Below are 63,385 nucleotides of genomic sequence, written 5' to 3'. Positions count from 1 at the left end.
CTCTCCCCACCCCGGAGGAATTTGCATCTCGCTGCTGCTCGAAGGCAGTGCGTTGCTGAGAAGTTCATGGAGGCATGAATGCAAACCGCAGCGTGGCCGGGCCGGGCTGGCCACCTGCCACCCCCCCGGGGGACCCCCAGCGCAGCCCAGCCCGGGGCCACATCCTGCACCTGGTTGCATCCAGCCCTTGGGTGCTTTGCAGCCCAGGGGCAGAAGGGTGCGGGGTGAGATGGAGCCACATCCCTGGTCCCTCCCCGCCGTACCCCAGAGCAGAGCGATGCTGCCGAGCCCCCCGATAGCCCGCTTGGGCTCCCACCATGCAAAACCCCCTCCTGCACCCCCGGCCCGGCTGTCCCACAGTCAGGGCACCCCAGGCACCCCCCGAAAGCGTAGCCAGCTCCCACGCCACCAGCGGTGTCCTACGAGACAGAGCGGGCAGGGGAAACTGAGTCGCGGGTGGTGACGAGCGGGGAACGAGAGGCAGAGCCAGTGGCCAGTTTGGGGGGCTCGGCCCCCATTGCGGCGGGTCCTGGCCCCTGTCCTCCCCACGCCACCGCTCCCTGCCCTGCACCCCGGCACTGTCACCCTCCTCCTTTCTGCCCCAAACCGCCCGGTGCTGGTGGCGGCCGCCATGCTCCACCCTGGCCCTTCGGCAGCCCCGCATGGGGGGGAAGCCCCATGGGGGGGGGCGCGGAGGGAAGGAGGGGAGCAGGGAGCCGTGGCGAGCCCGTCCCACTGCGGGGCTTCCCCCGAGCACCCTCAAACCATCTCCCCATCGGGTGGGAGGAATCCTGACCAGTGCTGGGAGGATGCTCAGCACCTCCTCCCGCCGGCCCCACTGGAAGGGGAGCACTCATGGGTGCTGGGGATGGGTGCTGCGCCTTCCCCGGTGCTGCCAGGGCCCAGGCGTGGGCCAGCCGGGGGTGACAAGTCGGTGGCAGCTCCGGGGGGGTCAGCGGCCGGGGGGGGGCGAGCAGACGGCTCCTTAATCTCGGGGAAGGAAGCAGCTCTGGTTACGGAGCTGCCCTCGGTGTAAAAGGAGAGCAACAGGAAGAAAAGTCATTAACATCGTTCCAGCCGCTGCCATCCAAAACCCTCCGCGTCCTCGGCCCCACGCTGCCGCCCCTCGTGCCCCCGCCACCACCGCCACTGCCACCGCGCTCCCAGGGGGCCCTGGCGTGGGGTGGCGCGGGGGTTCCGGTCCTGTCCCTGGGGTGGTCCCACTCGAAGCCCCAGCTCCTGGAGTCACGGGGCTCAGCGGTGGTGGGTGCGCTGGGTCCCACCTGCGGGACGGATCCTGCCCGCTGGCCACGGGAGACTGAACGGCAGTTCGGCTCTGCTCCCTCCTCCTCCTCACCCCGGCCGTGGGAGCCTCCATGGGAGGTGACAGTGTGCACGGGGCAGCTTCCCCCCCCCTTCCTTGTCTGGGTGCCACTGTGTCTGGGGTGTCACCGTGTCCAGGGTGTCACCATGTCCGGGGTGTCACCATGTCTGGGGTGTCACCGTGTCTAGGGTGCTGCTGTGTCTGGGGTGCCACCGTGTCCAGGGTGTCACCATGTCCGGGGTGTCACCGTGTCTGGGGTGTCACCGTGTCCGGGGTGTCACCATGTCCGGGGTGTCACCGTGTCTAGGGTGCCACTGTGTCTGGGGTGTCACCATGTCCGGGGTGTTACCGTCCCCCTGTTTGTGGTGCAGGAGCGCTGGGGAGCACTGATGAGCGTGGGGCTGTGTGGGTGTGCCAGGGGGCTGGTACGTGTGCATGGGTGTGTAACGGGCTGGTGTGTGTGTGCACGGGCATGCAAGGAAGCCTATGTGTGCATGAGTGTGCATGGGTGTGCAAGGGGCCAGGGGGGTGTGTGTGTGCAAGGGGGCACAGGTGTGAGAGGGTGCCAGCGTGTGCACAGGTGTGCAAGGGGCTGGTGTGTGCATGGGCATGCAAAGGAGCCTGTGTATGCCTGGGTGTGCAAGGGGCCAGAGTGCGTGTGCAAGGGGGCCAGGGTGTGTGTGCAAGGGGGCCAGGGTGTGTGTGCAAGGGGGCTGGTGTGTGTGTGTGCAGGGGGCTGGTGTGTGCATGGGCATGCAAGGGAGCCTGTGTATGCCTGGGTGTGCAAGGGGCCAGAGTGCGTGTGCAAGGGGGCCAGGGTGTGTGTGCAAGGGGGCCAGGGTGTGTGTGCAAGGGGCCGGGTGTGTGTGCAAGGGGGCTGGTGTGTGCGTGTGCAGGGGGCTGGTGTGTGCATGGGCATGCAAGGGAGCCTGTGTATGCATGGGTGTGCAAGGGGCCAGGGTGTGTGTGCAAGGGGCCGGGTGTGTGTGCAAGGGGGCTGGTGTGTGCATGTGCAAGGGGCTGGTGTGTGCATGGGCAGGCAAGGGAGCCTGTGTATGCATGGGTGAGCAAGGGGCCAGAGTATCTGTGCAAGGGGGCCAGGGTGTGTGTGCAAGGGGGCCGGTGTGCGCATGGGTGTGCACAGGGACTGCTGCGGGTGTGCGAGGGGCCAGGTGTGCGTGCAAGGGGGCCAGTGTGTGCGTGTGCAAGGGGCTGGCGTGTGCATGGGTGTGCACAGGGACTGCGGTGGGTGCGCAAGCGAGCCGGCCGTGTGCGTGCAAGGGGGCCGGTGTGTGCATGGGTGTGCACAGGCACTACTGTGGGTGTGCGAGGGGCCAGATGTGCGTGCAAGGGGGCCAGTGTGCGCACGGGTGTGCACAGGGACTGCGGTGGGTGCGCAAGCGAGCCGGCCGCGTGCGTGCAAGGACGCTGGCGTGAGCGCGCCCGCGTGCGCGCAGGAGGCCCGCCGTGCCCGCGTGCGTGTGTGCAGCGCGGGGGGTCCGCCGGGTGTGCGAAGCCCCCCCGCCGGTGCCCGCCGGGCCGGGGGGAGTCCGTTTCACCCCCCGCCACCACTCCCCGGCCCCTCGCCCCCCTCCTGTACGAGGCGATTTTCTTCAGCAGGAGCCAGATCCCCGGTGAAAAGCCGTGGCTCCCTGGGGAGCGCTGGGGGGCTGCAGCCCCTGTCTGGCCGGCTTAGCGTGACAGGGGCGTGCGGGGCTCGGGGCTCGGGCCCCCGGCCCTTCCTCTTCGTCAGCGGGAGGCGAAGGCCGGGGAGTGATGCGCGGGGGGACGGCGGGCGAGACACGGGCTACAGCTTCTGACAACGTGCAGCCCCGGCGGGCGCACGGGTGTGCGAGATCGCCCACCCCGCTGCCGCGGCCCTCCCGAGAGTCCCCGGTCGGGAATCCGGCCAGAGGAGGGGTCCCGTGGGCTGGGTGGCACAGGTGACGTGGGACACCATGACGCGGTGACACGGGTGACATGGGGACATGGGGACACCAGACCCCTCTGGGATGGGGCTGAGGATGCTCCAGCCCACCAGAAGAGATGGCGATGTCTGATCCTGCCCCTCTAGGTCTCATCCTGTCCCGCAGGGTCCCGGCTGGGTCTCCGGGTCCTGCCACATGGGATCCTATCCTGTACCGTAGGGTTCAATCCTGCCCCGCAGGGACCAAGCGCTGCCTTGAAGGGTCCCATCTTCCCCCGCAGGGTCTGATCCTGCCCCATAGAGTCCAGTCCTGCTTTCCAGCCACCCATCCTGCCCTGTAGGAAACAATCCTGCCCTATAGGGTCCAATCCTGCTCCATAGGTTCTCATCCTGTGCTGCAGGGTCCTGTCCTGCCAGGCAGGGTCTCATCCTGCCTCGCTGGGTCCCATCCCCTCTTGCAGCGTCCAGTCCCGTTCTCAGGGTCCCATCCTACTCTGCAGGGTCCTATCCTGCTACGTCGGGGCTGATCATCCCCCGTAGGGTCCAGCCCTGCCCCATTGGGTCCCATCCTGCCCCATCAGGTCCCATGCAGTCTTGCAGGGTCCGATGCGGCTCCGGAGGGTCTGATCCTGCCCCGGAGGGCGGTGGGGGCTGGGGGAGGCAGCCGGAGGCAGGGCAGCGGCGGGGACGGACACTCGCCGCATGCCAAACGGCAGAGCCAGGAGTTAAAAATACCCATGGGGGCCCTGCTGACGGAAGTGGAGGTGTCGGCACCGGCTGCTCGGGGCCGGGGGGGCTGCGCTCGGGTGTCCCGGCTCCCACTGGGGACCTTCCCACCCAGCACCAGGACCCCACCGAAGTAGGCAGCAGCACGGGCTGCTGGATCCCCACCACGCAGAGACAGGCACCCCAAAACGCCGGGCAGGAGGAGCATCACCGGCACCCATGCCACAACGGGCACACCCAGCCCGGTGTGCGCCCACCACCACTGCGACGGCACGGCGAGGGGCCTTTGGGAAATGCAAAGTGACAAATGACGCCCCGCACACGTTAATTGATGTGACGCGGGGCTGACACCGCGGTCGCACCCGGGGCCGGCGTGCGGGAAGAGGGAAAAAAAAAAAAAAAAATCCAATCAAATGTTAAAAATAGGTCAGGGGGAAGGAGCCGGAGCCGGTTTCATTTCAGCCGCTGGATAAAAGGAGCCGCCGGCGGGTCCAGCCGGCGCAGTGCGACGGCGGGGGGAGCCGAAAATGAGGGAGGGGTGTGATGGAGGCGGAAGGGGATCGGCACCGTGTGTGTCTGCCGGGGCGGTGGGACCCCAGCCCCAAATCCCACCTGCCCGAAGCCCGGCTTCTCCGAAACACCAGGGCTTGGCATCAGACCAGGATGCTCCTGCTGGCACAAGCGGGGCCAGATTTATCCCCAAAACGCCGCTTTCCCAGCCCCGAGCCGCCCTGCAGGTACTGGAGGGCTTTAGGGGACCCCGAGGTTTCCCGTGGCGGGGGTTCAGGGCAGGGTTGCAGCAGGGACCGATGGGGCTGTGGTCCCCGTAAGGGTGGCCCGGTTCCTGGGGTGGCCTCAAGCTGGCAGTGGCCGTGGCTGCCGACCCGGCGGGTCACAGGGAGTTCAGGCTGCTGGCGTGGGTGTCAATGGCCCCCGGGTGCCTGCCTGGTGCTGGATTTCGGGCTGCCGGCCAGAGCGGGGCCACCAGCAGGTCGTGGCTGTCACGGCCTCACGTGTCCCCATGGCCGCAGTGAGAGCCGGGACCTGCAGCAAGAGCTGAGGAGCAGCTCCCTGGGGACACGTCTGCCATGGGGCCACCACCATGGCTGGCCACCACTGTGCTGTCCCCCAGAGCCGCACAGGGACCGGGGGACACGTTCTCTGTCTCGCCTTCCACTGCATCCCCAGCGCTCCCTCCATCATGGAGCATCACCCCCTGCATCCCACCCCCTGCATCCCACCCTGGCGGCACCCGGGGACAGGGGGTCCCAGGGCACAGGGGGATTTGGGGGGTGTGAGGGGTGTGGGGGGTGTGGGGGGTGTCTGGAGTGGTGTGCCTTCCACTAGACCCCCCCTGTTGGATGCTCGATCTGGGTGACCCCGAGTTTAACCCCACTTACGGCGCCGGCAGACGCTGCCCCCGACGCAGATGGGTTGTGACAGCCGAGAAGTCCCCCCCGGCGGGCGCTGGCGAGGCGCTGGCCGTGGCGGGGGGGTGCGAGGCCCATGTCACGGCGCGTTGGCTCCGTCACCTCCCCGCAGCGAGATGGCGGGTCCCGCGCACGAGGCCGGGGCCGGGCCGGCAGCCCGTGGGTCCCCGGGGGGCCCGGTGGCACTTGTCTCTCCACAGCATCCATGATGGCGCTGGGCACATGGCAGCCGGGGCTCTGTCCCCCCCTCCCCGCTGTCATCTGAGGCCGCAGCCCCCCTGATGGTTGGGAACCGGGGGGGGGGTGGTCACCGCAGATGGATGCTAAAGAGCCGATCACATCACGGGGATGAGGAAGGATACCGGGGTGGCTTGGCCAGGAGGGGACATGCCACATCCTCCCTGGGGCAGCAGGGTTGGCACATCCTGGGCGTGAAGGGCAGGAGGTCCCTGGGGACCACAGAAGCCACCACCGCTCCCCCCGAGGCTGCGGGGAGCCCGGGCTGGGGAGGGCGAGGCACGTGCGAAAACCTTCTGTCTCTCCAGGAAGAGCATCTGCGAAAGGTCAGGCAGCTGCCGGCACACGTGCGGGAAGGGGACCAGCAGCGAGCGGTGCCACAACCAGAGGCAGAGCTGGCAGGGGAGCGACAGACCGCTGCAGGGCAGGAGAGACGGGCACCCCGGGGCGATGCGGGCATCCTGGGGTGACGCGAGGGACCAGACCCCCTGGCTGGATGCAGGCACCCCAGGGTGATGCAGGGACCAAGCACCCCGGGGTGATGCTGGCACCCCAGGGTGATGCTGGCACCCCAGGGCGATGCGGGCACCGGGCACCCCTGGGAAGGGGCCGAGCTGAGAAGCCCAGACGCAGCAGCCCTGTGTCCTTTGCAGAAGATGTGAGCCGAGAGCCGAGCCCTCCGCCGCCGCTGCAGCCACTGGTCATGCCGCCTCTGCCCGTGGCCCTGAAGGGCTTCTCCCCAGGGACGTGGGCAAAGCCCCCCACGCCGGCCGGGGTCCCTTCCCCAGGCTGGGCAGCCCCTGCATTTCTTATAAACGCGTCTGGCGATGCTCCCCCATGACACGGCAGCTCTGGGGCTTGTGGTTAAACCCCAGGGCTCCGGCTTTGACTCACACCGGATCCGTGGCACAGAGGGGCCTTTCGGCGCCCACGGCTGGAAAGAAACGCTCACCCGGGCAGGAGCGCCGGGCGCTTCCTCGCAGCACCGTTTCCTATAAACCCCGACGGAGGGGACCTGGGCCAAGCTGCTGCCGCAGCCCCCGAGCCGAGCCGGGAGGATCCCCTGGAGCCACAGGGATCCCTCCAGCCTGGTTTGGGGGGTTCAGCTTGTGCACATGGGTGATCCCCAACGAGCATACAGAGCCCTTCGGCAGGCAAAGTTGAAAGGCGTGAGAAACGCCCAGGGCAAGACATCAGCACAACCCTTACTAGATATCAGAGAATCCCCTTCACGGCACACGCAGCTGGGGACGCCAGGTCTGGCTGTCACCGCTGTCCCTGCCTGGAGATGACCCCAAACACCCAGGAATGGGGCAGGAGCATCCCTGGTCGCCGTCCCCCCCGCCCTGTGCCGTAGGACGCAGCTGCAGGAGAAAGTGGGACCTGAGCAGCGAGAATTGCTTCATTTTTCCCCTAAATGATAGAAACGCTGAGAAAAGAAAAAAAAAAAGCAAAACAAAAAAAACCCCAAAAGCCTGCTGGAAAAAGAAACCTTTCAACCGGCCCAAAATAAGAGGGGTTTTTTGCTGGGAAAAAAAAAAAAAAAGTTGTTGCCGCATAGGAAACGGCGAGGTGTGACCCGCTGCGAGGCCGGGCTGGCGTGGGGGACGGGGACGCCAGGGGACGCGGGCACGGAGCCAGGCGTGCTGCAGCGTGTCCCACCATGGGTGGGGGGGACAGCCCCGGGGTGGGGAGGGGGCTGCCTGCACAGGAGGACGATGCTCTGTGCTGGGGCTGTGACATCCCTGGCGTTTCGTGGGACGATCACCCCCCGGGATGCTCCCGCTGCCCTCGGGACACCCTGGAGGAGACGGACCCCAGCCCCTGCCGCTGCAGGAAGGCCCCAGCACCCAGCCCTCTCACGGCTGAGGCGGGACCACCTCGTCCCTTGTCACTGCAGCCGGCACAGCCAGGCCACAGCAGGGACCCAGTGGGTCCAGTCGGACGCCTGACCCCTGCCGAGAGCCCCCCTGCTGCCAGCAGGACCCCCACGCCAGACCCCTGGGCATGGCCACCACCTCGTCCCGGTCCCCAGCCACTGCCGCAGGGAGTGGGGTGCGATGGCTGCGGCAGCGGGCGGATGCTCCTGGCCACCCGGTGCCCTGCCCCGAGCTGAGGGGACAGCGAGGCCGTGTGTGCCGTCCCCCCCCCAGCACCCTTGGGGTAGGGCAGCTGCAGCGGCGCTCCGGGGTGGGTTTGGGGACCGGGACTGCAGCGGTGGGGTGACATGCATGGGTGGCATCGCGGCACCCCGAGCGCTGCAATGGGCTCAGGCACCCTGGGGTGCACTGGCCCCCGGGAGCACCTTGTTCAGCCCCGGCGGGCGCCCAGGCAAAAGCCCTGCTGCCCCGGGGGGTGAGGGCGAGACCAAAACCACAACCCAGCGCTGCGGTTTTCAGCTCCCTTCTGCGAGGTGCCGAGGAGGCGATGGCACCCAGGGGCGGGGGGGGCAGAGGAAATGGGGCCACACACCCCCCACCCCGGGCAGCCCTGCCTGCCCTGCGCACCGGGCGGTGGAGCCGCAGCGAGGGAAACAGAGGCACGGGGCTCCCAGGGACATGGGAGGCATCGGTGGGGACCGGTCCCTCTTGCAACGGGGATGACTCGAGGTTTCTTCACGCAGAGTGGGGCTGAGGCGGGGTGGTCCCCACGGGTGACGGTGGGGGTGCAGGGGGGGCGATGTGCCTGCATCCTGCTCGCGGGACGTGGCGAGCTGCTCGGCCCTGCGACCGCAGGCATGGCACGGCCGCCGGGCACCGAGCCTTGTGTCCCCCACGAGCACGGGCGTCCTGGGGCCACCACCAGCCCTTCGTGTGTCCCCCTCCGGCGCCACGCAAGGGCAGAGGAGCGGGGCAGCAGGGTGGTCCCCAGGCAGCGGCTTCGCAGGCAAATGCCCAAAACCCGGGGTGCTGGGACCCCCAAACCTACACGAGCATCACGCACTCGGGACGGGGACACATCTCCCCCGGGTGACACACATCTCGGAGCCGCCTGGCTCCTCCCACACTGCCCAGGAGCCGGAGGTGTTTTGGGGGGGCCGGGGGTCCCCGTGCCCCCGGGGGAGCCCAGTGGCCTCCTGACTCAGCGGCGGCAGCCGCCCCCGGAGGAAAGCGGTGCTGAGTTGGTGGCGGGATGAGTAACGGCACCCGCCGTTTGACATTTATCACGTGATTTCAAAAAAAGAGAGAGGAGCTGGGGGGGAGAGTGGGCGGCAGGAGAGGGTGGGGGCCAGGCACCCCCTGCCCGCCACCGGGCCCCCCCCTTCCTCCCCTGTCCCAGTGCATTTCCAGTCCAAACTGGTGGACGGGTAGCGAAGGAGCCCGGCCGCACTCGACACCGCCCCGGGCGTGGATCAGGCCTCGTCCCCGGGTGGGTGCAACCCCCTCCCAGTTTGCTCATTTTGGGACCCTTCCCCACAGCATCGCGTCCCCATGGGGGTCACCGCGTCCCCTTCACCTCAGCCCCCTCGCTCCCTCGCACCCCAGGGCTGCTGGTGCCCAGCCGGGGGGCCGGATCCGGCTCAGCCCTGGGCAGGGGCTGCTCTTCCTCCCCCTCCCCTGCCAGATGCAGAGATCAGCTTGTGATAACGCCCGCTGCTGCGCTGCCTCGCCGGCGGCGCGGAGCCTATCTCCTTCACACCATCGCCCCGCAGCCTGCCGTGCCGCAGCAGCTGGGAACTGGCTCTGTGCCCTGCTCGAGGCTGCGCTCGGGGAGCCGGGACGGAGCCCACTCCGCCTCCTGCAGCCTCCCCCAGGCAAAGAGGCCAGAGAACGGTCACAACTCATCACATGGATGCTCCCAGCCAGAGCCGGGGCAGGCAGGGGTTGGGATTTCTCAAGAGCAGTTGAGTTTAAGGGTGTCTCAGGACCGAGGTCGTGCACCTGCATCCCCACAGGGTGCAAAATCAGCCCAGGGCCCCACAGGGCCGCCCCTGACCCTCAGCCCGCAGGCAGGGAGGCTGTAGACCCTACAATAACATGGAGGAGCAGGTCTCGGAGGTGCTGTGGTAGTAGCCGTGGTGGGAGGGACAGGGCTTCCTCATCCATGGGGCAGACCCTTTCCCCAGGTTAACCAGCAGCACCCTCACCCTGGCCATCGCCCCCCTGGACCCTGGGCCCCCGGCCAGTTCGCTGGCACTGTTTGGAGGGAGAAGCAGCAGCCCTTAATGAGGCCGATCGTGAGCAGGCGACAGGGGCGCGAAGCCCGGCTGCCCTCCCCAACCTCCCCCCGCTGCTGGGGGTGCTCCGTAACCCTCACCCTGGTGTCGTGCCCAAGGGCACCCCCTCCCTTTGCAGCCCCGACTCTGGCTTCGGGTCCCCTCCGGCGCTGCCCCGCTCGGCGTTTCGCTTACCCAGCGCCTCCTGGGCTGTTTGCTTCCTCTGCGGTCCCAGCCCTGCCGCCTTCGGGGCCACACGCTCTCCCCCTCGGCGCGGCGTTGCTTGCCCATCGGCTCCTCCCGGGGTTCGGCGTGGACCCTCTGCTCCCCTCTCCCAAATAACAGGGAAGAGCAAGGCCGCTCCACGCCGGGGTCTCACGTGGGGCTGGGGGTCCCCGTGTCCATTTTATCCCCTGTGTGTCACGCCGGGGACATTCAGCATCACAAGGGTGAGCCGGCGTGGGGCCGCGCCATCGTGCCACGAGCACTGAGGCTGAGCCGAGCCCAGCACCCGTGCCGGCATCTTCACAACCACAATCCCCCCGTGCCCACCCCACAGCCCCCAGGCCTGGCACAAGCCCGGAGGGGGACGTCCCCAGCTGCAAGGGGACCCCGAAGGTGCTGCTCCGGCCGCACGCTGGTGCTGGCACCGCGGGGCTGGGGTTTGGCCGTGGCCCTGCCGTCACCCCCGGGGCTGGCAATGGTTTTTGTTTTGCTTTTGATTGTCCCATTTCTTGTCACCCACCAAGCCAGTAAACCCGAAACGTTCCGCCGTGCCGGGAACGGGGCCACAGGTGCAGGTTACCCGCAACGGGCACCCCGAACCCCTTCACCCCCGCGGCCGACCCGGCAACAGGAGTTGGCTCTGCCGGGGCTGGATGTGCCAGCATCAGGCTCGTCCCTTGCCCTATCCCCAGCCCCGGGGGAAACCCGCAGCCCAGCCACCCCCCCCCCCCCCCCGGGGACCCAAAGAGAGGAGCGGGCTTCAGCCCCCCCACAGCATTTCAGGTGCTGGAAAGGTTTTATTGGAGTCAGTGGCGTTGCAGAGAGCGCGGGTCCCTCCGCCCGGGGGTCCCAGTGCAGTGGGGGGGGCCACACCCGGCCGAGCCCCCAGGGGTGCGTGGGGGTACGCGCCGTGGCACAGGGGGACATGCAGCGCGGAGTGGCTCGGCGGGGGGACGGCACTGTGGACCCCCCTCCTCTCCTGGCAGCTTTGAGGTAGATTGAACATGGCAGGGGGACGGGGGTGACAGGGTGGGGGCTCGGGGTGAGCAGCCACCTGCAGCCCCGGGCTAAAGCAGGGGGCCTGGTGGTGGGGGGGCTGCTGGGGGCTGCGCTGTCCCCACACCGGGGGGGCCCACGGTCAGGGAGAACCCCCGGGCCATGGAGCCCAGTGCAATGCTGGGGGGGGGGGTCCATGCTGCGCCTTGGGGTTCATTTCTCAGCAGCATCGTTGTGGGGAGGAGGAAGAAAGTGTGTGGGGGGTGCTTTTAATGTAAAAGACTGGAAAGATGCTTGAACCGGTGGGACGAGGTGAGGGAGACCGAGAACAAGCAGCTGCCCCCCCCCCTCGCCCCCAAACCCAACTCTGCCCCAAGGAACCGGGGAAGGGGCAGCCCCTTCCCTTCACCTGCTTCCTGGGGGCCGGATCCAGAACCCGGCCCCTCGAATCCTCCCTGAGATCAAGCAGCGACACCCAAGGGTGCAGATGACACCCAAGGGTGCAGACAGGTCCCCTCCAGCCGCCACCCGGGACGGCGTTGTCCCAGCACCCCGATTCCAGCATCCAAACCCAGCGTGGATGCAGGGACGGGGGGTGAGGTGGGAGTGGAGGAGCCCACTTACGGGGGGCCGGGGGGCTCCAGGGTGGGGGGCGGCTCAGTCTTTCCGTAGCTACTGAAGACTTGGAGGTATTTCGGGAGCCGTGTCGCTCCTCGTGTGTTTTCATGCAGCATCCAAAGACCGGGGAGGGGAGGGAGGCTCAGATCTTGCTGTTCTCCAGGTGCGAGTCGATGTGCTTCACCAGGGCATCGTCCGGGTAGCCGATGGGGAAGGCCAGCTGGCACAGCGGGCAGCTCCGCACCTCCGAGTCCACCGTCTCCAGCAGCAGCTGTGGGGGCACAGAGTGGTGCTGAGCCCGCTGCCCACTCCCCACGGGGGCCACGTCCCCCCCTTCCTCCTCCCCAGCAGCCTCCCGCCGCCGGGTGCAGGCTGGGATGCCGCGCAGCCGGTCAGAGATGGGGAAACTGAGGCACACTGCAGGGCGACTGCCTTGCCTTGCATGATGGTGGGGTTCCCCTGCCTTTCCCCCCGCTCCAGCCCACCACGACACATCCCCGGGGGGGTCCCGCTTACGTTGATCGAGGGCCAGGACTGGGCGTGCTCTGCCCGGGCATAGGCAGCGGCCGTCCGGTGCACGGCGTCGGTGTCGGGGATGGGGAAGCCGGCACAGAAGGAGGCACAGCGGATGGCCCCCACCTCGGGGCTGGGGGGGCTGGGGAGCGCCCACTCCTCTTCATCCGACGATTGCTTCTCAAAGCGCACGTGCTCCTCGAAGGGCTCGCGGGCGCTCAGGGGGGCCCCCGCGCCCCCCAGGTACACCTCGCCGTAGGGCCGGTGCTTGGGGAGCGTCGAGGCTTCGGGCTGGAGCCAGAGCGAGCGGCTCTGCTGGTACAGGGCCACGTTGCTCACCTCCGAGTAGCTGCGGCGGCCCTGGAAGCCGGCTTTGATGTGGTGGCTGGAGGGTTTGGCGTAGCCCAACTCCATCCTCTCGCCAGGGAGCCGGTGTGGTGATGCCGAGGCCGGAGATGGGCAGGGTGGGGGGGCCGGGGACCGGCGCTGTTGGGCAGGCGACTGGCTAGAGGGGGGCACTGGGGACCGGCGCTGCTGGGCAGGGGACTGGCAGGGGCCGGGCGCTGGCGAGCGGCGCTGCTGGGCTGGCGACTGGCTGGGGGGTCCCGGTGAGCGCCGTTGCAGTGCTGGCGACTGGCACTGGGGTGCTGGCGACCGCCCCGGCGGAGTGGGCGAGGGGCACTGCGGGGCGGGCGAGCGGCGCTGCTGGGCTGGGGAATGGCACTGGGACAGCGGGGAGTGGCGCTGGCCTGCAAAGCAAAATCGGGGGGGGGGAAGCACAGAAAAGACCCCCTTGTGACCCATGTGCATCCCGCACGGACGGGGGTACGCGGCTGTGGGGATCCCTGGCGGGAGGGATGCTCCTGGGGAGGGATGCTCCCAGGGACGGGGACACACACAGGAGCTCCGCACTGGCCAGAGGACGAGGGCAGCCGGCGTGGTCTCCCCATTTTTTGCATCCCAGCCCCGTCCCGGCGTGGGGTGCAGCCCCCCTGCCCCCCCCCTTACCGCCGTTGAGGCTCTTCTCCTGCAGCAGGGCGCGGAGGATTTGGCTTTGCAGGGAGCTGAGGTTCCTCAGGCGGCACAGCTCCTCCGTCAGCTCCGTGTAGGCCAGCGCCAGGTTCACCCTGCGGCAAGGACGAAGCGTCACCGAGGGCGAAGCAGCCCCGGTGCTCCGGACAGGGGGGGCCCCCTGCCATGGGGTGCTGTGGGGTGCACCCAAAACTAACCCAAATTCGGGTTTTTAACTAAAAAGGGAAAAGTTGTGGCCGTGCACCGCCCAGCATCGTATCCGCGGCTGCCCCATGCACCGGGAGCTGCCGGGAGCAGGAGGGAGGCGGGTGCCGCGCTCCCCGCCCCAGCTCTCGGAGGCCCTGACAAAGTCATCAATTCTTCCCCAACTTCGGTGTCGCTTTTCAAAACCATATTCTCTGCGGTGATGCGAAGGGAGAAGCCGTCTCCCGAGGGCCCCGCGGGGCTGGGGGCTCGACACGTCCTCCTGCACCGCGCGCGGAGAGTTCAACTGAGCCGTTGTGACACCCCGGGGACCCGGGAGACGCCGCTCGTAACAGCAGCCGACAGGTCTGCCCCTGCCCGCCCTCCTGTCATCTTATCGGGGGGGTGGGGGGGAGAAGAAAATAGAGGAAAAAAGAAGAAAATAGAGGAAAAAAGAAGAAAATAGAAGAAAATAGAAAAAAGAAAAAAGAAGAAACTAGAGAAAAAAGAAAAAATAAAAGAAGAAAAACAAAAGAAGAAAAAAGAAGAAAGAGAGAAAAAGAAAAGAAAGTGAAAAAGAAAGAGAAAAAGACGTTTCCTCAGCCGGGTCCCCATGGCCCTGCCAGGGCGGCACCGAGGACACGAGCACCCGGGTGCCTCCCCCGACCCAGCTGCCCCCGAGATCCCCCCTCCACTTACAGCCCTGCTGGCTCCCACCTCTCCTGCCTCAGTTTCCCCTCTGTGGCCCATCACGGGCACCCGCTCCAAGCCCAGGACCCCGGAGCAGAGGCTGCGGCCGCTCCCCAAAGCAGGGGGGTCCCGGCTCCCTCAGCCCCGCCGCTGGATTTTGAGCGCTCCCGTGGGGGGCCACCCCAGCCCCCCTCCCCCGCCCCCCCCCAAATCATGCTGAGGCGCAGGGAGGAAGCACCAAAACCACAGCGCTGGGGCGGAGGAGCGAGCGGTGCCGGGGATGGGCACAAGCAGCCCCCGTCCCCCACCCAGGTCACCCTGCCGGGACCCCTGCCTGCATGGGAGGGAGGGCAGGGACCTGCCCCATGGGTCCCTCCGGCAGCCCAGGGGTCTGCGAGGCTTTGTGGGAGGGTTGATGCCGGGGGGAGGGAAACTTGAGGGGGTCTTGGTGCCCCCCAGCCCCCAAAAAAGCTCTGTTTCAGGGCAAACTGTGGGTTTTTGATACGCAACTGCAGATAAGCTGTGAGAACAAAACAGCCGCCGAAAACCCGGCCACCCACGCCTGCCTGGCTGCCGAAAGCACCGCGGAGCATCACTGCTCCAGCGAGAGCGGCCGGATTCTGTGGGACCGCATGGGTCCCCCGTGGGTCCCCCGTGGCCCTGGCAGGCCGACCAACATCGTGTCCCCTCCTTGTCCGCGGCCAGAGATGCTGTGGCCAGCGGAGGGGGACAGCGGGGCTGCCAAGCACAGCTGAGACCCCCCACCCAGGACCACCAAAGTGAGGGGCTGGGGACACAGGGGAGCGCTGGGGCACAACGTGTCCCCCCCGCCAAAAGCACCAGTGAGGGGCACCAGACCCAGTCTGGGGGGGGGGGGGGGGGGAGCAGCACAGCAAATGGTACCCATCGCCCCTGCAGCGTGGTCAGGACCCGGAGAGATGCCGACCGCATGACATCCCTCCTCACACCCCTGCCGCCCCACCGCAGGGCTGCCCCCCACACCCCCAGCGCCACACGGTCCCCAGGAACCCCGGGACACACACACACACAGACAGCGGCATCTTCGTGTCACGGGGACTGGGGCTTGGTCCCCACCCTCAGTGGCAAAGTTAATCTGTGGTGTGTGGGTGCTGGCCAAGGTGCAGACCCCCCCGGGTGGGGGGGGGGGGGAGGGAGGAAGGGGTGACCTCGAGCAAGTCACACCTAGTAAACAAGAAGCCGGCGAAGAGCGAACTAAAAGCAGAAACCACAGGCGTAGCTGCCATTGCCACCAGGCTGGGGGGAGCGTGGGCTGGGGGGGGGGCCAGGCACAACCCCAGCAGCTGCTCAGCCCCCCCTTTGCCGCAGGACAGGGGTCGAGGAGCCGGGGAGGGGAGCAGGGGACAGGGACGTGCCAGCGCAGCATCGTTGGCAGAGGAGGCAGCGAGCACAGCGGCAGCCCCGGCACGGGCACCCACGGGTGCAAGATTCATTAAAACCCACAAAATCCCACCAAAATGGTGTCAGGAGCAGGGCAGCGAGAGGGCACAGGGTTGGGGGTGTGTGTGTGCTCCGACCTGCCTGCACCCAGCACCCCCAGCTTTCGGCACTGTGTCACCCCTGGATGGCGGCAGTGACATCCCGGGGACGGATCCTGCAAAGCTTTCCAGCACCCTCCACCCCCCGGCACCCCCCACCCTGCTCCCCCTGCGGTTTTCCCCATGATTTGGTCCCAGCTTTTCCCCGTGCTGAGGAAGTGCAAGGGGGAACGGCCGTGACCTCAGAAAGGACAAAAAAAACCCCAACAAAACCAAGAAAAGAAAAAAAAAAAAAAGGAGGGGGCCGGAGGGACCCCCGCCCCGCTCACGCCGCGGTGGCACGCTGACTAATTCAGCAAAAGCCAGCCAAAAAAAGTCACCCAGAGATGGAAAGCGCCGATAAGGTGCCTTTCACACCAAAAAAGTGGTGGAGAGGAGCGGGTTACAAAAAAGAGCTGTATTTACAAGAAAAGAGCGGGGAGGGAAAGGCTGTGCCCGGGGAAGGGGGGAAGGTGCCCCCAGGCCTGGGGGTGAGGGGTGTGGAGCCAGCCGTGCCTCAGTTTCCCCACCCCAACGTGGGGAAGTCGGGCTTAAAAACAAGGCGGGTTTGGGAAATGTTAATACAGATACTTGGAGTTTTATTTCCCAGTGGGGCCTGGATATTGTGGGCAGGGGGACAGGGAGAGGGGGGACCTGCCGCAGGAGGGACAGCACGGGCAGCGGAGCTCAGCTGTCCCAGCCACGGCGGGGCTGAGCTTTGCGAAAAATAAAGTGAATTAAGGGGGGGGAAGCGTGGGGGGGGTTATCGAGGGACCCCCCGGGATGGGCAGGGGGGAGATGGGGTGGCAGCTGCCTGGCCGCAGCCCCCAGGGATGCCAGCGTGGATGCAGCCGGCCCCCCCGAGCCCCGTGCACTGATTTATGCTGGGGAGACAAGAAACAGCAAAAACATCCAACACCTCGGGAAAAAGGAGGGAGACACCCCCCCCCCCCCACACACACACACCCCAGCATCTTCCCAGCCCCGCGCCAGGCGAATCCCCGCGCGTCACCTTTTATCTGTCCACAGCTTGGCACGGGCTGCCGGCCCCGGCGCATCGCCGCCCGGTGCAGCCCGACGTGCCCGGAGGAGCTGCGATGCCAGCCCCACGCGTCCTGCCCGGCGCCACGGTATGGGGGGGGGGAAGAGGGGTGCGAAGTCCTGCTGCCGCAGCCTCGCAAGCGCCGGCCGCAGCGGGGACGCGTGTGCGAGGCTGGAGAGGCGAGGATAGCGGGGTACCACGGCCGTTGCCTAATTAAATGGGTTACGGATGGCTGCTTTTAGGGAAAGCCTCAGCGCCGGCACAGAGCCGCTTCGCACGCCCCGATACCGGGGTCGACCCCGGGGACGGTTAAGGGGTCCGGCTGCGGGAAGCAGCCCCTGCCCTGGCACAGCCGTGCCGCCTCCCCCAGCTCTCCTCAGCCCTCCCCGGACTTGGGGGTGTCTTCGCCCAAACCCCCAAATCCAGGGTGCCCCGTCCCTGTCCCAGTGCCACACAGCACCCCGGGGTGCCCCGATGGAGCCCCCAGAGCTCACGGCTGCAGTGAGGGGGAGGCCAGGAAGAGGCGCAAGGACCAGAGGAGGGGACTCGAGCACCGGCACCGCGATGGCTCCAATTCGGTTACACCATCGCAAAAAAGAAGCGCTGCCGGCAGGGTTTGGTGCAGAGCGGGACTGAGCTGGAGAAGGGGCAGCCAGCGGCCCCGAGCAGCCCGGACATGCTCCTGGTGCTGCCCGGTGCAGCCAGGCCGGCATCCCGCAGCCTGGCACGGCTGCCTGGCACGACTTGGTGCTGTACGGTGCTGTACGGTGCTGTACGGTGACTGCACGGCAGCCACAAGCCATCAGTGCCCTCTGGAGGCAGCGGCACGGTCGCCGAGCCGGCACCGCGCAGCCTGTACGGTGCCGGACGCTGGACTGTGGCCACCCCGCGCCTGGAGCTCAGTTCAACTCCAAATCCCCGGGGCGTAGCGGGTGCTTCTGGAGTGCGGGATCCCACCCGCCTGCAGCACTTCAATAGGGGGAAGCCCCCGGGGACCCTGCCCAAAGGGAGTCCTGCTCCCCCCCAGGACACCCTGAACGTGAAGCCCAGCAGTGCCCCAGCAGAGACCCCCATGTGCCCCCATCCCTCCCTGCCAGGCCGGGGACTCCCCCCACCGCAGCCCAGCCCTCACCCCGGTCCATCCCCAGCACTTACTGGTCGTCGCCCACCTTCTTCACCCAGGCCATGTCCCGCTCCGACTGGTCCTGGGGAGAGCAGACATCCCGTCAGCACCCGGACCCCCACCCACCGGGTGGTCCCGCGTGGCCGGACCCTGCCCCGTACCTGCTCCCGGGTGTCCTGCAGGTGCTTCAGCTCCGCCTGCAGCCGCTCGCACTCGGCCTTGAGATGCTCCTCGCGGTGCTGGGCACGCTGGGTCTCCTGCCGCGCCGCCTCCAGCTCAGCCTCCAGCCGCCCCGCCGCCTCCAGCCCCCGGCTCTGCCAGCCCCCGGCACGCTCCAGCACTGCGGGCAGGGCACGGCTCAGCCCCCGGCACGGAGCTCGGGCTGCCCCGCCGGAACGGGGGTCCCGAGGGCGAGGGGGGGGGTCCCGCGGGAGCTCACCGTGCGTCAGGCCGGGGTTGGGGTGCAGGGCGAGGAAAGGCACCTCCTGGCCCGGCAGCGGGGCACCCAGCCCAGGGAAGGTGCCGCCGTCACGCTGCCGCAGCTGCTGCTCCAGGCTCCGGATGCGGTTCAGATGCGTCTCCACCAGCGCCCGCTGCCCAGGGAGAGGGCTGAGCCCCACTGGCACCGCACCCCCTCCCCGGGGTTCATCCTGCCCTGTCCCGGCAGACCCGGCACTCGGAGTCCCCGTGGAGCTGGTGGCCATTGTGGCAGGGCGATGGGGGGGATCTGTCCCCAGCACATGGCCAGTCCAGAAGAGGGTGGCATGGCAGGGGTGGCCCCCCAGGCTGGCAGAGTATCATGCCGGATGGGGTGGGGGAAGCTGGGGATGCCCAGCCCACCCCGAGCACACGGCGCCAGGACAGGGACACGCGCCACGCTGGAGCCAGGAGCATCCCTCGGCAGGGCGGGAGCGGGAAGAGACGGGGTAATGCCGAGCCGCGTGCATCACTACAACCCCCAGTGCGGCCATAATGGGGGTGAGCAGCCACGGCCCCCCCAGCCCTGCATCCCCACCGAATGCCGGCGGTGGCACCAGCAGCGCCGTGGAACGGAGAAGCCATTTGCCCAGCTGCTGCCATGGAGAGGGGAAGGGGACCTCGATGTTCCCAGGCACTGGTCCCTGCCAAGCGACACCCGCTGGCACCCACCATCTCTCCGAGCTCGGTCTCCAGGTCAGCCTTCTCCACGCACAGCTTCTCGTAGGCCTGGATCATCTCCTCCAGCTGCTCCTCCCGCTCTTTGCTCTTCTGCAGCTGCCGGGGAGGCAGGCGGGGGTGGGTGGGCAGCTCGGGGACCCCCCACGTCCCCTGGCCCCGCCGGCCCCGCTCACCTCGTGCTGGAACTGGTTGAGCTGCTGCTGCAGCGACGCCTTCTCACTCTTGAGCAGCGACGTCTCCTTGGCCTCGTAGAGGGAGAAGATGTGCTCCTCCCCAAACTCACCGATCAGCGGGTACTGTGGCCGTGGGGCAGAGGCATCAGCGGGGACCCCCAGCCCCATGCCCCCCCCCCCCCGGCTCCCCTAGCCCCTCACCTTGACCTCGTACATCTTCAGCCGGCGCTTGAGCGTGGAGTTCTCCCTCTCCAGCCCCGTCAGCCTGTTCTTGATGTCATCGTAGGCAGTGATGAGGGCGAAGTGGGAGGCCGAGCACATCTCTCCCGAGAGGTCGGTGTTGGGGCTGTCGAGCCAGTCCTCATCCGGCCCCAGCGCCTCCTGCGTCAGGATGCTGATGTCGTCCTCGAACATGGAGTCCATGTCCTGCCTGGGGAGGAGATGGACGGACAGACAGCCGCCAGTGACCCTACGGCCTCACTCCCCGGGCAAAGTGGGGATGAACCCGGCTGGGGGCAGCCCAAAGCCCCTGGAGCAGCAGGAGCCCCCAAAGCCCCCCTGGTGCAGGATCCAGCCTGGGGCAGGGGGAGTGGTGGATCAGGCCCCACCGAGCCCGGCCGGGTCCTGGGGACAGAGCAGGGTCTGCAGGGGCTCGGTGTGTCCCGGCGGCAAAGGGCGATGGAGGAGGGACGGTCCCAGGAGCCGCCACCGGTAGCGGCTCCGTCCCCGCAGCGTCCCCCGGCGCAGCGGGGGGACACCGGCCAGGCGATCGCCTCTGCCCCCGCTGGGGGAAGGGGGGGACACGGGGGTCCTGGCAGCCCCCACAGCAGGGGCCATCACCACTGGGGACAAGGGTGGGAGTCAGGGTGGCAGACAGCATCCCCGGTGGAGTGGCCCCGGGGGGACGCGGTGACTTTCCCCACGTCCCCCCAGGAGCAAGCACCAGAAATAGCGGCCGGTGTCGCTGCCTCCCGCCCTGCACCGCACGCGAGCTGCTTCCCGCCCTCCCACGCCTCCGCAGCAGCACGCACCCCTCGCCGTGCTCTACATACCGGTGCTGCCGCTCTCCCCCCGGGGAGCCACCTGCCTCACGGCATGGCCCCCAAGATGGCCCCGGGGGGGGGCCTGATCCTGCCCGTCCCACTCTGCCGCACTGCCCGGCACCGCAGGATTTGTCCTCGATCGAGGATTTTGAGTGGTTGAGGCTCCCAGAAGCAGAGCCTCTGCTTTTGGCTCTGCCACGGCTCCTGGGCCGTTTGGCACAGCCGACCCGGCGAGGAAAATATGCCCCAAGCCGGCGAGGAGGCAGCATCTGCAGTGCTGAGCCCCGGCACCCACACGCGATGCTCTGGCACTGTCCCTCCATCCCGGCTGGGGACCCCGCAGGCACCGAGGCGGCCGCTGGCCGCGCTCAGCCTCGCCGGCTTGGGCCAACATCTGGGAGCCACGGCCACCCAAATAATTCATAGCACAAAGGTGGGAGAGGGAGGCGATATCTGCAGGGTGACGGGGGGGGGCGGGGGACAGCCTGGTCCCCTCAAACCGCCAGCAGAGCCGGGGGCCAGCCCAGCCCCGCTGGCATCCCCAGCCCCGCTCTGCCCCGGGGGGCAGACCCCCCCCAGCTGCTCCCACAGCCCCAGCTCGGCCGGGGTCGGGCGGTCGTGGGCTGCCACAGCCGTGCGTTTTGCAGCCTCCACTGGGATGAGGAGCATGAAACGCAGACGAACCCACAGCACCGTGACCCCTCCTCTGTCCCCGCTGTGAGGGCTTTAAAGCCACCCCCACGGGGCAGCGATGGAGGGGACGGGGCACCCAGGATCCACCTCCGCTCGGGCAGGGAGGGGACCGTCATCATCCTCCATGGGGAAACTGAGGCACTCCCATAAGCCAAGATGAGACTTCCCAAGCCCCTGGTGACCCCCTCAAAGCAAGACCCCAGGAGTTCTGGGTTGTGGGGCCGGTGTGTGCCCAGACCCCTGCCTGGGGGTCCTGGGGGCACCATGCGGGGCGGAGGGGGAGCCCCCAGAACCAAGGGACGGGACCATCTCCCTCCCCAACGCACAGAGCCCAGCAGCAGCTCTGCACCCACGGCCTGGCCCAGAGTCCCCTGGCCTGGCCCTGCTGCTCCCCAAACTGTGCCTCAGTTTCCCCGTCTGTATCATACTGTGACACTTGCCTTGCAGCGGGCCCCGGGCGCGGGGCGAGGCGGTGCGGGCTTGGCAGGGCTGCGGCACAGGCACGCGTGTCTCAGGCGTCGGCAGCGCAGGCAGGGAGCCGTGGTGGGCAGGCGCTCACAAGATCAGCCACGAGAGGGTCAGCGGGAGATGGCGGTGCTGTCATTAGGCTCCAGGGGCAACGGCGGAGGTCCCCACGGCACCGCACCAGCTACGCTCCCTCCACATTCCCAGCGGTCGGCCCCTCCTCGAGGCCTACAAATGCCTTTAAAGAGAGCAAAAATGGGGCTGCAGCTCCCCGGCACCAGGACGCTGCAGGAGGGCTCGGCTGGTGAGCAGCAGCTCACCGCCCCGGTGCACTGGCAGGGACGGGAACGCGCTGTGCCGGGCAGCAGATGCCACCGGGCTGCCGGCATCCAGCTGGCATTTGGGGAGAGGCACCACGCAGCTGCCTGGCCCCCCAACACAGCCCCGCTTGGGGGTTCTGGGAGGATGCGCTCAGTGGGACCGAGCTCCGTCGCAGCCCCCAGCCACGCACCCCCTGCCCTGAGCCTTGGGGGGCTGCGACCGGTACAAGCCCCCTCCTCATTGCTGTAGCCTCCCTGGGTGCTCTCCCCGCTGCTGGGGGTGGGAGGTGCGGGGGGCCGGGGGGCTCTGGGGGGCTGCAGGGAGGGGGCTGGTGGAGGCCAGGACATGGCGCCACTGCTACGGCCCCGAGTGAACGTGGACGGGCTGCAAACCTGCGTGCAAACCTGCGTGCAAAGGGGGCCGGCAGCGAGCGTGCCCCCCGACCCCGGGAGCGGGGCCCGGGCAGGCGGGTGAGCCCGGGCGGAGGTCGGGGGCACCGGCGGGGGGGCGGGGGAGCCCGGCCTGCGGCGGCCCCGGCATCTCCGGTAAACCCTCCCCGAGAGCCCCCGGCCCGGCCCGGCCCGGTGCCGCCCGCCCCTCCTGCGCCCAGCCCGGTGCCGCACCGCGGCGGGGGTCGCCGGGCAGGGGACGGGGTCGGAGACGCAGGAGGAGTCCGGGGCGGAGCCGGGGATGGAGCCGGGGATGGGGATGGAGATGGAGCCGCGGGTGAGGGGGATGCAGCGGGGAACGCGATGGGGCCGGAGGAGGCCGGGAGCCGCCGGGCACCGGGGCGGGGGGGGCCCGGGGAGGGCGGGGGCTGCTCGGTTCCCCCCCGGCCCCGGCCCAGGCCCCGCACTCACCGGCGACGCGACGCGACGCGATGCGATGCGGCAGCGCCCGCAGGGATGCGGCTCCTTCCCCGCCCCGGTCGGTGTCGGTCTCGGTGTCGGTCCCGGTGTCGGTCCCAGCCCGAGCCCGGTCCCGGTCCCGAGCCCGGTCCCGAGCCCGAGCCCGGTCCCGGCCGCCCCCGCCGCAGCCCCGGCCCCGGCCCCGGCCGCCGTTTCTTCCGCTCCGGAGACACCGCGAAACCACGTGGGCACCGGGCGGCCGCCAGCCCCTCCCCCCGCCACGCGCCGGTGCCGCCCCCGGGGCTGCCCCCCCCCCACCCCCGGGCACGGCCGGTCCCCGGGATGCTCCCGGGGGGACGCACACGCTGCCCCGGACCCCCGCCCCGCTGCAGCCCCCGCCGGAACCGCCACCCCCTGCCCTGCCCCGGGGGGGGGGGGCACACACCGGACCCCAGCCCCCTCCTGCGGCCGGGGGACCCCGCTCCCCAGCGGGGCAGACCCGGGGGCCGGGGGGCTTCTCCCCTCCCGGGCAGCTCCGGGGGGCGAGGGCAGAGCAGCACCGCAGCCACACGCCGTGGGGGCTGGGCTCACCCCCCCGCCCCCCCCGAGAACATTTTATTCCCTGAATTGTTCTCTCAGAGCCGCTTCCATTATGGAATTACATTTTTTTCCCTTTGCTGCGCAGGGTTATTAATAGCTGCTCTCCTTTCGCCGGCGCCGCTGCTGCCGGGGGCTCCACCGGCGAGTCCTGTGCTCCGGGGGGACAGACCCCGGCCAGCCTGGCGCCCGCAGACCCTGAAGACCGGACGGACAGACCCACGGCACTGTGCGGACAGACCCACGGCACTGGCCGACCCCACCGGCACGAGCATCCCTGCCGAGGCCTCGTCCCACCCCACCAGAGGACCCAGGGGGAAGCAGAGCCCCAGGGATGGTGACCGGGGGGGGGGACTTCGCTCCTGCCCAGGCACCAGCAGCGGAGGTGATCCAGGAGACATCAGCACGGTGCGATCCTGCGTCCCAGCCATCTGCCTCCATCACGCGACGGCTCATGCCGGGCCGGGGGAAAAGGTGTCGGTGCGAAACCAGGCAAAGACGACGCTTGGCTTCACCCAGCCCCTGTCCCCCCCTTCGGAAACCCAAAGGGAGCAAAGCCCCCGGCCAAGGAGCTCCCATGGGGCCCCCGTCCTAGACCCCCCTTCCCGGTGCTATGTTTAGCGCAGCTGTATCATCGCTTGGATGGAGCCTGGGCTGCGCCGGGAGAGCGCGGCGGTGATTCAGCGTGCGGAGCCTCGCCGCCGGAGCAGGAGCGGGGCTGTCGGCAGCACGGCCGGACCCCCCCCACCCGCCCCAGGTTGGCATCGGTGGGTACCGCTTGTGGGATGCCACAACACTGGGTGATGCCCATGGCTGGAGCAGGAGCCGGGTGCTGCACCGGGGGTTTCTGAGCCAAAAACGCAACGTGAGGCCCAGGGGGTTTTGGGAGGCCGATGCCAGGCAAGCACCGGCTGCTCCGAGACTTCAGCGAGCAAAGAGCGGCCGTTTCCATCCGAATTCCTGCCAGGGAATCGGCACGTTGCCTTTGGTGCATGGCCTGGAGAAGTCAACAGCTCTTGGGGGCTGGGTGGGTCACAGGGCTGGGCTGAAAGGCAGGAGAGGACCACCGACCCTGGGGGGATCAAACGGGTGTGGGCAGGGGCAGGCAGGAGCCGGGGGGCCGGGCTCTGCCGCAAACAGGGCCCCGGAAAAATCCCGAGCGCCAGCTCTGGCTTTGCTCACGCTGGCAGATTGCTGCAAAGCGCTTTGAAGTGCAAATTAAGGTTTTCCATCAGGTTCGAAGTTAATTTTGACGCAAAGAAAACAGCACGGCCTCAGCCCCGTGTGTGCGATGCAGGCAGGCATCGGGCCGGGGATGGGCAGCCCGACGGGGACGCAGCCCAACGCTCCCCCCGAGGGGCTGCACGCAGGGGACAGGGTACAGACGTTCACCATGCATTAAGGAAAAGCCTTGCAGCCACCCCGGGAGCTGTTGCAGGGTCAGCCCTGGAGAGAAGGAAGGCAGAGGGAGACTTTAGAGGCAGGAGGAGCGATCCAAGCTCCTGTGATCATCGCCCACGTAAGCCAGGCCCTGGGATTCGGGGTCCCCATTGCACCTCCACAGCCAACGCACCATCCGGGACCACGGGTATGGGCAGAGCCGGATCCAGCCCGGCCGCCCTGCGGGATGCTCTGCTCTTTCCAAGGCTGCAGCTCTTCCCCTGCAGTTTCCCCAGCAGCCGACCCACCGCCCCGGAGCAGCAGGGATGCCAGCGGCAGGAGGCGAGGGCAGCGCAGGGCATCCTCCCCTACAGCCTTTTCTCCTCCTCCCAATAGTTTCTGCAAAGTTTTAAGCCGAGAGCAGCATCAGGAAAGGTTCCCCCGACTGGCAGAAGTCCTTCGCCCACCTTCTCTGCTGCCTCTGGGGCACTGGGGACCGGCCTCATCCTGCAAAGGGAAGATCACCCAACAGCAAGGGCAGGCTTGCAGCACCCCTGGACATTTGGGGCGCAGTAGTTGAGAGATGCAATGCCCAGAGTGACAGGAACGGCTCTACAGCCAGCTTTCACAGTAATTATTGCAAAACCAGGTAAAATCCCTGCTTTCCAGCAGCGCCCGTGCATGGGAACTCACCGGGCAGAGCGATCACAAGTCGTCTGTTCTGCACTGGTCCCGTTCACCGGCTGCCCCAGGCAGTCGAGCCTGAAGGCAAAGGCACCTGCCCACGCTGTAACGGTGCCGGCGGGCAGGGCTCCGGGCAGGGCTCCACGCGTTCACCCCATCAGACTTTGCCTTTCATCTCCCGGCTTTGCTCGCAGCAGAGGAAACACCAGCACGCACCTCCCTGCCCAGGAGCTCAGCCGGCTTCTCAGCTGCTTCAAAATCCTGCTCAAAACCACGTTTCTCCATCCCCCCCAATATTACACGGGCCTCCGCTGCCTGCCAAGGACGGTCCCTCGTGCTCCCTTCCCTGCTGCCCGGCCGTGCTCTCACCCTGCGGCTGGGGGCTGCCTCCCCCTACATTTCCAAGCATCTCTCACGCCTGCATCTCTCCCAGATCCCTATGAACTCCGTAACTGAATTATTTAACTAATGCATTTTGGGTACGCTCGAGGTCTTGGCTAATCGGTGCACTTCCACAGCGCCCACGGCAGAGAATGATGGAGAGCAGGGGAAGAGTAATCTCTCCTGACCCCCAGCCTGCGTGAACAGCCTGTGTTACTTGGAGGCTGCACACTCCCCGGGTTCACGCAAGGCCTGAGCTGTGATAGAAACATCAGTCAAACCCCAAAACGTCGCCTTCATCCTCCTCAGTGACTGTCTCATTTGTTATCCCCATTAACCACATTCAGAAGGAACGAAGGAACCTGTCAGATCCCCCAATCAAGGCTTTACTTGCCTGAGCAAAATTATTTCATGCGTTTATGGTGGAGGCAGTGTTGGGCTCCTCAGTTATTACCCATGAAAAAAATTAGCCTGGCTGCCTTTTGGCAGGGGACACTTCAAATCCCCACAGGTGACGCCCGGCAGCATTAGCCTGCAGCCGGCTGCGGTTTTCCCTTCCACCCCCATCACCTCCGGCTGCCACCGGGACGAGGCCGAGCAGTCAATTCGTCCATCGGTTCCTGCTCACAAACAGGGCCTAACGCGGGGACACAAAACCCCATTCCCACCAGCAGGCACAGACACGGTTCTGGAAGTGCTCTTGCGAGCAGAGGGGTTAGAGCGGCGCAGAGGCATCTTTACGGAGAGAACCTCATCACCCGGCCACGCAGAGTGGAAAACCTCAGGCCATTTTCCAGTTGGCTTATCTGGTCCCACTGTGGAACAGCGGCTGGCTTGAAAGAAGAGCCCCGCGTGTTCAAAAAGCCAGCACTGAGCTCGCGTCCCACCTGCGCAAGGCATCCCTGGGTGGGCTAGAGGCATCCTCGGGCTCCCCAGGGGTGCCTGAGCACCCACTCCACACCCCGAGCACCCTCACCGAGGTGCTCGCCCCTCTGCATTCAGTGCAAAGGCTGCAGTAACGTTGCCAGCCCGGTGCTCACATCGGTGCCCGGTGGGGGCTGCGACCCAGCAACCAGGACTGGCCGCATCACGCTCTCAAGCTCCCCAAGAGCCACGGCTCTGAGCACGGAGCAACGTCGCTAAAACACAGAGGCAGCTGCACGCAGGAACGAATGAAACGATGATGTTAGCCAGCACCGGAGAGCTGCAGCGGCGGAACTCTGCGTCCACGCCATTTCTCACCGTAGGCTCGAGCTCAGCCCGGCAGGACACAAGTGAAAGGCTGCGAGTCCTCGCACAACCCTGCTGCTGCCTGATCCCCTGTCCTGGCCACGGGAGCAACAAGTGGAGGAGGATACAGGGGAGTATAAGCAGGGGAAAGCTGCATCCTGTGACCGGAGAGCATAAAGCCCTGTAAGTCCCCATGCTGGAGCCCGTCCCTGATCAGCACAGCCCTTCCGTAATCGTCCTGATCCTGGCTAAGCACCCGCGCAGCACATCCAGCTCCTGGGCGCTCGCAACACATGGACTCCCCGGTATTTCGGTTGTGGCAGGAAAGCCCCGTGTCCCTGCCAGGCGAGGGTACACGAGCGATGCCACTGTAGCCATGCAGTGCCCGGGTTTCGCAGGGGGGATGCTCCCCATCGCGGGAAAGCGTGGTTTGCTCCAGCACTCCCCGGTAGCCGACACACGGACCGTTCACTGCCGCAACGTGCAAAACCACCCCCTCTGCTCGCAGCCAGCACCTCAACAACAGGGTTAAGGAAAACAGCTGTAAAATTAAGGTCCCCTCAGCTAGGTTTCATTCCAGAGCAGCGACACCAGCTCAAGGGCCACGCTGACCACCCTGTCCCCCTGCGCTGCCATCGTGCCACCCTCACGGGTGGGAAACTGCTGCGTTCAGCAAGTGCTGGCGGTGCCAGACAGCGACAGCGAGCTACAGCAGCCTTCGCAGGAGGGCACCGAGGCCACGGTATCACCTCCGAGACTAGAAAATCAAGTTGTTGGTTGTTTCCCCCCCCCGCCGCCCAAGGCTGCAGGGAAATCGGGTTTTCTCCTCTCCCTGAAGGGACACGGCCGTCGCGGGGGAGCTCGGCACATCAGCCCGCTCACCTCGAGCCACCCATCGACAGAAAGATGCTAAATAATAAAATCCAGCGTTGGGAGAAGAGACCGAGCTCCTGCTCCCAGAAATAGTTCTGCACGGCCCCGCTATCCTCGGGTGCCGGAGTGGCACATATGGCTGATGACACATTGCTGTCACCTCCGGCTCCCCCAAAGAGGAAACGGGCGATCGTCACTCATTGAGCGCACACCCACACAGTCTCTCCGAGCCACCGCGGCGGGGGAAGATTGCTGGCAGGAGGAGACGCGGCAGGCTCTGGGAAAATGAAGCGGCAAAAAAAAGTAAGGAAAACAAAAATAAAGCGGTTTTTTTAATTATTATTATTATTTAGAAGGTAAATAAATCGGTCCTACCGATTTGTTAGTAATTGGGTCCTTTCCAATCGCTATTACCGAGCGGGCGCAGCCAGCGGGGAGGTGGTGCAGCGACGGCGCTGGCGTGTCACGGCGGGTTAAAGTCTTTGCTATCAGAAGGCAGACGAGCACCGAAGCGCCGGTTCCTTCGCTAGGTACGACTGACAAATTGACAAAATGAAGTTAATAAAGGAACTTGTTTGGGAGCTAAAATTTCAGGATTGCATTAATGGGCACTAAACTTTTCCCCCGCCTGCATGCAGAGGTTAGTTTAGAAGGAAGGGGCACAACACAAAGTGCCAGAGCGGAGCTACCGCTGGCAACACCACCTTCACAGCCCTCCCAGGCAGCCGCACGTCTGCGGCAGCGCCGAGTCTCCGGCAGCGCCGCGCAAGCGATGCCCAGCCCAGGCTGCCAGCTGAGGCAGGCTCTGCTGAGACAAGCACATTGTGATTTTAGTGCTGAAATGGCACTTGGAGGAAGAGAAAAAATAAAAAAATTCAAGGATTTATTCTATTAATTAAATCTGCCAAGCAGTGAAACCAGCTCTTAAAAAAATAAGTTTATAAAATAGGTATTTGGCCCTCCCTCTGCAGCCAGCAGTAACAGGATTAAGGGATAACGGGCACAGGGGAGGCACCGGACCAGCTCATGCTCACCACTACATCGCTCACGTAAAGCCTGCGCCGCTGCAATTACTTTTGAGAACTGGTTCCCTGAAACAAAACCAAAAAAAACCCCAACAAAAAGCCCCAAAACAAACAGGACAGACACAAGGTTTGTTTCCACTACTGTCTCAGTGTACTTTATTCTCCTGCTGTCTACAGCTGAACAGCCACACAGGACAGAAACAGGTAGCACTGAGGAATGATCAGATTTCTTCCCTCCACACCCCCTCCCCAACTTCAGGAATGGCTTTTTCTTTTTTTATATTTTTTTTTTCTAGGAAATCCCACCCCACCTCAAGAAACAAAATAAAAAGAAAAGGCATTACTAGAAATGTGACCCAGGCCTCTCCCTAGTCTGTGCTCCGGAGCCGGCTGGCTCTCCCATTTCACAGAGCTCCTCCTCTCCTCTAAACACCTGGGATTTTATTTTATTTTATTTTTTTTGTACACTGGTTCAAAGTCGGCACTTCGACTGCAATCTGAACCCAGCACTGAAAGGCACATATCTGATACCCTGTACAAGAGCTATTGTGGATTCTGCAGTGCAGATGGGCAACGAAAGTGGACTCCATTGTAATGGATCCTAGGATCAGACTGGGAGAAGGAAACTGGGGAATAAAGCAGACCCTTGCCCGCTTTTTAGAAAAAAAAAAAAAAAAGAAAAAAAAGAAAAAATACTGGCTAAGGTTTTCTACTCTCCCTCCCACAAGCAGCTTTTAAAAATGCCCATGTTAAACTGCAGATTCAAATGCTGGTAGTATCAACAGCTGCATTAATAAAAATGAAATGAAAAATAGTCTCAAAGCCCTGCACCTCCTCCGTTTTTTTCTTGGCTTATTGCTGACAATCTAGGGTAAGCAAGGGACTATTCCTCAAAAGCAAAAGCCTCACTTAAGAGGAAACGAGAGATTCTGATCCTTCATGTGAAAATAAGATGTTGCATGATTGGGGAAGCAGTAAACAGCCAATTCATTTCTGCGTTGCCCATCAGACTGTTACTACTCTATCAAAAAAAAAAAATCATTAATGGGTTCCCCTTTTACTGGAAAGACCAAGAATACAAAAAGGAAGTATTGGGGAATGTTTGACACCATTTTATTAATCTTCAACTGCAGTGGAAAAATATAACCTTTTACAAGTGCCGTCTTGTGTAAGCTCAAGTCAGTATATATATATTTTATATAAATTTCTTTTTTCCTTTTTTTGTTTTTGAAGTGCAGCAAGAGACCAATACCACATTAAATTTGATCAAATAAAGAGCACAAAAGGCCAAGCAGTTTCCAAATGGCATTTTATCAGATTTTGTTTGAACATTGAATTTATCCTCATTTTGCAATCCAAAATATTACCTGAAGTTTTATTTTGTTTTTCAACTCTTTGGCACAATTTTTGTGGGTGTTCGGGCTGCTACAGTACAAGTCAGGAGAGATCTTTCCCTTTGCGTTCTCACTGCCAATTCGGATCACTTAACGTCTGTATTTTTGTTTGTGTGTTTATTGGTTTGTTTTGTTTTTTTTTAAGCCTGAAATCTTGTTTGACAATTTATTTCTATTCCCTCTAACGCAAGAGTTTTGTTTTTCCCCCATTTCTACATTCACAGTTGAACAATATTAAGGAAGGAAAGGCGCTTTGATGAAACGACATCATGAAAAGCGTCACTCAGAACGGGAGCTCTGAACATTCGTCAGTGTTTCCCTAAAATAAAAAGCCCTAAAGAGCGACTTTCCTTTTTTTTTTTCTTTTTTTTTTTTTTTCCTCTTTTCTTTTTTACATCTCTTATGCTGCATCAGTAGACTGAACTTCGGTTAGTTTATGAAATGCAACAGCTAACCCTTTTTTTGGGAAAAGATAAACTGCAATGACTTGAAGTTGAGAATGTGGATACCGCCTCATTCACACACACTCACTCCTAGACTGAAAATCCTTCACCCCCTCCTTTTATCCCATGCACCGACAGCATCGTGCGGCAAAGGTTACAGCAGGCGGCTGGAGACCCAGGCTCCATCTCTCTCCAGCAGCCAAAGCCAGACCTCAGACAAAGAGCACCACAGTTGAACCCAGTTTCCTCTCCTCCAAACCGGCCGTTCCCCTTCTGCGCCGGCCACGACAGAGAAGCTAGTCCTGGTCTGTCGGAAGAAGAGACTTGCTCGTTACTTGGACAGAAATCGGTCGTTCCCTCTTCCCGAAGATGGCCGATGCCAGGTTTTCTACGCAAGTCAGTGCTCAGCTCGCTAACAGCGCTGCTGCTGTTGCTGTGGCGGGATTTTCAATGTGGTGTGTTTCAAGCCTCACTCACTCATCCTCTCATTCCCAAACATTCAGCATCCGTGCACACTCCTCACTTCCGGGTTTTTTCAAAAGATTGGAGATTTCCAGTGGGGGTCTCAGGTGTCATCCCAATGGTAACAGATCTGCAAGCAAAAAGGGTCCATCAAAAAAACCCTCCACCACCACAAAACCCCGCATTCGGGAGATAAAACTAGCAGTAAGTGGAAAAAATTGACTAAAAAAGAGAAATAATAGGGATACTAAGGAACTTCTCAAGGTGGGGTGACAAAGCTGTAACAGACTTATGCTCCCAAATGCACATACACCATCACGCCCCTCTCTACAATCTGCTCCGTTTCAAAGGCGCTTCAGTAGAATCACAGACTCATAGAATATCTCAAGTTGGAAGGGACCCATAAGGATCAGGGTCCAACTCCCTGCTCCTTGCAGGACTACCTAAAACTAAACCATATGACTAAGAGCGTCGTCCAGACGCTCCTTGAACTCCGAGTAGGACTGAGGAGTCAACGGGCTTCAATTATACCGCATTTGGAGGAGCGCAGGATCGTCCCCGACTAGTAAGGGTGACGCATTTCACAACGCAAGAAGCCCCCCAGTCTGCATCTGGTCTTGGGAAAGCCAAGTAGTTCACCACATTTCTCGGTTTGTATTTGTTCTGATATACAAGACCACAGATCGGGCTTGTTTACAGAAAAATAAATGAGAAACAACCTTCTAGAGAACGAGGCTTTTGTGAAGCATCTCTTTCAGACTCAGGAGTTTAGCCAATTTCATAATTATGCAACATGAAAAGGAGGTGGGTGTAATCCCTTACCAAGCTTGATTCTTCAGTTTTCTCAGTTCTTTAGTCGCCCAGGTAGCGAGGGTTTTTGTTTTGTTCGTCTTGGATCTTCTTCCTTCAGTTAGCAGTTCATGTATCATGGGTCTAGCTTCTACTAATTTCAGTACATCTTTTCCAAATGCTGTACACAAATCCCTGAAGAAGAAAGAGAGGCTTTGAGGCTGAGTGCCACAAACAGATGTGCCAGTACCACTCTGATCAGCTCTTGCTAGCAAAAAGAAATCTGACTCACAGCTAATGTCCTTTTTAAAATGCTGCATATGGTCACTAATTTCAGCAGGAGAGCTGAACAGTTTTCTGAAATTGTGACTAACGGTAGACATTCAATCTCCTGTCCAAAGCCTGATCTCCCTGACGTTCCCATCAGCTCTCCCTAAATGCAATAGAAAAGATTAAAACACCCTGACCCGAGTTCCTCTGTACCCAGGGAATTGAGGGTAGGGTGTTTTGTTTTTAAGCCCAGGTCATCCTTGAAAAATCCTAGATCTAGAATTTCTGTAACACACATCCAACTTTCACTGCTACCTACTGGTTTTCACCCTGTCAGTTAAAGGACCTCACCTGCATAACCACTTCACACCTTGGGTTAAACATCCAACACTAGACTGTAAAAACCCAGAACTGATGTTAAATACTTCAGACAGTCATAAAAATGCAGCTTCAAATATTACGGCTGTTGTACAAAGATGTCTATCTATCCGAGTGTGCTGTCAGTTGAAATAGGATCGGGATGCTTACCCTATCAGCCCAGCAGCACATGCCACTACTCCATCGGTGTGATCCTCATCTCCAGCAATGTGGTCAATGTAAGACAGAATAAATTCTACTCTGGGCTGCACCAGCATCACATCCGCTGAAAGAAGACAGCTTTATTATAGCAGGGTGAAACACAGTTCATGTTTAATAGTCTGTCCTTTAAAGGGATTCCAGTGTACACCCAGACAGCCAGAATTTGACCCCAGAAGAGCTCTCTGAGATAGGGAGGGGAAAAGCTGCCAGAGGAAGAGGAACCATAGGGAAGGGCTCTAAACCCATTCCCTGCTCATGGCAGCAGAGCGTTCACTCCCACGCAGACAGGGACGAACAAGGATATGCCCATGGACGTGACAACAACCGTGAAACAGCTTGTCCAAGCAGAGTTCTTCCGATCTCCTTTTGTCATTTCAGGCACAGAAACGCCACAGTAGGACACAGTACTCACGGTGCACGTTTTCTTGGTCTCCCTTCAATCCTTGGATGATGCCAGTGTAAGCTTCCAGGCAGCCCTCCCTCAACTCATTCAGGTAATCCACCATGTCATAGTCAGACTGGAAAGGCAACAGGAAAGCACACTTCAGCAATGTCCTTGATGACATGTGCACAGCCCTTGCTCGTTTATGATTTTAATGAAGGAACTGGAGTGTGCACCACTGGCTTACCTTATCAACCTGTGCTTGGGAAGCCTGCTGGAGGGTATTCAGTACAACGTCTAGGTACTTCTTAAATTCTCCTCCAATGGCAAGGGCAATATCTCCAAACACCGAGAGAATCTGAGGCTTCACAGACCTATGAACATTTTCATTCTGGAAGAGATTTCAGCACCATTACATTCAGTTGCACTTCTTTTTAAGGGGGGAGGAGCTAATCAATTAAGACACTCACTTGAAATGTAAATCCTTCCCCCCAATAAATTTGGATTCCATTCAAACAGTAAGCAAGATAGCTGTCAAACACGAGATCTTCAGAGCATGCCTAGCACTTCTGCTTCTCCCACCTCCCACTTTCTTCTCAGTGTGCAAGCCAACTGTTACTAACTGGCTAATGAGAAGGTAAACACTCACCCCCAAGTTCTCCAAGAGCAGCTGCATAACCTCATCACAAAAAGGCAAGATGTTGGATTGCAGGGCTCTGCATAAGTCACCAACCAGGCCCACTGCAGCCAGACAAACCTGCAAATAGAACAGCAAGTAAGACACCCACCCAGTGAGTCAGTCTTCCACACTCTCTATCCTTACAGCTTCAGCTTATTAAAGCACTAAGTAGTGGTTGAGAGTCTGCAGCCATTAAACCACCGAGAATAACGACCCTCATATAGCAGCTGATGAGTCCCTGCTTCGTTAACCATTTATATTACAAAGCTGCAAAGAGCTGAGCTTGCTTCGCCAAGGGGGAGAGCAAGAGATCCAGGTGCCAACAAAGTGACATGTACTTGGTCTGAACAAACACTACCAAATTCAGCAGCCGGGTGGTCTAAACATCCACCCCACTGTGAGTACCATGACTTGACCTTCTAATGGAAATTCACAGCCAGTAGCAACCTCTTTCCTCATCAAGGCCAACTAATATGCAGCCACTGTGAAAACACAGGTGTCAAGTAAGTGAAGGCCTTCTGCCGAATTAAACAGAAGAGGGTCTAAATGTGTGCATGCAGCCAGTAATTAGAGAAAAGTCTATGGGGCTCCAATGTTTGTTTCATCACCAGAAGCTGTGGTATTTTACAGATGCACACCTGCTGAACTCAGCAGCTGTGAGCAGATGAGAATTTAGAGATTGTGAACACAGGGCTGCCTGGTTTGACCTCTACCTGGTACTCAGCATAGTTCTTCAGTCCAATGCCAAGGAACGGTTTGAAGGCATCCATGTACTTCAGAAACTCTCCACCTAGGACTGTGCACAGAAAATATTCTAGGTTATAAAAAAATCCCAACCTACGACGTATTTGCTGGAGTTCAACACAACAGAAACCCACCATTATATTCCACCCAAAAACAGTACCTGTACACTCCACTGAAGCACAACAAACCGATTCTCACACAAAACCTAAGCATCAGTGAAACATGTCCACCTGGACTAAACTGAGATTCAAAAAAGCTCAATTCTTTGCAGGCCTCCGAAGGCAGACAACCCCCTCCCTGTGCTCAGAAGGGATGTTGAGATCTTCCTGACGGAGCAGACCCATCAGAGGGAGGGGGACCTGGCGGCACACTTCAGACAAGGTTCAGCACTGTTACGTTGCTTTGCATCAGCTGAAAACTCTACACCTTTTCACATCGCTTTACTGCCATAACAGCTGTAACAGCTTCCTTTTGGAAACAGCTGCTCAACCTCTTCAGAGCCGTGCAGTTCAAGCAGGGCACTCTTCAGTATGTTTATATTTAAGCAATATTTGAAGTAAAATATTTCTGCTCTTCTCCGCTAACTCCTACCTTCCCCAAATCACTTGCATTACTAAGACTGTGCATGCAGACTGATCTATCCAAAAGTGAAAAGGCCTTTGTCCCAAGAGGATACACATTTTCATTTTCACTTGCTGGTTAGTTTGCAACGATCCCACCCAACCTTCTCATTCACTTCCTAGCTTCCTCAGGCAATTCCGCTAAACATTCCCAAGAGCAGTCAGAGGGATACCCGCCAAAGACCAGCTCTCCAAAACACGCTAGTGTCGGAAGGGGTTACTCCAAAAAGCCAAAACTAACTCTGCGGCACTTACAAGGTGTCCTGTGTTCTCAGAGCAAATCGGGCACGTGCTGCTTCTAAAAACAGGTCCTGTCACCTGCTCAGACCCTCAACAGGCTAGCCAGGATAACAGCCTCAGGAAAAAGGGAAGACTCAAAACGAGCCTCCTTACAAACTGATTGACCCATTCCTGAAGACCCATTTCCACATCACGCGTGGCTTTTACTGGAGACAAGGCAGGGGCGTTAGGCAATGAGGTTACACGTAGACTTTCAACAGCGCCTCAGCTTTCACACTCATACGTAGCATTTGACAACAGAGCGCGTTCCTAGAGCTCCAGACGATGCCACAGCCACCACCTTCTAAACCTGAACCATGAGCTCAAACCGCCTGCAATACCACAACCCAAATTTTATTTTACTTCACCCATTCTGACCCACTCTAACACTGCTGTTTGCCACCATGATTTCTTTTAAACAAGAACAGTAACTGTTAATCCACCACTGACAAAACTCCACAAAACAACCACGGGTCACAGGCAACGGCAAGTACAAATCATTAAGATAACGCTAAATCTGTCCTGCAGCAGCACGAAGAGACCAGGTTCCCATTGGGCTGGGCGCTGTACAAATTCACACAAAGTTTTTTTTTTTCTGGCAGAATTTTCTAGCTACGTTATTAACGGAAAACAAACCATTCATTCACAAAACACAATCTAGCTTAACCGACCAGTCCCAGAGCTTCATAGATAGATGTGGTGAGATGTGTGGTCAAAACCATACCTCAAGCAAAACCAGGAACTAAATGTTTTTTGCCATATAGTCAAAAAGAGAAGGAAGCAAACCAGTTCTGTCCCAGCTCTGCCGCCCCGCCCCGAACACAGCTCTGCTCTGCAGCGCAAGACTGACCTTCTACCAGGGTGCTGACTGCCATCAAGGCATCCTCCTGCACACCCCCCGAACCTGCCGTGCTCTGGAACATTCTCAGCAGAGATGCCATCACCACGTCAGAGATCTGCAAAGCATCCTGGTGCTGGACCTTCCGGAGGACGTTCTGGGTGGGAACGGAGAAAGAGATTGTAATTTACATCTCCTGCACTAGCTCCAAACACTCGTGACCGCATTGGGCTGCTAAAAAGGAAGCTGCTGTTTGAACTCTGTTGCTGCAAAAATATGCTTTGTCAGTGCAAGTGCAAAGTCCCATTCATTTTAGCTGCATTCAATTTTCCAGCTATGGAACAAGCTGAATTTACCTTTCCTGCTGCATAGGCTATTCTCCGGGCTTTCCATTTTAAGCTGGCATTAAATGTGACCAGCCCAAATTTGGCCCTATAAAACAAGCCCTTTTCTATCACAGCAATGTGACCACAATCTCTTACTGCCAAGTACGGGTTGCATGTAAGCTTTACTTCTAAACCACAGAATTAAACTTCAGAAATATGACATAAGAATGTCTTTACTGCTACCTGCAGTCAAACCTCCCCTACCCAGGATGAACAGAGAATAAACGAACACACAAGCAATGCAAAATAGGTTTGCAGGAACATGTTTAGAACGGAGATGTCTGAAAAGCAAAACTGAGGCCTTACCTATGAGCAGAGCAGGCTGGTGAGCACACACGTGCTCTGCGTTACCCAGCACATTACAGCGAGCAGAAGGACCACGAAAACACCCCAGGTAAATACCTAAGCTTAACCTATGCTCTGCTCCTAGTGTACCGTTCTGACCATCCCTTTCAGCATGTGAACTACAGAACACAGCTTTGATGTGTCCTTATTTAAAATAAATTTGCATTTCCTATGAAAAGAGAAAGACTGATTCCTCCTGCAGAGGAAAATAATTATTTCAAGTCTGATTCTTCAAACTGAGTCACTCCAAAGAGATTGACTTTGACTATTTAAATAATTGGTCTTGATTTTCTTGGTACATTTAAATATTAATAAATGTTTTTCCTCTGCTGGATGTTCATAATTTTATTTCCAGAAGAAGAGAAAAAGTATGTAACAAAGTAGTATATTTGACTATGTAACACTGAAAATTATCCGTCTGCTGATTTTTACTTAGTGGTATTTAAGTATCTGCTGCAGCTATTGTAAATACTTAAGGTTCAGATTTTGTGATAATGAAGAAACACACATTTACAAATTAAAACTAGCAGTTTAATTCCACCGGTACACCACTTCCCACAGGCAAAGGTGTCCTGAAAGAGATCAGTGATCATACTGTGCCGAAAGGAGAGATTCTAGATACTGAAGTCTCCTCAAAGCCCACCATAAGGGCAGATTATTCCCATCTACCCATTATTTGAAAAATTACCCTAAGAATCAGAGAGTGGAAGTAACAGCTGATGCTATGGGCTTTTGAACAAGAAGGATGAAGTTAATGACTTCTCAAAACAACCTGGAGACAACACCCAGGAGACCTCCTAACCTCCCTTAAGAGAATGGGAAGCTAAACCCGATAGAAACAGGCTGTTACCTGCAGGCAAGGAAAAGGCTCCCTTTCCTGGGCTAATGGGAATGGAAGAAAACCTGCAGAGAACAGCTAACACCACCCAACAAAGGAATAAATCTGAGTAGACACAGATACTCTGCTCTGCTTTTATTTCCGATTACATAGTACTCTGCTACACCTCCAGAAGAAAATGCTCCTTTCTTCTCCGAGCTGCACAGAGCTGCGTTGATGCTGAATCTACGTCTGTTATAGAGTTTTAAAGCAGCGCCTTGTAACTGTTAATAAGCTAGGCATGAGAGCACAGTACCACCCTTCCTGCAGTGCAAACAGGAAAGCTTCAATACCAAATACCACGTATTTCAGAGGATGGTCCGATCAACCTCCTGAGTGGTTTTGGGGGGGGGGGGAAAAAAGGGGCTGTTTTCAGTGGACTTTGTAGGAGTAAGCAAGGAACTGAAATGCGCTAGTACTCCAAGTCACATGGGCTGTTCATTACCAGATGTTTAATTCCAAGGACACTCAGTGCATTTTAATTAGTGCCATTTTAAATAAGAACACCAACCACAAGAGGCAGATGAACAAATTAAAGCCGTTACGGAGTTTTTTTGTCTGTGCCAACCAAAGCAACTGTTCAGCATGTAGTCAACATAAGAGCCAGTCTGAAAGCATATACAATCTTTAACATGCCGCATAGTGTTCTTTATTCATATTGCCCTGAATTTTATCAGTCTTACTCTGCTGAAGCCTTCTGAACCTTGTATCACCTCCCACATGTCAGCTGGGACACAAGATCCAATTTCCTCATTCAGATCTCATCAACAGGACCAAGTCTGCATGCTCAGGGGCACACAAACGTCTCTAAAACCACCTCTTTCCCATAACTACAAACACAGGAGACAGGAACTTACCTGTAGAGTAGCACAAAGAAGAGACTGAAGATCATTGAACTGGATTCTGTCGGAAGTGCTCTGGATATGGGACTGAAAAAGAACAAAACCCCACACGTGAAAAGCCTGCCATCGCAGTCCATGCAAACCCAGCGGATTTTGACAGCACTATGAGTTCCAGAGATTCAATTTTAAATATTTGTTTCTTCAAATTTAAGACAAGAGGTACTGTTCAGAAGCTTAATATATCTACCTATCTATAAAAATACCAAACACAAACCACATATTATACTGTAACATATACAGACAGCAACAAAACTCATTTTTCTACGCCAGATGAAGCCACAGCACAACAGCAACACCACAGCTACTTAGCTTCCTTAAACCCCTTACCGTAACGGGGGTTTAAAACTCGGGTTTACCTACCTCCATCTGTAGCACTTGCTGAAGTCGTTCCATGATGACCAGAGTTGTCTTTTGGACAGCAGGGTAACAGTCCTTGGCACTGTTTTTCACTATTTCCATCAGAGATTCATATGCAGAACTCCTCAAGTTATTCTGGTGTCCGTCAGGCCTGTAACAGAAGGAATATATTTGCAGCTCCCAGTGCTCAGGCTTGCTTAGAAACAGACTTTTTTTTTTAGTAAATTGGTAACAGCTAAATTTTAGTGTTGTGACAAGCAGAAGCACTTGCATTCCTGTATTCCAAGACTTGAAAGTAAATGAAATTTGTGAAGCCACTTTTGGAACATTTTTTTCATTCGCTATTAATAATGACTTCCAATATCTTCAGTCACTGGCAGCAAGTACAGGAACAGAAAAAGCCTTAAACCCACATCTTCCAGTGTGCCATTATCCTGCCTGCGAAGAGATGGTCTCAAGAGGTGAGCAGCATACATTACTAGCTCTCTAGCATCCTTCTGAGATGTTGGTGAGGGTGTTAGATTTGAAATAAAGACAGCCGAGATCTATGCTAAGATGACTGATGGACTTCAGAGCCTTGAGCTAGACACTACACTTCTGGTTGGATGTAAATTAGACAGGAAGAGTTTAGACTTTGAACTGTTCAGACAGGGACACCATTTAAGAAGAAGTCATCCTGCAGCAAAAGGCTTCAACTGATGACTGAACTGATCCAAGGATTGAACTCTGAGCTGTCAAGACTTATGCGACCTTCAAGGCAGAATATGACTTCAGCATTACCCTTATTTTTGCATCTGCAGAACTGAGAAAATATTTTGCCTCGTCTATTTATATTTCAACTTCGTTGGGAAAAGGACAGTATCTAGCCTAACTAGGTCCTCAGCTCTTCGGGGAGTACCTGGTGCTAATGTAAATGGATGTAGCACAACAGCAACAACCACGGCATAAAACAATCACAGTAAAATGAACTGTACGATACACACAGATTTCTAATTATCTCTTGCTGCAATCCTGATTATTCAGTGGCCTTGTAGCCAACCTTGAAGAGTCTTATCACTACTGTACAAAGATGTGCACAGTCTTAAACAGTGCTTGGAAACTTCAAAGTAAAACACAGAAGAGGCACTCTTGGAGGAAACCCCAGACTTACTAAAAGCAGATATGGACAAAATACTGAGAAATTATTCTGTGTGAATAGCTTTTTTCCTAGGGATTAGCATTCTATATTCCATGTGATACCAAAAAAGCCCAGTTCTGATAAAACACCATTCAGATCTAAGCTGCAAGAGAAAAAGGACCAACAGTCTGAAGTAATAAAAAAAAAAAAAAAAGCATCTTTGCAGAGCTTAAGCCAGCCAGTTTAGTGTTACCTATCTGCGGTCTCCAGAAGTTTCTGAACTATGAGCTCAAATGAAGAGGATAAGCAGTAGGTTGCTGGTTCTTCCTGATCATCAGCTACATCTGCAGCTTCATAGGCAGCTTCAGCAAGACTAGAGAAGGCCTGAAACACAGAACAACCATTGCTATTACTCCAATGAGTTTACCCTCACAAGTCCAGAAACATACATTCCAACAGTTTTCATTCTAACAGAACAACCCCCAAAAAAACCCAAACATGTGCAGGATTAACAACTCCCTTCATGAACAGCTAATTGTTCAGTGCAATGAACTTTGGTGCAACAGCGGTGAAAATTTTCAAAGACTTAAAACGTAACGTTAACACGCAAGGCAGTCACCGGGTCTGCGGTCAAATGCCTGCACAGTGTTACTGGTCTCAGCAACCGGTAGCTGTCAAAAAATCGAAGTGAAGAAAGGCAGACTGCTTGAACCTCACAGGGTATTAACAGATTCTACCCACTATCCAGCATCATCGTAAATTAAAATCGTGGTTTAGACAAGGCTGCGGACTGCTCAAATTCCCAACTGCAGAGCAACTGTAACTGCTCTGAGAGACAGGTGGATTAGAAAAGTTGAAAGCCTCCTGATTTTCATTTTGATCTAAAAACATATAGGAGTCATCATCTTCAGAAGACAAAAGCCACAGCTACATGGACTTTTGCCAGGATCAACGTATTGTGGAAAAGCTTCCGTGCTGACTAGAAGTCTTCAAACCTCTGGAATATGGAGAGAATGAATTCTGTCATTTCTAAAACTTGTTTTGACATGCAAATACTCATCTCTAGCTCAATTTTTATTGAGCAGTTCTCTTAAAAGGCAGTAAGGGACACATCCTCTTTATAGTGAAAGATCAGATATGCTACTTGGTAGTAGACATGCATCAAGATGACAATACAACTGAAGTTAGCAAGCCAATGCAAGGGACTGCAGCTCTGCAAGTGAACAAAAAAAAAATCTCATGCTCCTTTAATTTAGTTCTGGAACCACTGCAGAAGCAGGCTTAGGTAATAGGAAACAAGGTATCTCGTCTTTCCCTTAAGATTAAGGCAGCAATCCAGCTGCCCCCAAGAAAAAAGCTAAATCCCAGCATGCCTTTTCTATCACACCGGTTCTCAAGGACAGTTTCCACAGCATTTTCAAACTGAAGGCAACTTCTACACTCAGTGAATATTAGCATTTTTTTCTCCTTAAAAATCCATTCCTTCCTTTATTCTTTCCTACCAGAGCCACAAAACAGACGTGAGATAACTTACAGTTAACAACAGTTGTGTGTGCTGGATGACCAAGCCGTGAGTCATCTCTGAAATCCATTTAAGTGCGTGAGTGTATATATATATATGTGTGTGTGTGTGTGTATATATATGTGTGTGTGTATTCGTATATATATTCATATACATGAACACAAGCTGCATTCCCCTCGTTGACAGAAACTTATATGTGCAACAGCAAAGGGGCTGCCTTACCCAGCACACGTTGGAGGCCACTCTGGGCTCAGCGCTCAGGCCCTCCATCAGACACTGCAGCAGTGGGGCGAGGTAAATGTCATTGATGGCAGCTTCAGGAAGCATCTCACAGATCCTGCCCACGGTCCAAGCAGTCGTGTCTCGAACCACAACACTGGGGTCCTTCATTAGTTCTATTAAAGTTGGCATTGCCTAGAACATAATTGCAGTCAGGAGAAAGATGTGATCAAATGCAATATATGCAAATATGAGTTTGCCACTGTTTCTGATTTTAATGTATTCCCTATGAGACAGTGATAGACTGGGGAGGGGAGGACAGTCTAGACCCAGTTAGGCCATTGTTCTCATATTTTAAGATTCATAAAGTCATTTCCCAGGAGGGAAGACGTGAGAACTGATGCATCTGGAGTCAGGTGTTCTGAAGTCCTGCATGTCCTTGTGATTCAGAGCTACGTAACCCAACTACCTGCCCTGAGCCCACCAAATCTCTCTAGAACATGATTAAAGGGCAGCATCCTTTTGCTTTTCCTCAGATTAAGACCAATGTGCAAAACGGGCATTCTCAGAAAGTTACAAGCCTCCAAGAAAACACAGTGAATCCTACCTGTATGACCAGTGGTTTGAGCTGGTTAGGCTCTGGTCCTTCCAAAATGCACCCAAAAGCCATCACAGCTGCATCTCTGTATCGCCAATCTGGATTTTTAATGTGTTCTTTAATAAAGGGCAGCACATGAGGAACAATGTCATCTTCACAGCAGGTTGCCAGGAGCATGAGGCAGACTCCTGCTGCTTTGCAGGGGTTCCAGTCGTCGTCATCATCATTTTCATCCTAGGAAGAAAACAGCACCCTGGTCAGTCTGGGGGAAAATATCCCTGACTACTCACAGGCAGTGGGATCCCATTGGATCTACTGCAAGTAACATTGCCTTATTACCAGGTGTTATATTTAGAAATTAATTCAAGTCTGGAAGTACTAGCTACATCTCTGGCAGAGAAGCAACCCGATTTACTTGCATCATCTGTACCTTTCCACCCTGGTGTAAGGCTGCTAGCTCTTTACCGACGCACCTACAGTAGCCTCACACATCTTCCAAACTGCTTCTCTCTCATCTAGGTTGAGATTTTGTTCCTTTGATCCATGCCATCGCCTCGCAGTGGCCCGCTGTACCAGTTCAATAGCTTCTTCCCCCCTCCGACTGTTAGCTCAGCCACTTACCAAATTCCTTTGAAGCTGTGTACCTGTGATTCTCTTATCTGTTTTATCTTTCCTGTTTTAACAAGCACTTTAGAACCTCCTGCAATTTAACTCTCCGCATCCAGGCGGACAGCAATACAAAACATACAGGGAAACAATTCCCTGGATTTGCTAAGAGCACCAAGCATTTTCCCAGTCCATTGCAGTAAGCCAAATGAACTCCGTCCCGTATGGCTTAATTAACAGTTTTATTTTATAATTAGACCTGCTGTAGCAAGCGATTCCATTAATTTTGATTAGACTGTGAAACACAGTCCAAACAAGTCCCTGTGAAGTGCTTAATAGATACTAAATAAACATGGACTTCACAGTTCAAAAAGTACAGCTCAAGAATTCCAGAAATTGGATCTCTAATGACGCAGAGACTGTATATTTAATTTCACAAACATTTTGTTAGGAATACAGATAACTATCAAACCTCTTCAGAAACCATAAATACAAGCATGTGTTAACAGAATTCAGCATAAAAATGACACCGCACGCAGTCTGACAGTCTCAGCCCTAAAAAATGATGCATCATTCAGTCAGAGTGGTGCATGATGTCTCATCACAGACCAAGGACTGCCACTCCAGGTGCTCTGAACAAGTGCAGTGTTAAAAACTACCCGAGGGGACCTAAAGGACCTTTGGGACCCAGCATATCAAGAAGTCACCTATGCAAGGGAGCAATGACCACCACTGACAGTTTGCTCCTCCACGCCACAGCAGTATCACTGTCCCAGAACTTGAAAGTGGGTATAGTACGTATTTTTTGACATGCACCAGGGATTTTGCAACTCACCTGTTTTGTTAATGTTTGTGTTAGAATTGGGACCAAATACTGTAGTGCTCCCTTTGCATAAAATTTGCTAGTGTGCTCTGGAGGCCTTCCTTGCTCTGCTGCCTAGAAAAAAAGGTTACAAAATGATTCTCAGTGGCTACACAGGCATGAGGTCTGAATTACGAACTCCAGTAGATACAAATTCTCTTTTGCACGCTTTCCTCTCCTTCCCAACGCAAACTTTAAGTTACCATAACACACAGGAACCTCAAGGACACCCTGCACCAATCCCAGTTAAATATTCAATAAGCAAGTTCGATTTGCCATTCCATACACGTATAGAGCCCCTCCTCACACGGTACAAATATAAATATTTTCAGTTATGTATAATTAACAAGTGACCCCAAGTAGAAGCAGCAAAAGGTCTTCAGCATATAAACTAAACCTACGTGCTGCTGACTGTCCTTTTATCCTTGCTATCCTTGCTTTTTTGGGCATTCAACATAAATATATATTTAGCTACTTTTAAAGATGGATATGATTCATCTAAAGCCCTTCAAAGTTTAAGCTATTATTGATCTCTAGAGCTAATTTATGCAAACAGCATCTGCATGCGGAACAATACCCCAAATTCATCTCCAGCTCCATCCATTATAAGGGATAATGATTACTTTTATTTCATCCCATAATTTTATACTTAACTCATAAATAATGTATTATATAGAACGTGATAAATCTTTTTGCGCACTGGGGTAGGACTAAGTTGCTCACACCTGTAACAGACCCCAAAACCTTACACATCAGTGTAACAGAGTCCACTAGGCCTCCAAGACAGCAGGTAATTCAAGAAATCCTCTCCCTTCAATGTGGTACACATCTCAACAATTTGAGGTGCCGTCTTAATGAAGCGACAGCTCAAAGATCTTCATGATACTGAGAATTTTCTGGTATTATGCTGTGTCTAGTATACATGCTTAATGCACATTTAGGTTAACCTTACAGGAGTAGCTTGAGTTGACTTTGGAATGCTAAAAAGAAATCAGGTAGCTGTCACGTACCATTTGCAGAAAACTAGCACTTGTATGTCACAGCGTGTTCTCATCAAACCTGTCAGAGTATCTTTATCTCAACTAGTTTCAATTCCCAGCCAGGCTGGCATTAAAACCATTTTACTCGCTTAAAAAGGCAGTCCCTCCTGATCTAATCTAGTAAGCAAAAGGGGTTATATTCAAGCTACACTAAAAAGTATACATTAAGCTACAGAGCCTAGAAAATAACCCAAAGAGTTATTAAAGGGAATTCCAAATGGCGGCCCCTGTGCAAGGGGCCTTAGCTACAAGCTTCGCAGTTACCTTGAATGGCAAAATAAATTAATCATAGCTGAGCCCTGGCTAAGACAGCTCCTCGTACCCAAGCTAGCAGCTAAAAACTAAGCTGGGTACCACAACACCGTGCTGATGTCTGCGGCGCACGTAACACCCACAGAGTCAACCAGCCCCGCGGGCTTCGGGCAGCCTCAGGTCTCAGCTTCTGCTAGAGACATGCATCACATCGCATCAGCGTGGTGCACGATGTCTCGTCACGGACCCACGACTGCTGCACAAGGGGATCAGAGGGGCTCTCCTACACCATTCCCCTTGGGAGAAAAGGAGGACTTTCAGACGTGGTTCCAAGACGTGAGTTCAGCGTTCCCAAACATGACCACAGGCATTCATTGCTTTTCAGCAGTCATTTGCGAGCTCACCTCAGACGCCTCTATAGCCAGGTCCATCTCCTCATCGCAGACATTTGACCAGAACTCTATCCCCTGTAGAGCCACCTCATCTATGTCACTTTTCATTGCTTCAATAGTTATCTTTAGAAACATGAAAGAAAGGAGGGGAGAGAAGGACGTTTTAGCAACTTATTTCTCCTGAAATATGTGCTCCAACTTTTGCCCAACTGGTACGAGATTTGAGATTGTCTGAAATCGGATGCCACATTAGAGCTACTGTTCTTGAAGACAATCTCCTCGTTTAGAAGTTTATCAGCTATCAGCACCTCGGGAGGACTGCAGAGCAAGTCGAGCAATCTGCATTGTCCTGACTTTTGGAGTCTCAAGTCTGAAACACCTGATGCTGGTTTTACGGACTTTGCTAGGAAAGAGGGACTCACAGCGTGCAGTCACAGCCAAAGAAAAGAAACACACATCAGGAACGCAGGAAAACTTTTCCTCTTGGATTAGGACAAAGGAGTACAGGAAGATCAGACGCTATATGCGAGAAACCTGAGTACTCACAGCAAAAAGCGCAGGACCCATGTATGTCTCCATATACTGATAATAAAGGGACATTATCTTCACCAAATTCTGTAAGGCAGCCACTCGTACCTGTCAGAGTAGAAAATGGATCAAAGATGTGACCTTTCCGAGTGCTTTGAAAACCAAGCGCAGTTGTAGCCTACCACAGATTAATAACCCAGCCTTTCTACTGATTTAGCTTACTCCATACCTAATAAGGTCTTTCACAACAAGCAACGTAAGTCCTCATAGTAAGTTTACTACTTTTAAGTATAAAACTCGTTTTGTTTGAGTACTTACGTGTGCACCAGTCATTTAACAGAATACTGTTTATTTCATGTAACACTTTTCAACCGTTTGTTGATGCTAGAGGTTCTAGCCACCTTCCCCAGAAAGGTGCAGTGACAAATCAAGCATTTAATTTCACTCACCCTTGTATCTGGACACTGCGTTGCTTCACAGACTACTTGCATAATAAAGTGCCTTTCAGACTAGAAGGGAGAAATAAAAGAACATTAGAACCGCCTTACGAAAGCATTAAAGTCTTTGCAACCCTTCCTATGGAGGCTGTTATTTTGAGTCTGGAGTAGTATGATCACTCATGCAACACTTATCAAGACCAAGCAACAGTACAGGTTACAATTCACTGCAGTATTTTAAATCATTTCTTCCCCAAAACGATAATCCCAAGCTTCCATTTTAAAAAGTGCTTAACAGCTGTCCAAAATAGAAAGATACAACAGAACTAAAGACACTAGTTTTTTGGGGGGGAGAAGAAAAAAAATCCTGCTGTTTCCTGAACTGTTTTAGCAATTGCTTCAAGAATCCTCAAAACTCAAAACTCAGTCAGGACATACATTTCTTGAGGGGCTGTACCTGGATACTTGCATTTTAGTAGGAAGGAACAGACTTATGCCCAGGCTATTTACAGCACTGAAGCCCAACAGAAATACGGTCTGAATGGATCATGCACCCCCCATCTCAGATTCTGAAAGACTCTGGTTGATCCCCATCAACATCCACTGAATAGTTGACTAGGGAAAGTTCTTGTTAAAAGACCTTCTAAGCTGAAGGTTCAATATTAATTCCATCCTCCCCATACTCTCCCTGGTAGAGACCTAGAGGATAGACTTAATCCAAGAAGAAAAAAAAAGAAAAAATCAATAGATTTGTCTGTTCTGAAAAGACTCTCATTCTGAGGCCCCTAGTCTGAAGGCTCTTACAGGCCTTCCTCCCCCAACAATTTTCAGAGGCAAAGTTAAATCTGGATTGCTGCCACACGACTTGAAAGAAAGTGCTGATCCAAGCTTGTACTCTTACAGCAGCATTATAGAGTAGAGTTTGATTAGGAAGCAGAGCATCTAATAGGCTAAACTCTAAGGTCAGTTCAAATTTATCCAAAAAAGTCAATGATGCTTCCTTTCCATTGATGAATCTCTGAAGATTCCCACAGTATTTCTGCATTACAAGAACAACATACTGGATTTACAGAAATGAATCCAAGTCTCAGTTGCAACAGAATTATGCATCAAAATTCAGCGTGGTGCATGATTTCTCATCATAGACCGTGGATTCAGCCCTTGCATTTTAGGCCAAGAATTGTTACTCCCTCACCTCTTTGTCAAAGTTTGCTTTGGTGAATTCCAAAGAGTTCAGGAGTGCATTAGTAGCTGCTAGCTTCACATTGTTGCTGGGCTCTTCCTTTCTCATTCCCTGGATGATGGCTGTCAGGATCTCATTGGATTTGTCCTGAAGCTGCTCTGGATCCTAAAAGAAGTGTTGATAAAGTTACTTGCCAGCTGAACAACCTTCTCCATATTTTAAAGTAACCTCAAAGTTTGATCCTGAAATCTACAAGCAGAAGTTTTAAGACATTAAGGCCAAGAAGCCCTTTGTTCAACGGGAGGACCAGAACACAAGTACAAGGAATTCATACACCCTTATGTCTTTACACCTTCGGGGACAGGAAGGAGAAGACTGATCTGAGGACAAATACTCCAGATATTCAAGTCGTAAATGCCAAATAAACTCAACTGTTTCAAATAATAGGTCAACAAGCTTCAGACTACTTGACTTCATTCAATTAGCAAGCTGAAAAACACTGACTGTTTTCCATTCCTTTATATACTGGGAAGAGGTCTACGTCAGCAGTTGCAGTTGATACTTTTATTGGTAAAGTTGCCAATCTTTTTTAGACGTAGGGCAAAAATATATTGCCTGGACCAGTAGCAAGGACAGGTAACTGTTAAGCACTCAAGGCTTAAAGAATAAAGCTGTGAACATAGACTAAAGATTAGTTTTTCTTTGTGGTAAATTTAAAGACTGCAAGATCCCCAAAGTTACTGTATTAATTGTTACATCAGAATTTATGCAGCAGTAGATTCCCAAACTACCGTCACAAACTGCGTCACAATGTGACTGACAAGCTACACAACTCTAAGAAGGATCTTGGTTACAAAATACCCAACCAGAAAGCCAGGGCATCCAAAAATCCAGAGGCCAATGATACATACCACCCAAAGAAACAACCAACACGCACCCAAGTCTTGCATGGACTCGTAACAAACAACGCTCGACCTGGAGCACTCCCCCCATACAGCTGGAGATTTCCTCTTTTATTTCATTGACCCTCCACGAAGCAACTGACCTCCCCACGAAACCAATCTCCCGCAGCCTGATGAAAGCATCAAACAGAAGATTTCTCTTTTTACCTCACTATACCGAGGTTCAACCAGCGATACGCCGCACATACATTCTCCAAGGCATTCAGCGGCACCGAAAAAGCAGCAGCTCATTTTGTTTTTCAGTGCACAGGGTTTTTGCAAGCAATTCACATCAGATACTTGATACAACACATCGTGATACTGCAAACTACACTGATAAAACCATGAGACCTTTTGGAGAAGGTGCCTCAAAGAGCTAAATACTCTTGCCTGTGCATCAAAAATTCCTAAATTAAGAATAAAGGGACTCCTCACGCAAGATGAAGGTAGTCGTCAGGTTTCCCCAACACAGAAAGGAATCAAATGCTTACCACTCATCTGTAACATTTTACACAACTGGCTGTTCAGCTGAAGTTTTATAACAGCACCCCTCACCAGCATACGATCGCAGCAACATACAGACTTCAATCTGCACCTTATGAAAGATGACCTGGATTTGTGCTGCGAAAGCAGGTCAGTCCTTTCAGACACCATCCTTGTGTGTTTACTGCCCATCGTTCTGTCAGCACAGAGACATCCTCCGGACAAGTATTAAGAGACAGCCACAAGGAAGCGTTACAGCCTACTAGATATAGATGCGTGGGAAAGGAAAGGCTGGAATAGAAAAGGTGCTGGGGAGAGGCTGGGCCAGCACTTAAGATATACTCACAATAATACTTAAAATAGTACTTAAAATATACTCACGATATCCTGACAGATGTATCCAATGGCCTCCAACGTTGACTCTTTCATGTGCTCCGTACTGTGCTGGTTCGTTACGTTCGCTACCAACTGGGGAATGAGTTCGGGCCACTGGTTCATGGGAATCTCCGCACACGCGATGCCGGCCACGCACTGAGAGGCTGAGCTGGGCCTGTATGTTTCTGTACCCAATGTCTGCAAAACCTGCGGGAGAGATTATCAGGCGATGGTTTGATGTCAGTGACCAAAGAGACGGGCGCTGGCTTGCCACCGAAGTCTTCGCTTGATGTTATTCCAAACACACCCCTTTCTCAATAAAGCAGTTTGCTTGTTCTGCTTTCTCCCGCTGCAAACGAGGCTGTGACCATGGACAAATAATGTTTGAAATGAACCTGGCCATGGCTGCCCCTTTCAGGAAGTGAGATACAGCTGTGTGATTACACGTACTTCTACCACATCCTTTAAATCCCGTACACAATGCTATGCGCCATAACGCGCAACAATGACTCACTGAACAATTCCTCCCGGCTTGTATTATAAAGCAAAGTTGCGAAAGCTAAACAAAGTGTAGCTTAAAAATCCTCCCCAAATACCAGACTGTTTATGCCAAGATAATCTGAATAGGACTGAATAATTTTTTTTCGTTTCATTTGCAATCAATCAGAAGAATTTTTTTTTTTTTGTATACTTCAATAACTGTTTCTTAAAAAAATGAAGGGGTGTACATTTGTTTCAGCATTTCCAGTTACAGGTCTTCATTTTCCATACATCCACTTAACAGACACTGTATTTCTAATGGTACTTGACAGAAAACAGTAATAAACTGGTTTTGTAAGCTTCAGTACACAACAATACGGCAGCTCCTGTTAACAGTGTAAGTTCCCCTTTAGCTGTCATCAATGTAAATAAAAGACTAAAGTTGTGTCACCATCATCACTCGCCCAACCTTATTCTGCTACACAGGGATTCTATTAACACAAAAACATTACATAAACTGTACGGCCAACTTGTATCAATTACAAAATGCTGCGTACGTCCAAGCACACCTCTCTTCCCATTAGTCGAAAAGCACTAAGCCACCAGTTCTGCCATTGCAAGTCCTGAACTTTTAACTATCAAAGAACAAAGGAGTCCTCAGGCAAATTCACCAACTGTGTGAAAATTTAAAAATATCATTTCCTATTTGGAACTTGCAAACTTTTGACCATATTCTACTCTTAAAATTTGCTAGGCCTCGTGTGAACACGTGTGTTCAGACACAGAGTATGCTTCAAAGATGTTAATGTGGATTGTAAAACAGTTGAGGAAGCTGTTCAAGTATGAGAAAAGGCAAACACCAAGCCAGCTGCAATCACCTAGTGGGGAAGCCATGCCCATCACACAAGACTATTCAGAGGCTCTTTGTAAAAGTATTCCCAGGTGTGAATTTAAAAGCCGCAGCCTCGTACCTCTTTGGTCTTTTACCCTAATAATTCTACAGATTAAATATACTACAAGCAACGAAGCACCCACGCAAACGCAGATGACACTGCTTGTCTTATGAAAGGGAGCAGCCAGCCAAGGGAAGACTCCTCAGGTGGAAAAGGACGGACAAGGCATTAATCGCTCATCCCCCCCGCGAGAAAACAACAGACAGAGAACCAAAAGTCACAAAACTTACGTAGTTCTTGACTTCCCTGCGGGCGTTGGCATCGATCGCGAGCCATCTCTGTTGGTACTGGGCCTTGATGTCGGGGTCCTTGGATGTCAGGGAGTTCTTGATCTGCAAGCCGGCCGCCACACGGGCAACTTGGCTGTTGCCGGGGTTTGCCAGCACTCTGGACAGTTCCACCAGGAAGGTCGGCTGCGGAGAGAGGAGGGCTCAGCACCCACGCCTGCCTGCCTGCGCCTGCCTGCACCTGCCCCTGCCTGCACCTCCCCACTAACAAGGGGGAAAAAAAAAAAAAATCCCCATTCACCCAGCAAAACAAGACCACGACTCTCTGAAGGTCCTTCTCTACCAGGCCAACAGCAAACCACCACCACCACCGCGCAACGACGGTGGCTCCATCCCGAGATTACGGGCGTTAAGCTCCTAATTAGAACCGCTGGAAAGCGACGTAAGTAGGCACTGACTTTGCTGGATTTTTTTCAGCTTACTTGAGAGACTGTTACCTTCCGTGCTCCTGCCTGCTTTAAATATTCCTTTAAATAAACTACTCAGGTTGTATGCCAAGATATGTGTTTTCTGGATGGATATCAAACATGGCGAAGAGTAACTCTCTGCTACTTATTTCCTTGCTTCAAGGCAAACACCCAACTATAATCTAACACAGGAATTGTTAAAATGTGAAATCAGATGCTCCTCTGGTGCATTACAAATAGGTTTGTAAGATTACAAACTTGCTTCTCTGCAATCAAAGGTACATAGAAATATATGAAGACTACCCCCCACAAAAAGCACGTACGTGGATAAAAATACCTGACATTCGTGCCACTTGCTTTTGGTGAGAGCTAGTGAGAAATGCCTCCGCATTTAAATCCTTTCCTGATTTGACAGCTTGACATTTCAGAAACTTCCGCTGTGTACAAGATACAGCTAAAGTTTAAGCAGCGAAGCTTTTTCATTTCGCTGGCCCTATGAAGCATTTTGCCTACTAAGAAAATCTTTCTAGGAAATAGTGGAGACAGCTGTGCCATTTTCAAAACCGTATCACACCAAGCAGGAACGTGGTTTTCCTGAAAACGTTTAACATACGGTTACATGTAACCTATTTCTATAATCCCTGTAACAGAACTATAACATCTGTAACAGAACTTAAGATACGTAGAAAGATTTCAGGGCACCAAAACATCATTTTTAAAACTAACTTAACTTTCAAAAGTTCAACAGAAACATAGAATAATTCCAGTAACTTGGGCTGCTTTAAATACAATTTTGGTCATTTTCAATGACCAAGCGCAGCTCTTAAAAAAAAAAAATTTTAGTTGGGCTATCCAGCACGTTTCAACATTCAAATTGCAGAATTTGGAAACAAAAATGTGGGACAACTTAAACTGATGAGTGTAAGCCATTAGAGATACTCTGAAATTTTAATGCAATAGACAACACCCCTACAAATATACCACACTAAACCACTTCCCAACCATCAAGAGCGCTCACGGTTTACACACTGATTTTATTAAAAGTGAGGAACCATTCAAAAAAAAAAAGTTCACAGGACAAAATAAAAGTGTTGCCGCCACCTTTGAGAAGAAAACTGTACTAAAATTCAAAGGTGAAGAAGCATCCTTGGATTTCTCACTCATCAATTAGCAAAAAAAAAAAATTTGTCTTTTCATGGAGCTTTAAGCATAATTCTATCTACAAATGAGAAGCATTACATTAAGCGTTCCAGACTTGAGACTCAAAGCAAATGCAGGTGCATGTGACCTCAGCTCCCACACCTACAGAAGTATCAATGAAAATCTCAGAAAAGGGTCTAAATTAACTACAGGGGGGAGGAGGAGGGGACGAGGAAGAACAATCCGCTCTGCAGGTGCATGTCAGTTAACTAACTGGGAGATGGCTTCCAGCTCCGGGTGCTCAGCTGCGGCCCCGGGCGCAGAACCTCTCGCTCAACCCTGTATCTCCTACCCCTTCCCATCTCGACCACTTCCCTCTCCCCACCCACCCACCCACCACGTACTGCGATGGGAACAGCCCTCAACCCCACATCCTCATCCTCCTGCAGAACCGAGCCATTAACTGCCCTCGCAGCCTACGCGGAGCTCCTCAACCCCTGCCCTTTCCATGGCTGGACCATTCCGTGTCCCCATCCCACACCAGGACACAAATTTTAGCCCCAGCATAAGCTCAGCTTCCTCCGCTTGCTGCCTTGACCTGGCTCTCGCATGGCAGCAAGTATAAACAAAGCCTTGAAAAACTGGCATATCCCTCAGCTGTTTTAAAAGCCTGAAAGCCAGGACAGCGAGCAGCTCGAGTACATCGCCCTGAAATACTTCACGTAACACAGCCCAGGAAGCTTCAGTCTAACGGGGAGGATCCTAAGAGTTAACAAACAGCAATTCAGAGAATTTTGACTCAAAACTGACATTAAGCACAAAGGCTACGTCAATTCCGATTCTGCGGGATGCTTCACGCACTTTAAAATGGAGCAGCAGAAATAAAGATTCTGTGACTTTCCCAGTTTACACCAGTGGAGACCAGCGTATGTAATTGCTTAAAAAAACCGAAGGATGCCAGTTTTGTTTGTGACGATAACGACTACACCGCCGAAACGCCAGGAGCCAACACCCCCCCGACACAAGCCGCCCTCCAGGAGAGCCCGGTGCCACCGCAAACCCTTCCCCTTCCCCTGCCAGGACCGCGGAGCAGCTGCAGCTCCACACCTTGACTAAGCAAAAATCCTGCTCCGCCGCCCCCGCTCCAGCGCACGGATGAGACGCGGGGTGGGTTTGCTTTTTTCCCACCTTTTTTAGGGTTTTTTTTTCAGGTTTTTTTTTTTGTTTTTTAAGAAGGTCACAGGAAGAACTCGGCTCCAAGCTTCCAGCCCAGCGGAGCTCCCCTCCCTTCCCTCAGGGTGAAGCCACAAGCCCCTGACCTCCCCTGACCCCCCTCCCCCCCAGGCCGGCGGGGCTCCGGCGCCGCTCCGGTGCTCCCGTCCCGCCGCCGCCCGCCCGCGCGGAGGGCACACGGCCGATGCCGGTGTGCGGAGGAGGGAGCCAGGCTGCCCGCGGGGCCGGGCGGCAGGCGGGGAAGGCCGCGGGGCCGGGCGGCGCCCGGGGCAGCGATGGCCGCGGCCGCACATGGCCCGCGGCCGCTCCCGCAGCCGGCGCGGCCCCCTTGCCCGGCGCCGCGCTCCCATTGGCTGGCGGGGGCTGAGGACGAGCTGCTATTGGTCGGGCGCGGCGGCCGGGCGCGGGCAGGGTAGGCTGCGCTCCATGGCGGTTCGGCCTGGCCGGGCGGGGCGGGTGGGGTGGGGGAGGGGGGCGCCCGCCACCGGCCCCGGCCCCGCCGCCCCCGGTCACGGCCCCGCCGCCCCCACGCGCTCACCAGGTTCTCGATGGCCGCCTGCTCCAGGAACTTCTGCGCCGCCTCGAGCTCGGAGCGGTCTGCCGGGGAAAACCGGCGTCAGTCAGCGGGCGCGCGGGGCCCAACCGCCCGGCCCTCAGGCGCCGCCGGCGGACGCCGCGGCCGAGCCCCCCCTCACCCCCAGCCCGGTTCCCACCCCCGGCCCGGCCGCCCCGCGGCCTCCCCCGCCGCCGCCCACGCCCTCCCGGGGCCGGGGCCCCCGCCCCGCCCGCCCCAGGGGTGCGCGGCCCCCGCCCCGCCCGGCCCCGCCGGCCCTACCCGCCGCCCTCCCTCAGGCCGCCGCTGCGCCGCCCGCGCCCTACCCGGCGAGACCGTCTTCTCCAGGATGGTGATGAGCTCCATGGCGGCGGCGTGGCGGCTCCGGCGCCGGCGGCGGGGAGGGGGGAAAGCGGGGCGGGCCGGGGCCGGAGGAGGGAAGGGAGGGGAAGGGAAGAAAGACGGGGCCTGCCCCGCGGACGCGGCCGAGGGAGGGGTCCCGCGCGGAGGCCTGGCGGGGCGGGGGCGGCGGGCGGCGGCGGCGGCTCCTGCTGCTGCGGGCGGCGGAGGGAGAAAAGGGCCGCGCGAGCGGGGCGGGCGCGCGCGCGCACACCGAGCGGGGCGGGCGGCGGAGGGATACCAGCCGCGGCCCGCCGCCCCGCGCCGCCGCGCTCATTGGCCGCCGGCCCCCGGCGGCGCGCGCTCCCATTGGCGGCGGCGGCCGGGGCGCGGCCATTGGCGGGCAGCGAGGAGGAAGGCCGGGGGCGGGGCTTCCGGCGGTGCGCGCGCTGATTGGGCGGTGCCGGGAAGGGCGCCCCGGCGGCGCTGGGGGAGGCGGCCACGTGGGGGCCGCGCCGCGGGCGGGGGCGGGCACCGGTACCGGAGCTCGGCCCGGGGGGGAGCCACGTGCTGGGCCCCGACCGGGGAGCGGAGCCCGGCGAGGGAACCGGCCTTCGCGTCGCTGCCGCCCCCGCCGAAACTGCCGCGGGTTTAATGCTGCACCGTGTAAAGGGGGGGGGGGGGGGTGGGACGACGGCTGCCCTGCCGCGGCCCCGGAGAGCCGCGCTGGGACGGGCATCCCGCGGGAACCGGCGCTGCCGGACACGGCTTGGTGCTGCGGGGCTGCGCGGGCCGGTGCCGGGAGCCGCGGATGAGCGCTGCTGCAGGGCACCACGGACCGGTGTGTTTTAACTGTTCCCCGCCGCGCTGCCCAAGGAGACGACCCCGCCAGCGCAGTCCCGGGGTGGCTGCGAGAGCACGGCACCGAGATCCACGGCGCTCGTGTGTCCGCCCCACGGGACTCGGGGGGGGGGCAGTGGGGTTCCGAGGACAGGGATGCAGAATTTTAGAAGAAAGAAAGGAAAAATGAATACCTGAAAAAAAAGGAGGGCAGAACAAAGGTGTAGCTGAATAATTGAAGGCAGTCTCTGTGACTTGCAGGGCTCTAGCTTGCTCACCAGGAGCGAGCAATTAGTAACACAATCAGGCTGCTTTGTGGGACTAAATACAGAGGCCACAGGGAAAAGGGACAATTACCTGGCGACTTGTCCTCTCCTCCTGCGGGCAGGAGTCTGAGGAGGCAGGGAAGAGCGCTGCTGCCATGGGAGAGGCAAGCTCCGCTCCAGGCAGACGCGCGTTAGCCGCTGCTCGGCCCTGGCAGTCATACTTCTTGGATTAATCATTCTTTTCTCTGAATATATTTCGGTTTCCTAGGAAAGGGACGCACTCCAGAAATGGGATCTGATCAAATGCAGCCGTCTCCGAGCGGGTACATGAGGGGAAGAGGGGAAGTGTAGCTGACTGCAGCAGGGGAAAACTCTTTGAGTTATGAATACTTGGGAACAGTTGACATCATCAGGAATGTGTCCTGACACTCACATTCCTGCCCTAAGAGATCTAACTATCACGCTGGCAGGTTTAATGCAGTTATAAGCAGGGCTAAAAAACACCCATACAAACATCCAAACGTCCTGCCCCGTGCAGCGTACACAGAGTCAGGCCTGCAGCTACGGGAACACCTTCGTTTCAGTTGCAAACAACCGCATTTATCAACCAGCTGCAAGAAAGGTCCGTGATGCCCGAGAACAGCAGCACCTTCTCGGCTTCAGGTGCTCCATGACCACCTCGAGCCCGGACAGGCAGAGGGGGAGCAGCTTCCAGAGGCCAGCATCGTCCGCCGCTGCTTCCTCCCGTGGGCTGAAGTCCCAGGCAGGCTTCTCTCCCCTATCCAGCTGAAAGTGGAAGACAGGGAAAAGCAGTCTAACTCATCCTCGATGACTCCAGGCCTTCCTGTCCCACACTACTACTGTTCTTCCCCACATACACGCAAGCTGTTGACTAAGGAAAGTCTTAACGCTGTAGAGCAAAGCAAGTGCTGGCCCCCGAGGACTGGTCTTATTCATTGCTGAGGAAGTGGACTCATACCCACAGCTGTGCAACACAAAAAAGATTCATCATTCCCCTAAAGAAATCCAGGTTACAGGGACAGACCGGTACTCTGGGGCTCAGGAGACCTAGATACTGTCGCTACCTTTTCCAGCGGCCTGCAGGAGACGCTCGGAAAACTTCCTTTGTCTTGAGTCTCAGATTTTAATATGGGGACAAATCCGGATCAGCTTCTTTTGTAAAGTGCCTTGAGTACTCTTCATCCAGAGATCTAAGTATCACGCTGGCAGGTTTAATGCAGTTATAAGCAGGGCTAAAAAACACCCGTACAGCGGGATTTGAATTCTGTTTGTCCTGCTGCGATCATCTTGTCGCATGTTCTTACGGTGTCTCGCCTGCATCTGTCTCAGCCACTCCAGCTGGAAAAACAAAGCTGAGACTAACCTCCAGAAGATGGACCAGGACTGCATTCACTGGCGACTGCAAAGCTTTGAGATCTCCGAGATGAGACACCAAGGGAGCGCAGGACGCGGAGGCACAGACAGCGTGAGCGCGGCACGTGGTGCGAGCAGGGGGAGAGGGGTGCTGCTCCCTGGTAAATCATCAGCGGAGGAGGCTGGATGGGCAGAGTTGTAAACAGTTCACATCACTGACTCCTTTAAGACCAATTACTATTTACAGCTTGACTCACGGAACAGAACGGACACGTTATTCAGCCTGAAGGAATGGAGTTCGCTTCACGTACAGCCCTTTTCGCCGCTCTGTAGTACGCCTCTGCTAGCAGATCAAAGTCAACTCACTGAGCAGCGTTTGGGTCGAAATGGGGCAAAATTCACTCTCTTGCAGCTACTCCCCAGAGGGAAGGAGGGACAAGACAGGAACAGAGGAGCCTCGCTGCTGCTGGCATTAGCTAACACTGTCCTGCTCCGACGCGCTTCCCTGTTCCCCTCCCCAGCCCTAAGCTCTAGGACACAACCCAGAAGCGCGCAGTGCTTCAGCAAGTGCAGTTCCACTGACCTGACAACCCTTCCGTGCCGCCGACCAGGATGACTTTCCCTGGGGGATTGCTCCCGTAGGAAAGCCAGGGAGAGAGAGGAGGATGAAAGAATTTTGTACAAATCTGGCCTCAGTAGCAATGAAAGCCCGAAAACCCAGTGTAAAATCAGGATAAGCGAGACTGCGGAGTCAGCTCCCCTTGGTATTTATTGGTTTGGAAACATGTTAAATCCACTCTTTTAAAACTTTTTATGGGGCCATGAGCTTTTATATTTAGATTTCTGGCTATTGCACTTATATTTGGGTTTTTGTTTGTTTTTGTAAACACTAAGCTTCCAGTTTAACTTAATGAAAAACCTTATGTCAATATTAAGAAATTGGCTTTGGGGTAATGGAAGAAAAAGATTGAATCTGAAAAAGCATTTATATAAAAATTAAAAATTCCAACAGAGCATGGTAACAAACCTCACAGTCATTTATATGCATGTAAAAGCCTGGTAGTGCTTGGGCTGGAGCTGTAAACTTGAGCTAGATGCACTGTTTTTCTCCTCATTGCCATAAATGGCATACTCAGCATTCACAGTACAGAGGCTTATATCGTCTCCTGCTTTCAGAAACTGGCTACAGAAACTGGGTGAGAAATGCTGAAAAGCTGCTGACTTTTGGAACAACTCTAGAGACAGTCAGGGTACTTGGGGGTTATTTTGGCAAGCGTAATGGCTCGAACAAGAACTAGGTGACCAGGTTCCTCTTCCCAAGTCGATTGAGGCTGCTCAGTACCTTCAGGTTTCTCAGAAAATCCTACGTAAATTCCAAGGGACAGGAACTATCTGTGATTTTGTATATATCCAGAGCTTGGTGTTCAGTGGAAACCTCTAAGAAACCACAATAAATCAAGCAGAGTTTAGATGACGCCGGGTTTAAGAAGTTAACACAGGAATCCAGAATAAGATTATTTGCACAAATGAGCACGTGCACTGAAAGGACAACACACGCACCAGGTGCGGCCCTTCCTCTGTAGGAAGCAAAACGTCAAAAGTCTGCTTAACACTCAACATTTCTCTAACACTGAATTGGAGCAACGTGGTGAGTTGCTGTGCTCTCTGTCTCACCTTGCCGGAGCAGCCTGAAGGCTGACCTACGTGCTGCACAGAGAAGATGCATTTTTCTAACAGTCAGGTGATGAAATCCAGTTTTGAAAAACAAAAAAAAAAACCAACAACAAAAAAACCCCCAAAACTCGATGAAATCCAGCCAGCACAGATCACTAAGTTACACAAGGCTGAGCGGAGACACTCACCTGGTCTTCCTTGCTTAGAGGGAACGATTTCCAAGCACTTTGGTTATATTCAGTCTTAAAATAACTTCACTTTTCTTTCCTGGTTTGAGTCCCTGTAAGAGAAAAGTTAATGAGTCCACAATATCAACCCAGTGAACGAGATTACAGTGGAGCACAGCACACTATCCTCTTTGGCTCTGAGTTTTGGCATGTGTGTATTTTCCCCACACATTTTCACTTGAACATGAATAATTTTAACCTTATAGCACAAATTCAGCACAGCAAATTGAGCTCTCCTGTAATAAAAAGAAAGGCTGAAAGAGCCCAAGTAGAGGTGACTGAGCCAGCCACTGCTCAGCCTGATTCTCGATCACTTGTTACTGCTTGGTCCTTCCTTCACTGGGGTGGAAGGATGCTCATCTTGACGTTGTCGCTGAAGGACAAGCCGCACATGATCCTCCTTCACTAACCAAAATCCGCTTGGCAATAGAAGAGGGCTTCACTCATGTTGGTATCAATCCTACTGCTGCTGTGAGCCTTGTTCTGATCCTGGTGGCCCAGACTCATTTATCCATCGGCCGTCACAGGGCATTTTCACTCGTACAGGTATTTTGCGTGGGTTAAGGTACCTTTAACAGAACACGGGTGTAAAGTCTCTGAAACACAGCGATATAACGGCTAATCACAGGGACAGTCAATGCTGGGTAACACCGAGACCTCACTGCATCTCATGACCCTGTACAGAAACAAGTAGGTACATGTTAGAGAAAGATTTGGAAAGTCAAGTTTAGGGTTTTGCTGGGTTTTTTATTGTTTTTCAAAGGGTTCACAAGCTTTTTTTTTTGTTGTACACCATTTAATTTTACTATAATTTAAAATATGGAGCATATTCTTAACGCAAGTATGTTTGGAAAAAGAGCCTGGCGTTTGGGGAAGCAAATAATATGTCTTTCCAGATGCTGCAGTTCCACTTATGCTAGATAAAATTTTGGTCCGAAATCTGGGTATTTTTGGAGAGTGAACCGGATTCCAAAACTTACTTTCCCAGCTAATTCCACATCCGCCTGGCAAGCTTGTGCCTTTTTCCCTGACAGATTAAATATTACTCTATCCCATCTGTAAGAGTCTTGCAAATATCAAAGCAATGACTATATGTAGGAATGTATATTTTTGTTATTACGAAACTTGCCTTTTCCAAATTGCTTTGGAGAGTTCACACATGCGATTATTATTTTTTAAATGGAGGGGACACTTTCCGAGCAAACCTGGCTGTGTCAGCGGCAGGACTGGATCTGCGTCAGCAACGGCAGGGCAGGAGGCCACCAGTCCTCCACCCACCATAAGCATTCCTAAAACCAAGTCAAAAAACTCCATTTCCAGCTTATTTGAAGCTCAGCATTTCGGTGTCATGGGGCCAAAGACAGTGCAGGTGCCTGACCATTCCATACTGGCTCAGTATCAAACTGGCTTTGTATCAGCTTCCAGTCGCAACCAACACCGACTAGATTTCAACTACTTTCATTATTTTTACTGCCCCTGCTAAGAAAAGCGAACAAATGAACACGTTGACATTTCCTTAAAACTCAGATTCAATTAGCTAAAACTGATGGGATAGGAAAAAAAGGACACACCTCAAACTGAAGATCCACCTTGCCAAGGCTGCTACATCGAATCATGACCAATGCAGGGTGGTTAGGGAGACAATTTAAAGAAAGGACAGGTAAAAAATGAACTGTGCCCCCTTCCTCCAAGCCCCCAACAATCTGCAGCATGGAGTTGTTTCAGAAATGATTTTAAAATATGAATTAACCCTTTAATCTCGAGGCTAAAAGAACATTGCACAAATCACTCGTGCATCCCCTGCTCAAGATCAAGCAATTTACATTGCTTCGATACAATTTTCTTCATAAACCGCTGCCTCAGTTCACACGTGAGCAGGAAGATCACCTGAAATTCAAGCGAGCGGCTTTGGCGCAGCAGTAAGACAGCTTGCTAGGCAAAAGCCTGACTTGCAACCTGGCTGTATCAATCCATGTTTTACCAGACCAATGTTCCACCTCAGCAGGAATCAAGCTCCTACTTCTTTAAAGGGGCATCTTGGTGGCAAGGCAGTACCTTGGACACAGCGTGGCCAACCTGTCTGCAAGAGAAACCAGAAGTGAGGTCTGCAAGAAGTACCGTTTCCATAAGTTTACCTGAAACTGTGACGAATGAGAGAAGGGCAAGGTAACAGCAACACATGTCGTTTATTTTGGAACAACTCTGCTGCCTCCTAGGCAGGGGGACGCTCAGTAAAGAAAGCTTTTTGTGGTTTTGTTGGAGGGGGGATAGGGAGGCAAACGGAAGGGAAAAGGACAAGGTTACTTACTTGTAAACGCCAAGACTGAAGTCAGGTACTAGCACTGTATCAAAAAAATAAGCTAAAGGAACGACAAATCATAGAATATCTCAAGTTGGAAGGGACCCATAAGGATCATTGAGTCCAACTCTCAGCTCCTCGCAGGACTACCCAAAACTAAACCATGTAACTAAGAGCATTGCCCAGACGCTCCTCGAACTCTGACAGGCCTGGTGCCCTGACCGCTTCCCCGGGGAGCCTGTTCCAGTGATCGATCGCCCTCCCAGTGAAAAAGTGGGTGCATGCAGTAAGTTTAATCGTTAAGAAAACCTTTCTGTTCCAGACATTGAAGGAGATTTTCACCCCAATGTTTTTGTGAGCAAGAATCAGTGCAGATTTTTGTCATCACTCAATCACCAGGACTCATCCAGGCAGGACTATCTCATTACACCTGACAGTGATAGAAGAGACATGGAGGCAAACTCCTCCTACTGCTGCTGGGAAAACTTGTATTGCTTTTATTTCCATTATAAGCCTGTACTAGGAATAAAGGACCCCACTATTACCTACATAGTTTAGGTCTTTATCTAAGATTTGACACAGAAACCAGTGAAACTGCCTGGGAGGGAAAGAAAGAATATATCAAGGTTTCTTCAAATGTGTTTAACTTGAATAGATACAGTGGAGTCCTTGTTCAAAGCTAGCTTCTGTATCATTGAGGTATCCCTGATGTGTGCTGGGACACTGCACCCTCAGCAGCCCTAGCGAATACGCTCAATTCTTACGGGCAATATCCTTGCTAATCATCACGTGAGCCCCATTTCATCTCTTTCCCCATCCACAATAACTCTTGCTGTTGTTGAGCATCAGTTTGTCTCCAATGGAAAAAAAAAAAAGATTTAATATTAAGTGGACAAATCCCAAACTTACTTTCATGAAGAATTAAAATCTACTTTCTTTGCATGCAGAAGAGACTAGGACTAGTCAGTCTGCTGAGACTATTCAGTTTGCTCACTGACCACAAGCTTGTTATTTTTGTGACTCTCCTTCAACTGCTTGCATGTCATTTGCATTGTTTAAAGTCACAACAAGATCACCTCAACTTGCAGCTACAGTACTTCTCATTTCATACATCACCAGTCATGCTGGAATCACAACTTTGCATGTTATTTTGTCAGTGTGCAAGAAGCAGAAGAGAAACCAGCTTACTCTTCTGAAATTACATTGGCTCTGCAGTGCTGACAGCAGGAAAAAACATTAGTCAAGTTAACAGATATGACTCAGGACAAACAGAATTCCTGTTTCAGTCTCATTTCTGACCACGTAGCCACACTAGCCCTAGGGATACCAACCAATGCGATACTGTCCAAGAGCACTGCACCTCGGCTAACTACAAACTTGCCCATTTCTGGTGTGTATCCCTGCCCTGGCTCATCGTGGTCGGCATCAGCAGCATTCGCACAATACTGTTCCCTCTTGCAGAGTCCCTCAACTTTTCAGGTGTTTGTTTAATAGAAATTGGCTTATTCACAATTATTTTCCCTTTCCTTTACCTTCCAAATTCTGTCCTGGTTAGTTCTTTAGTGCTTGACTACAATCTTTATTCAGATTACACAAGATCTACTTACGAGCAGTATGGTATGTGTTCGTTCAGCTGCCCTAAGACCTAGCACTGATAGCAGAAGAGGAGAAGGCTGAGAACAAGGGTTTCCTTGGGGCTCTTAAAGACACCATCGACAGGTGACCTCTGCTCTTCCCTCAGAGGTTTAGGTCCTCTGAAAGCA

General features: G+C 55.3%; 2 protein-coding genes across 5 annotated transcripts; both read right to left on the bottom strand.

Moving 5' to 3' along the window:
* Nucleotides 1–11,155: 11,155 nt before the first annotated feature.
* Nucleotides 11,156–22,691, bottom strand: TBKBP1 (TBK1 binding protein 1). 3 transcript variants are annotated; one of them, XM_072885789.1, is made up of 11 exons: nucleotides 22,492–22,691; nucleotides 21,282–21,548; nucleotides 19,311–19,535; nucleotides 19,110–19,232; nucleotides 18,928–19,032; nucleotides 18,218–18,371; nucleotides 17,940–18,118; nucleotides 17,811–17,860; nucleotides 13,161–13,279; nucleotides 12,156–12,901; nucleotides 11,156–11,910 (listed from the first exon to the last, which is right to left on the bottom strand). In XM_072885789.1, the coding sequence occupies exons 3-11, from the start codon at nucleotides 19,530–19,532 to the stop codon at nucleotides 11,782–11,784; spliced, it is 1,827 nt and encodes a 608-aa protein (XP_072741890.1). In that variant the 5' UTR covers nucleotides 19,533–19,535; nucleotides 21,282–21,548; nucleotides 22,492–22,691; the 3' UTR covers nucleotides 11,156–11,781. The 3 variants fall into 3 exon arrangements, with proteins under 3 accessions (XP_072741890.1, XP_072741891.1, XP_072741892.1); XM_072885790.1 differs by having other exon boundaries at nucleotides 18,928–19,026; XM_072885791.1 differs by lacking the exon at nucleotides 19,110–19,232 and having other exon boundaries at nucleotides 18,928–19,026.
* Nucleotides 22,692–29,740: 7,049 nt separating this feature from the next.
* On the bottom strand, nucleotides 29,741–55,240 carry KPNB1 (karyopherin subunit beta 1). 2 transcript variants are annotated; one of them, XM_072885680.1, is made up of 22 exons: nucleotides 54,930–55,239; nucleotides 54,589–54,647; nucleotides 51,214–51,396; nucleotides 49,557–49,757; nucleotides 47,764–47,916; nucleotides 46,581–46,640; nucleotides 46,150–46,239; nucleotides 45,616–45,726; nucleotides 43,893–43,994; nucleotides 42,461–42,685; nucleotides 41,857–42,048; nucleotides 40,366–40,496; nucleotides 38,999–39,146; nucleotides 38,594–38,665; nucleotides 36,141–36,285; nucleotides 34,361–34,443; nucleotides 33,618–33,725; nucleotides 33,216–33,359; nucleotides 32,999–33,104; nucleotides 32,536–32,650; nucleotides 31,771–31,932; nucleotides 29,741–31,078 (listed from the first exon to the last, which is right to left on the bottom strand). In XM_072885680.1, coding segments are annotated over exons 1-22 (2,631 nt in total). In that variant the 5' UTR covers nucleotides 54,970–55,239; the 3' UTR covers nucleotides 29,741–31,077. The 2 variants fall into 2 exon arrangements, with proteins under 2 accessions (XP_072741781.1, XP_072741780.1); XM_072885679.1 differs by lacking the exon at nucleotides 29,741–31,078 and having other exon boundaries at nucleotides 31,767–31,932; nucleotides 54,930–55,240.
* Nucleotides 55,241–63,385: the final 8,145 nt, after the last annotated feature.

This window comes from Ciconia boyciana, chromosome 22 (genome assembly GCF_034638445.1).
Source record: "Ciconia boyciana chromosome 22, ASM3463844v1, whole genome shotgun sequence".
Lineage (NCBI taxonomy): Eukaryota > Metazoa > Chordata > Aves > Ciconiiformes > Ciconiidae > Ciconia > Ciconia boyciana.
This window is presented reverse-complemented; position numbering and strand designations above follow the sequence as displayed.

Coding starts and splice junctions, on each gene's coding strand:
- KPNB1 (XM_072885679.1), bottom strand. CDS start 54,969: ATGGAGCTCATCACCATCCTGGAGAAGACGGTCTCGCCGG. Junction 49,758..51,213: donor GCAGGGAAGTCAAGAACTAC/GTAAGTTTTGTG, acceptor TCTCTCCCGCAG/GTTTTGCAGACATTGGGTAC. Junction 33,105..33,215: donor CCCAAGCACAGGTTGATAAG/GTAAGCCAGTGG, acceptor TTGCCTTTCCAG/TCTGACTATGACATGGTGGA.
- TBKBP1 (XM_072885789.1), bottom strand. CDS start 19,532: ATGGACTCCATGTTCGAGGACGACATCAGCATCCTGACGCAGGAGGCG. Junction 18,372..18,927: donor AGACCGAGCTCGGAGAGATG/GTGGGTGCCAGC, acceptor CTCCCTGGGCAG/CGGGCGCTGGTGGAGACGCA. Junction 17,861..17,939: donor TGCAGGACACCCGGGAGCAG/GTACGGGGCAGG, acceptor TGCTCTCCCCAG/GACCAGTCGGAGCGGGACAT.